At 45.6% G+C, this 70,433-nt stretch overlaps 1 protein-coding gene across 1 annotated transcript; it reads left to right on the top strand.

The window, feature by feature from the left end:
• The first annotated feature begins 42,775 nt into the window (after positions 1-42,775).
• On the top strand, positions 42,776-43,374 carry LOC123181194 (non-specific lipid-transfer protein 2P-like). Its single transcript, XM_044593449.1, has one exon. The coding sequence runs from the start codon at positions 42,864-42,866 to the stop codon at positions 43,137-43,139; it is 276 nt and encodes a 91-aa protein (XP_044449384.1). The 5' UTR covers positions 42,776-42,863; the 3' UTR covers positions 43,140-43,374.
• Positions 43,375-70,433: the final 27,059 nt, after the last annotated feature.

Raw genomic sequence — 70,433 nt, forward strand, 5'->3', positions numbered from 1 at the left:
ATAGTTTTATTTTTTTCGTTTTCTTTTTGGTTGAGGGAAGTGCGAATTGATTTGGTACGTACAAGTACAATATTACTACACGTTAGGCTTGTCCCTAAAATTCAACCCGCGTCTTGTTATATCCCGAAAATTCAGATATCGTGCTCCCAAAACTGGCGCCTTCACAACCCGCGCCTTGCTATCCCGAAATTACAACGCGCGCGAAAACTCCCTCCAGCTGCCAAATCCCAACACGCGAAATCCCCCTTCTAACCCTGAGCCGAAAGGGCCGCTAGTTCAAATCGGTGGGGGGTACTTTTGTAACACACCCTACATTTTGGACAAGCGCGTCCCTAAGTCATGCTTCACCCCCTCCCATCGCCCCCTTTTCGCCATTCGAAATCCCAAGCCGCCATAACCTCTCCGCTCCAGCCGCGAAACCCCACCCTCCTCCGTCCGCCACGTCACCGCTGCCCAGCCGGAGCCTCTTCCCCGACGACGTCGTCCACCACAACAGCTCGACGTCCCTCGTCCACCTCCCCGGATGAGGATCCGTCGTCCATCTCCCCGTCCCGCCGGTTCAGCCGCCCCGTCCTCCACCTCCAAGGAGCTGCTCCGATGATCGCCTCGTCTATCGCGGCTGCTCCATCCCCACAGCGCCGCCTTAACCTGCTCCACCGGAACCGCAGCATCCTCACCGACTCCTCGGACGAAGCCGAGGCCTACTCGGCGCCACCAAAGAGGTTGTACACTCATCGCATCGCACCTTCTCCTTAACTCGACCTCCCGGCACCGACGGTGCTCCATCCCGCACCCCCATGGAGCGGCTACCTTGAAGCCGGCGCCGCGGGCGACATCTCCACGGCGGCTCTCCCCCAGTGCGAGGCCCCTTCGGCGGCGGCGTCCATACCAGCCGGATCTGCTGCTGCTGCTCCGGCTCTCGCTCGCTCGCTCGCGCTGCTGCTGCTCCGGCTCCGCTCGTCGCTCGCCCAGCTGCTGCTGCTGCTGCTCTCCCCCTCGCTCGTGCTGCTGCTCTGCTCCGATTAAGCCACACTTCAGTCGACTGAATCGACTTTTGGGTCAGTCGATTTTCAGGGGTTGGGGGGGGCTCGCCGGAGTTAAGGAAGAACCACCCGCAGCGGGGACGGGGGCTCGCCGGAGAGGTACCCCACTATCTATCTTAGGGTTCAGGGTGGGGGCGGGGGGCCTAGAGGGCTGGCCGGGGCGGCGGTGGCGAGTTGTTTCGGGGCGGCGAGGCGGCGCTGGGGCCGGCGGTTCGGCCGGTGGTGGCTGGCGGCTCAGGGGGGTGCAGGTTGAAGATGAACTGCAGGCCCTCCCTAAACTACATGTCAAGTGCCTCTCTGCTACCATTGCGTTCAGTTTTGACAGTAGCATTCAGATTCCACAGTAAATTTCAGTTTCGACAGTTAAGTTCAGAGTCAACAGTTTTTACCTCATCTGTTGTAGTCAGGTGGTTTTTGGTGATGTTAATTTTACATCCATTTTACATCATCTATTGGAGATGCTATTAGAATCCCACTTGAGATTGACGATGTCTGTCTTGTGCTGCTTCAGCCTTGACGTCTTACGGCTCACCGGAGCTGCTCCAACGACAGAATGATCCATCACAACAGAGCAGTGCCCTGGACGCCGTCTACAGATTCCTCAGATCTTCCTCCACACCTCCGACAGCCACCTCTGCCTCAACTGCTTCAGCGACCAACCCAATGATGCTGAGGTCGACACGGCTACGGCAAAGAGGTTGTACACTTGTTGCATCACTTATTACTATACATTCACGTCGATCCATTAGGGCTATTTTGGTTCAACGGAAAAACGTCGATCCACTGGTTGTTACCATCACTCTAAATTTCTGCATGCTCTCCTTACATAATCTCACCATATTTTTTTCGTATGCATGTCAGATATTGTACACAGTCATGCTGAACATGTAGAGAAAAAGAGAAGAGTTTTGCGCGGCAATACAATGTCATGCAGACATCGCTCCATGGTGGGTTCAATGGCAAACCCTCCCCACCCCTCTCCAGATTGTAATCCAGAGGAAGATATCTGTTCTGAGGCGGATTCAGACGCCGCTGACCACTCCTATTTACCCCCAAGGTGTTTGCTCTACCTTGGCATGATGATGTTAGTCATATCATGCATATGTTGCCTTGCAGTGCCTACTTTTGACATCATATATGTCATCTGCTTAGTTTAGACATGTTCTGTAATGCCACCTGTTTAGTTTCTATATCATATATGGGAATTATGCAGTCTCATGTCTTTTAGCCAGCCATAATATATGTGAAATGTGCAATGCCATCCTGTTTAACCAGGCATCATATATTTGAATGATATCTTGCCCATCCTTTTCTTCATTACATTTCCATTTGTCGACAATGTTTGTACATTAAACTACTCTTCCTGTGAATCAGCCATTTGGGTGGGAGATGGAAAAATCTGGAGTGAAAACAAGGCCTTCAGAGCAGACAGTGCTACCTGTCGAAGCAGATCTCTTGTTGGGTCCCGATAGCTCCTCAGAGATGGATTCAGAGACAGATGACCAGTCCTATTCCCCCACTGAGGTGTATGCTCTAACTTGGCACGGTTATACTGCTCATATCATGCATACGGTGTCTTGCATTGCATAGTTTAGACATCATATACACAATATTCAACACCATGTTCTTAGTTCAGACATCATATCGAATGCCCTCTGTTTAGCATATAAATCACATATGTGAATTAAATGATGCGATCCTGATTACTTAGATAACATGTAGGTGAATTATGTCATGCGATCCTGTTTAGTTATTCATCATATCTTTGAATTATGTTATGCTATGCTATCCAGTTTAGATAGACATCATATATGTGAAATTATGTCATGCTATCCGTTTTAGTTAAACAATATACATGTCAACTATTTCATGCCCTCTTTTTTCCACACTATCTATTGCATCTGTCTCTCATACAATGTCTGTACATTCAACTATGTTTCCTGTTTATCAGCCATTTGAATTGGAGCGGGTGATGCCAGTATCTAGCGGACTAAAAACACGGTCTTCAAATAAAACAGTGCTACCTCTTGGTGGAGATAGCACCCCGGTTGTACATGCACAAGAACCAGCCCTACCACACATAACCCAAACTCTCGCAGATTGTACCCCTACTGCGATGGACAGAGAACCAGCTTCACCCAATCTAACCCCAACCCCAGCCGATAGTAACCCAGTTCCTGTTGACACAGCACCATCTCCACCACAGAGCTCCCAAACAAGAGCAGTTAGTAAGGCAGCTCCAGTGCCCAAAGGGCCAGTACTATCACGGCGAACCCCAACTCCACCAGTTAGTACGCCTATTCCTGTGGAGGAAGCACAACCAGCTAGTCGTAGTTTAGCATCTATCGCATTTGATGTTGTTAAATCGTATGTGCGTATCTTCCCATCTTGGAAATATTATACTGAAGATGAAGGAAAATGCCAGTTGCAGGTGTTTGTCCAGGAGTTATGTGTAAGTAATGTTATTCATGGCAATTACTTTGCTTCGTCCCATACATCCTACCTCCATGATGGTTATAATACAGCAAATTTTCCCATTTTTCTCTATAGAGAAGGACCGATTTGGAAACTCAGGATGAGGTAACCTGTGCTAATACCTCTGCTATCTTCAAGAATGCTTGGTGGCAGTATCGGAATTACCTGAAGAAAACGTACTTCACCGGCAAAGAAACTCATCAAATTCCCTTACGTTCTCCTGAGACACATTTACTGGACGATGACTGGGAACGCCTTGTTCTGTACTGGTCCCGAACCAAGAATGTGGTAAGGTCTATGAGCTCATTTTCTATTTTTAAGTATTATATTCTTGCGTCTTACTGTACTCTGTTCATGTAGAACAAGTGCCTAAACCTGAAGAACAACTGTTCTAATTTAAGATTCCATTGCTATCATAGTTCAAAAAAGCGCTAGGCGTTAATTGTGCGTTTTGCCACCGCCTTGCGCTTTACTGACCAAAGCGCATGCTTATGCGCAGTTATGCACAGATTATGCGTAGTTATGCGCAATGCGTTTTGCCAACGCCTAGAGCCTAGGCGCGCTTAAGCGCTCGCTTAGGCGCGCCTTTTTTAACTATGATTGCTTTGCTCTTGTATCACTGTATTTACTCATACAAACTTATTTTTAAATTGAAGGATCCAATCGAAACTCCAATGGCACAGCAGGTATGTTCACGCATGTTTCTTTAACAGGTTTGCTCTTATCAATAGCTCTGTTGATTTCAATTTCAATTGTGTATACAGTTGACTTTCATATCATGCACATTACTAGCATCACAACAGAGCCAATAGTGTTGTTGTACATGTAGACCCGTGGTACCCATCTGAAATCTTGTTGTGCCGTGTAGTTTCCCACGCTTTGTATTCTTTCACTGCTGCTTTGTCTTGAACTGATATGATTTGAACCGTGTCTCTATTTTGATTTGGCAAGACAATGCAGTGACCATAGGACATAGATATATGTTTGTTTGATGCTTTTATTATGTACTAGTACTTGGCAATAGAAGACTTGGTAGTTTAATCCTGTCCACCTTACTAATGAACTGGTTCACCGAAATGAGTTTCATATACTAGTACATGCTAAACTTGTTATGTGTCTGCTTGTTTCTTCTTTTAGAATGCTGACAGAATATTGGGGAAGAGTGCCTTATTAAGCAATGGTAAATGAAGTAATGCAGATAAGGTTCAGGATAGTGACACATCCTTGTTGGTCTCCAACAAAGCTGATAAAATAGCTAAGGAAGACTATCTTGAAGACAGCGAGACAACCCCAAAGTCCTGTCTTGGTTTAGTGTTCGAGTTACTGGCCACTACCGCTTGCACAAGCTATTCAAACTCACTGTCTGAATTAGTTCGGTTTCTTGAGTCTCAACTACAAGCTGAAAGACATCGATCAGCTGTGCTGCGACAAGAAGCGGAAGGACTGCGGAAGTCCTTGGAGCATTCAAATGCATACTTTCTGGTGCAACAGCAAGCGTTGGAGGATTTTAGCGCCAAACAGGACAAAGCTAATCAGCTTGCTAAGCTTATTGCCAGCATGGTGGATACCCAGGATAACGTTTCTTGAGCTCTTCTGAAGTTGTTTCAGTTATGCTCTTGTTTTGCTACCGCGTTTATTTGCACTGGTGGCCAATTTTGATGGCCAGTGTATGTAATGTGCTGCTTTGTTCCCTATATTTGCACTGGTGGCGAACTTTGATGCCCAGTGGATGTAATATGTGTAATAGCGGTAATAGGCTAGCGTTAATTGCTTGCTTATTTATTTCCTTATTGTCTTGTTTAGTTGTTTGCTTGTAGTCACTGCAGTTCTTTTTCTGTTTTTTTCTAGTGGCCACAATAGCCTATTTTTGGTAAGTAGGCCAAAATCATCGTGGCAATACACGGACTGTTGTAACCATGGGCCTCCTGCAAGACGTATGATCCATGGGACTTTGTCCGACCGTAGGATCCATCGGCCTTCTATACGGGCCTTAGGGTCCATGGGCCTTCTACGGGCCATAGGGTCCATGGGCCTTCTACGGGCCGTAGGGTCCATGGGCCTTCTATGGGCCGTACGATCCATGGGCCTTCTACGGGCCGTACTATCCATGGGCCTCATACGGGCCGTAGGATCCATGGGCCTTCTACGGGGCGTATCATCATTTCGCCAATCATGGGCCATACTATTCATGGACCATAACGGGCCGTTAATAGGCCGTATTTGATAACTCTATGAAAACAGCCCAACGGGTTTTTTTTGACATGAAAACGGCCCAACGTATTAACGGTCCGCAAACGGGCCGACTGTAACGACGGGCTGAATTTGGCCCACAAGCAGAAAATGACAGTAACGGGCCGTATGTAACCGAATGCTGCAAATGAGCCCAAGAATCAATGGGCCCTGAGAAGGCCGAAAGATAACTTGGGCTGGAAACGGCCCAATGGAATAACGGGCCGTTAATGGGTATAAAGTGATACACTATTCATTACGGGCCAGTTTCACCACGGGCCGTTAATGGGCCAAGAGTTACAAAGGTCCTCATATGGGCCGAAAGAAGTCATGGGCCACACATGGGCCGGAAGTTAAAACGGGCTGAATCATATTGGACAGCCCAGATGACGCTACTGGGCCTAATTCGGATAGGGCGTAACGGGCCCTGGGTTAGCGGGCTGTAAATGGGCTATATGCGAACAGGCCGTTAACAGGCTTTCCGTGGGCCGGCCCGCCACCTTTTGACCAAGTCAAACGGGCCGGCCTTTTCATAGGAATGGGCCTCTATTGGGTCGTGCCACGTGTCGCCATATCATAGGTGCCTTCGGTCCAATGAGCGGATGACATCTGTCCCAACGGTGAGCCGACACGTGTTTCCTCCAGCCAATGATGATTTTACACGTGGACAATCCCCATTGGTCGGGGCTGTTAACGGGTTATCGGATCCAAAACCCGACCCGATAGCTTAACGGCGTTCCGTTACGGTGGATGCCACGTGTCGGTCACCCTTGACGAAAGCACTTCTGTGACGCGCGATTTATCTTCATGGAAGTGGACACTTCCGTGATGATAATTTTGGTAATGTCATGGAACACTTGTACAACAGCACAGGTATGACTATCTTGATTCTATCATAAATTTTTCATGGATGTACATGCATGACAAAAAACGCGACCTACTGTGACAAACACGTATCATCACGGAAGTGTAATTTTTTTGTAGTGTATGTTTGATGAAGATGATATTTTTTGTCCCCCAAGCTTTGATGAGCAAATTTACTATGATGAAAGCATGCCTCCTATCTATGATGATTATTGTGATGACACGTATGCTATAAAGAATAATGATAACCATGAAACTTGTCATCTCGATCTTAATTTTCAATCACATGATAGTTATTTTGTTGAGTTTGCTCCCACTAATATTGATGAGAATAGATTTGCTTATGTGGAGAGTAATAAAAATTGTATGCTTATGCATCATGAAAAGAATGCTTTAGCTGCTGGTTATATTGTTGAATTCATTCATGATGCTACTGAAAATTATTATGAGAGAGGATCATATGCTTCTACATATTGCAATAATATCAAGTTTCCTCTCTATGTGTTGAAAATCTTGAAGATTTGCTTGTTTTGCCTTCCTATGCTAGTTGATTACTGTTCCCATAAATTGTTTGCTCACAAAATCCCTATGCATAGGAAGTGGGTTAGACTTAAATGTGCTAGTCATATTCTTCATGATGCTCTCTTTATGTTTCAAAATTATCTTTTATGTGAGCATCATTGAAATCATCATGCCTAGCTAGGGGCGTTAAACGTTAGCGCTTGTTGGGAGGCAACCCAATCTTATTTTTGTTCCTTGCTTTTTGCTCCTGTTTAGCAATAAATAATATATATAGCCTCTAGTTAGATGTGGTTTTATGTTTTAATTAGTGTTTGTGCCAAGTAAGACCTATAGAATCTTCTTGGATGATAATTATTTGATCTTGCTGAAAAAGACAGAAACTTTCTGCTCACGAAAACAATTGTTAAAAATCACCAGAAAGTGATAAAATACTGATTCCAATTGCAGTAGATAAATAATCAAATTATCTAGGTCGTCCTATTTTGGCAGATTTTTATGAGTCCAGAAATTTGCGTTTGATACAGATTACCACAGACTATTCTGTTTTTGACAGATTCTGTTTTCTATGTGTTGTTTGCTTATTTTGATGAATCTATGAGTAGTATCGGAGGGTATGAACCATAGAGAAGTTTGAATACATTAGATATTACACCAATATTAATTTAGAATGAGCTCAATAAAGTACCTTGAAGTGGTGTTTTGTTTTCTTTCGCTAACGGAGCTCATGAGATTTTCTGTTGAGTTTTGTGTTGTGAAGTTTTCAAGTTTTGGGTAAAGATTCGATGGACTATGGAATAAGGAGTGGCAAGAGCCTAAGATTGGGGATGCCCAAGGCACCCGAAGGTAATATTCAAGGATGACCAAGAGCCTAAGCTTGGGGATGCCCCGGAAGGCATCCCCTCTTTCGTCTTTGCTCATCGGTAACTTTACTTGGAGCTATATTTTTATTCACCACATGATATGTGTTTTGCTTGGAGCGTCATTTTCTTTTGTTAGTATTTGCTTTCTGTTATTTATAATAATGTTTTGCATCTCTATTTTCAATAAAAATGTCAAGGATAGCCTTTACCATGCTTATTTTGCAAGTATACATGTTGCTGTTTCAAAATAGAAAGTTTACCTCTGTTGCAAAAATTCCCTAGAAAATTCAGAATGTGATAAAATGTTGAAACCTTTTTCATAATAAGCTCTGATAAATTTACTACAGTGGGAATTTTCTTTCATAATTTTTGGAGTTAGGTAAGTATTATGAATCTTGCATTCTTTACAGACTGTACTGTTTTGGCAGATTGCTGTTATGTTTGCTTGTTTAATGATTCTATTTGAAGATAGGAGTATTAAGTATGCAGAGATATTTAGTATGCAATGTTGAATAATAATTTTTGTGATTTGCTACAGTAGAGAATGATAAGGTTTTTGCATTGGTTTATACTAACTTATCTCACGAGTTCTTGTTGAGTTTGGTGTGGATGAAGCTTTCAAGATTTAGGAAACCGTGATATAAAAGGAATTAAGGAGACGCAAAAGTTCAAGCTTGGGGATGCCCAAGGCACCCCAAGATAATATTTCAAGAAGTCTCAAGCATCTAAGCTTGGGGATGCCCCGGTAGGCATCCCACCTTTCTTCTTCAACAATTATCGGTTAGTATCGGTTGAGCCTAAGTTTTGCTTCTTCACATGATGAGTGATGTCCTTGAAATGTCATTTTATTTTGTTTTGCTTGCTGTTTGAATAAAATACCAAGATCTGAAATTCTTAAATGAGAGAGAGTCTTCACATAGCTACATAATTATTTAGCTTTTCATTGATCTTCACTTATATCTTTTTGGAGTAGTTAGTCATTTACTCGTGTGCTTCACTTATATCCTATGAGTAAATGATTGAATGATTTGAATGTCACAAATCTGAAATTATATATGTTTCATATGCCTTTCCCATGGGGAGTAATGCCTTCACATATAAGAAGTAGAGGTGGTAAATTTATTGAAGGTTAGCAAACATTGTATTGGTCACTTGAACAATTCATGAAAGAATATTGAAGGAACAGAGATTTCACATATAAATATACTATCTTGGACATCTTCTATGATTGTGAGCCCCATTAATTATTTTCAAACCTGAGCAAATTAGTTGAAGTTGGACAAGGAAGACAACATAATGAGTTATGCTTGGGTATATTTGTATAGAAGTTATATTGTTATGGATCCTCTAACATGTGGTGCTTGCTATTTAGAATCCTTTGCTAGCCAAAATATCTGTACTAAGCGGGAATACTGCTTGTGCATCCAAATTCCTTGAACCAAGTTTCTTCCATGAGTGTCCACCATATCTACCTATATGCGGTATTTACCTGCCGTTCCAAGTAAATTTGCATGTGCCAAACTCTAAACCTTCAAATAATAATCCGTTTTGTATGCCCGAATCGCTCATGTAGCGACTAGGGGCTAGCAGTATCTTCCATACTAGGTGGGTTATTCTCACGATGAGTGGACTCTGCTCATCATTCACGAGAAAATGGCTGGTAACTGGGATGCCCAGTCCCATGATCAAAAGATCGAAATCAAATAAAAAATAATTGCAAACAAAACTCCCCCAGGATTGATGTTAGTTGGAGGCACCCGTTGTTTCGGGCAAGCCATGGATTGATGATTGTTGGTGGAGGGGGAGAAAAAAATCTTTACCTTTCTGTTTGGGAACCGCCTATAATGTATGTAGTATGGAAGATATTGGGAACTCTTGGTCGTTATGTTGACAATGAAAGCATACCTCTCAAAATTATTTTCATCTCTGTTTTTGCTTCGAGCTCTGGCACCTCTGCAAATCCCTGCTTCCCTCTGCGAAGGGCCTATGTTTTACTTTTATGCAAGAGTCAGTAGTATTCCTTCTCATTCCAACCTACTCTTTAGTTGGCAAGCATCATGTGATGGAAAGATCTAAGCATATATGGCCATTCAAATATATTTGAGCATGAATTATTACTGTTGACATTACCCTTGAGGTAAAAGGTTGGGAGGCAAAACATTAAGCCCCTATCTTTCTCTGTGTTCGATGAATACTATTTGTTCTAAAAAGATGCTTTGAGTGGTAGCAATCCTGGAAGACTAAATGATAGTTGAGTATGTGGGATTTGCTAAATCAAAGCTCTGACATAGACTCTTCCTGAAAATAGATGAATTGTAATTGTTTGATGACTAATAACACAGTTTGTTAGTTTTCAAGAAAGTTTATGATCTATACTTTAACATGTGAATAGTTTGTTACTTGATCATGCAAAGCTCTATGAGTTGAGCTACTGTTATGACATATAATGATGCTAGAAAAGGTGATTGAAATTATCATTGATCAAACTTGTGCACCTGCTAGCATTCACACTTCATAAATTATTTCTTTTATCATTTACCTACTCGAGGACGAGCAGGAATTAAGCTTGGGGATGCTGATACGTCTCCAACGTATCTATAATTTATGAAGTATTCATGCTATTATATTATCCATCTTGGATGTTTATGGGCTTTATTTTACACTTTTATATTATTTTTGGGACTAACCTATTAACCCAGAGCCCAGTGCCAGTTCCTGTTTTTTCCCTTGTTTCAGTGTTCCGAAGAAAAGGAATATCAAACGGAGTCCAAACGGAATGAAACCTTCGGAGAAGTTATTTTTGGAAAGAAAGCAATCCAGGAGACTTGAAGTGCACGTCAGGGGATCAACAAGGAAGGCACGAGGCATGGGGGTGCGCCCACCCCCTGGGCGCGCCCTCCACCCTCGTGGGCCCCTCGTGGCTCCCCTGACGTATTTCTTCCGCCTATATATACCAATATACCCTAAAACCTTCGGGGAGTAGAATAGATCGGGAGTTCCGCCGCCGCAAGCCTCTGTAGCCACCAAAAACCAATCGGGACCCTGTTCCGGCACCCTGCCAGAGGGGGAACCCTCACCGGTGGCCATCTTCATCATCCCGGCGCTCTCCATGACGAGGAGGGAGTAGTTCACCCTCGGGGCTGAGGGTATGTACCAGTAGCTATGTGTTTGATCTCTCTCTCTCTCTCTCTCTCGTGTTCTTGATTTGGCACGATCTTGATGTATCGCGAGCTTTGCTATTATAGTTGGATCTTATGATGTTTCTCCCCCTCTACTCTCTTCTAATGGATTGAGTTTTCCCTTTGAAGTTATCTTATCGGATTGAGTCTTTAATGATTTGAGAACACTTGATGTATGTCTTGCGTGGGATAACCGTGGTGACAATGGGTTATTCTATTGATTCACTTGATGTATGTTTTGGTGATCAACTTGCGGGTTCCGCCCATGAACCTATGCATAGGGGTTGGCACACGTTTCCGTCTTGACTCTCCGGTAGAAACTTTGGGGCACTCTTTGCGGTTCTATGTGTTGGTTGAATAGATGAATCTGAGATTGTGTGATGCATATCATATAATCATACCCACGGATACTTGAGGTGACATTGGAGTATCTAGGTGACATTAGGGTTTTGGTTGATGTGTGGCTTAAGGTGTTATTTTACTACGAACTCTAGGGCTGTTTGTGACACTTATAGGAATAGCCCAATGGATTGATCGGAAAGAATAACTTTGAGGTGGTTTTGTACCCTACCATAATCTCTTCGTTTGTTCTCCGCTACTAGCGACTTTGGAGTGACTCTTTGTTGCATGTTGAGGGATATTTATATGATCCAACTATGTTATTATTGTTGAGAAAACTTGCACTAGTGAAAGTATGAACCCTAGGCCTTGTTTCCTAGCATTGCAATACCATTTACGCTCACTTTTATCATTAGTTACCTTGCTGTTTTTATATTTTCAGATTACAAAAACCTATATCTACTATCCATATTGCACTTGTATCACCATCTCTTCGCCGAACTAGTGCACCTATACAATTTATTATTGTATTGGGGGTGTTGGGGACACAAGAGACTCTTTGTTATTTGGTTGCAGGGTTGTTTGAGAAAGACCATCTTCATCCTACGCCTCCCACGGATTGATAAACCTTAGGTCATCCACTTGAGGGAAATTTCCTACTGTCCTACAAACCTCTGCACTTGGAGGCCCAACAACATCTACAAGGAGAAGGTTGCGTAGTAGACATCACACTACGGTGCCGATCTTCCATGTCTTGCTCGACAAAGAGCACTTCGACCCACTTTTCATTCAGTGCATCGGTGTTGGCCTGCAGCTGCTACTGCTCGTGCTTCATGCTCCGAGCCGTCGCAATGAGGCACCGCCGGAAGCGCTCTTGTTCGAAAGGGTCTTCGGGGACGATGAAGTCCTTAGTGCCGAGGCTCTCGTCTTCCTCAGATTCTGGCATATAGTTATCATCGGCCCCTTTAAAGAGGTTGTCCGGATCTAAGTCTCGAGATGTTTATCGGGTGTGCCATTCCGCCCTAGGGAAGCTTGAGGGTCCTCCTTGGGGTTATCGACATCACGGGCTGCCGCATCACCGTTGTCGGCAGTTGCGTTATTGCCGCTGGGTTCCTCATTGTTGCCTCTTCTGCGTCTACGCCGACGTCTTGGAGGGGAATTGGGGGTGTCCACCATGTAGACATCATACCTAGATGTAGCAGTCCACCTGCCGGTGTTTACCAGAGGCGAGGTGTCTTCTGTGGGCATCGACATCTTCATCCATGCCCGTGGCCTCGCCGTAGTCTAGCACATCGGTTAAGTCATCGACCGTGGCGACTAGGTGGGTGATGGGTGGGATGTAAATTTCCCGATTGTCGGCTTCAAGTCCGATTTGATCATAAACCAAAGTCTTGCCATCCGAGATGGACATGCTCTGGATACGGTCGAGCATCTCATTGAGGTGAGACAGCTCTCAAGGATTCATAACTAGATTGTAAGCGGGGCTAACTCGAAGTATGCCCGGTGCACGACTTGACGCGTCTTTGACGCGAAGGGGATCTGGGCGAGATTCCAAATTCTGCGCCAAGGTCAGTTCTAATCCTGACGTAATTTCAGAACTGAGAGTCGGATAAATGTTTGGACAGGAGATCAGAAGAAGGCTGGCCAGAGTGGTTGCGTTGGGGCCCTCTGGTGACGCCATGAGGGAGATCGGCTCCGGAGTCGAGCCTCTAGGGCCGGACGAGCTCTCAATTCGGCCGGGGCCCATCCCAACAGGACGAGTTCGCTGCGAGAATCCGCGGTGTATTCAAGGCCATTGAAGGTCATAATTCGACTTGGGGCATAGTTCTCGACAGAGGCCAGATGGCCCGTCGAGTCGGCGCAGAAGACCATGCTGCCGAAAACAAAAAGCTGGCCGGGGTGTAAACTTCTCCCATGGCCGTTGACGCAATTGGTCTGCAAGGGAGCCATCGATCCTTCTGGTGATCGCACATCGGGACTGATGTCTACTAAGCAACTTTATTCTTGTAGACTCGTGTTGGGCCTCCAAGCGCAGAGTTTTGTAGGACAATAGCAATTTTCCCTCAAGTGGATGACCTAAGGTTTATCAATCCGTGGGAGGCGTAGGATGAAGATGGTCTCTCTCAAACAACCCTGCAACCAAATAACAAAGAGCCTCTTGTGTCCCCAACACACCAAATACAATGGTAAATTGTATAGGTGCACTAGTTCGGCGAAGAAATGGTGATACAAGTGTAGTAATGATAGTAGATATTGATTTTTGTAATAGGAACATTAAAAACAGCAAGGTAGCAAGTAACAAAAGTGAGCACAAACGGTATTGCAATGCTTGAAAATGAGGCCTAGTGTAACATCCCAATTTTCAATTCGGATGTTATACATAGGTCATCATATCCATATCATATTTCATTTTGCATTTTGGTTGTGATCCTAGAAATCTTACGCAACTCAAGGACCCATGGAGAGAGTTGGGGATTTCATAATTTTCATATTTGAATTTGTCTCAAATTTGAGAAGAGGATCATTTTGGTTTTAATAATTTTTCTCTCTGAAATATTTCCGATATTAGAATAAAAGAGAGAAGATAATATGACACTACTAGGGAAAATCCTAGCAGCAGCACCGGTTTTAGGTACATTAGTAGCGCGGGGACCGGCGCTACTAATAAGGCGCTACAGCTAACACTTAGCAGCAGCGCGTGGGCGCCCGCGCTGCTGGTGTACAAGTGTAGGAGCAGCGTGCTTCGTGCAAGCTCGCTACTGCTAATAGCTGCAGCGTGCTTGGGCTGGACGCGCTACTGCTACTGTCACGCTGTTGCTAACTTTCTCCACTCGCTACTGCTAATTTTAGTAGTTTTTGTTTTTTTTCTGCATATTTGTTTTGTATTTGAACAGGCTTTATACAAGAATCGTTAGCAGATATAAATGTCATCATGATACACATACAAATGGCTGCGAGGCCACAAATGTAATCATAGCATATACATACAAATAGTCTCATCATAATCATCATCCAACACAAAATGGTATCTCGTCATCATCTCGAAAATAGCGATACAAGTCTCGATTACTTGCAACTACATCATCATCCATCTAAACAATGATATACGCGAGAAGAGCTATCACTTTGAGTGAGAGCGGAACTATGCAGTACATGAGTTCGTATCCCTCTCTCGCATTAGCGTGAACCTAAACTAACTACTACGTGTCGCTCGGAAACCGGAAACCGATACACCTGGGCCTAACACTCCGGCCACTCGTCGTATATATACTCCTGGCGTAGCACATCTTCGCCATCGATGATCTATGCACCTGCATCGTCACATGAGTCGATGATATGCAACATATATAGTTGAGCAACAGAAAGAGACAGACTTGGCAAAAATAGAAGCAACATATCATAAGCATAAATAACAAAGTTGATTGTACCCAAAATGCCCTAACTAGAGTGATCGTCGCTAGTCGAGGAGGACGGTTTAATTACATCACAAATAAAGTTTCGTCGTGCATAACTCAAAGTTTCGTCATACAGAAAGTATGGACTAACCGAACACATTGTCATATATCGACAATCACTCCAACATGTCGTGCCATCCATCCAAGTCAGGGAGATAGTCCCCGAGCCTAGTGAAAGGCTTCAGGTCGAGACACTGAGAGGCTACCCATGTTCGGACGTCTTCCCGCGACATTTGTCCTTCTTCGTAGAACATCCCTGTTTTTCCGACGACGTCCTTCATGATGATTTGGGCAAGTTCGCGCTGGATTTGATAGAACTCAGCTCGAAGTCTATGATCCTCGATATCTCCTACGTTCTTTGCCCATTGCAGAATATGGGCATCGCCGGATTTAGCTGACATGCGAAGGTTCTGGTGATCCCGTCTGTACTCCAGCATGTGGTGTAGGACATAGAATCCATCATTAAGAGAATCACTCGGTTGTTGGATGCAGCAGAAGTCGGTCTTATGGCCGAAGGCGGGCCTGCCATCCCTTCTCTTCTTGTCCTTGACTGTAACACCCACGATGCGGCTATATCTCCCACGTGTCGGGGCACGACTTGAAGGCATAACCGCATGATGGTTTTGTCGCAAGAAGGGTCATCTTCACACAATCCCATGTAATGAACAAGAAAGGGATAAAGAGGGTTGGCTTACAATCGCCACTTCACACAATACTTAAATAAATCATATAACATCAGAGTACACACATAGACCGACTACGGTTAAATCCAAAAGAAAAGGAAGATAACCCCAAATGCTAGATCCCCGATCGTCCCAACTGGGCTCCACTACGGATCATCAGGAAACGAAACATAGTAACGACCAAGGCCCTCATCGAACTCCCACTTGAGTTCGGTTGCATCACCTGCACTGGTATCGTCGGCACCTGCAACTGTTTTGGTAGAATCTGTGAGTCACGAGGAGTCAGCAATCTCACATCCGCGAGATCAAGACTATTTAAGCTTATGGGTAGGAAAGGGGGTAATGTGGTGGAGCTACAGCAAGCACTAAGCATATATGGTGGCTAACATACGCAAATGAGAGCGAGAAGAGAAGCAATGCATGGTCGAGAAGCTAGAAATGATCAAGAAGTGATCCTGAAGCTACTTACGTTCAAGCATAACACAAGACCGTGTTCTCTTCCCGGACTCCGCCGAAAAGAGACCATCACGGCTACACACGCGGTTGATGTATTTTCATTAAGTCAAGTGTCAAGTTATCTACAACCGGACATTAACAAATTCCCATCTGCCACATAACCGCGGGCACGGCTCTCGAAAGTTTATACCCTGCAGGGGTGTCCCAACTTAGCCCATCACAACCTCTCACGGTCAAGGAAGGATATTCCTTCTCCCAGGAAGACCCGATCAAACTCGGAATCCTGGTTACAAGACATTTCGACAATGGTAAAACAAGTCCAGCAAGACCACCCGAATGTGCCGACAAATCCCGATAGGAGCTGCACATATCTTGTTCTCAGGGCACACCGGATGAGCAGTTCGTACATGTAACGCCCGGATAATCATGCTACAGTAATCCCACGCTAATGGTGCCACATCACCGCGGTTACTTTGCTAATCTACCGTTAGATCAAACCATTTAAAAATTCAAATTCAAATTAATGTCAGCGATAAAAGTTTTTTTCAAAATTTAAAACAAAAATGTTCGGGAGGTGCCATATTTTGCATAAGTAAATACGGTGTAATAAACACATTTTTATAAAATGCCTAGATAAATTTAAATGATTTAACACAGAAAAGAAAATAAATAAAAGAAAAGAAATTACAAAAAAAAAGAGAAAACCCCCTGGGCCGTGGCCCAACTGGGCCAACCCATCAGGCCCAGCCGGCCACCCACTCCCCCGGTCGCCTCCCTCCTCCCTGTTCACCCGACCCAGCGACCGCGCTCGTCGGTCGCCACCGAACCCTCTCGCCGTCCCCGTCGGGGAAGGGATAAGAGCGACGCCCTGCATCCCCTGGCCCCACTCCCCCTCGACGCCCCCTCCCAGATCCACTTCTCCTCCCTCTCCGATCCCCTTCCCCACCTCGCCCGAACGCCACCATCGCCATGACTGCGACCTAGCCACGACCACCGTGCCCCTCCCGCAGTCCCACTGTGTCCCCGAGGATCACCGCCCTCCGCTACCTCGACTGTCGCAACGCGTGGGAGCCCGGAGCCACCGCAGCGCCCACGTCGTCACCATCTTCCTCCTCTGCTCCGACGAGCTTCGCCGCCGATTCCGCCGCACCGAGCCCTCCTCGAGCATGCTTGAGCACATCTGCAGGAGCACTGTGAGCCCCGCCCCCTTTCCCCCTCTCCTCGCGCTTCTCTTCTTGCCCCGTAGCTGCTCCCACCGTCGTGCCCGAGCTCGTCGCCGCGGTGGTGCTCGCCGCCATTGCCACGGCTCGCAGAGTTCGCGGCCGACCACCCCGCCGTGCTCAGCACCTCCGCCCACGCCCACTGCACGCGCCCGCTACTCTTCCCGCTCCCCCTGGCGCCGTCCTCGACGGGCCAGTGCTTCGGCCGCCGCCGCGAGCTCGTCTCCGGTGCGCTCGTCGCCTCCCGCCTACTGTCGACTGCGACAGTGGATGCGCGCGAGCACCAGCCGCCCGTAGAGCCGCTCCGCGCGGCAAGCCGTGTCCCGAAGCCCCATTCTCGTCGAGCGCCCGAAGGCCACCGCCGCCCGTGCTCCACGCCGACGCCGTTTCCGGCCGCCCCGGGGCCGGCCACCACCGCGGTTAGCTGCGGCTCGCCGCTCCCGTTCGAACGGCGTCGGCCGCGTCCATTTTGGCCGCCGAACGGCGAATCCCGACGCACGGCCGCACCCTCCGCCACGTTTTGGCTCGCCGAAGCCAACTCCGGCGCCGGCCGCCGACGTGGCTGGCCTGGGGCCACCCCAGAGCCACTGCTAGTGGGCCCCGTGGGTCCCAGTTGACTGGGTTGACCCAGTCAACTGCTGACTGGGCAGGCCCCAGCCACTGACGTGCGGGTCCCACCGCTTAATCCAATAATTAAAACATTTTAATAATTAAAACTAATTAGTTTAGTTGATTAGACAATGACAGGTGGGGTCCAGTAGTTAACTAATCTAAATTTAGTTAGTTTAAACTTGTGTTAGTCCACTGTCTATGACAGGTAGGACCCACTGGTCAGTTTGACCTGGTCAGCCGCTCTGCTGACTGCTGAGGTCATCATCACGTCATGCTGACGTCATATTCCTTTTCTGTTAAATTAAATAATTCCAGAAAATGATTAAATCTTTAGAAAATCATATAAAATAATCCGTAACTCGGATGAAAATACTTTCTACATGAAAGTTGCTCAGAACGACGAGACGAATCCGAATACGTAGTCCGTTTGTCAGCCACACGTTCCTAGCATAGCGAACATGGAACTTTTCCCCTCCGGTCCGTCTGTCCGAAAACGCGAAACATCGGGAATACTTTCCCGGATGTTTCCCCCCTTCGTCGGTATCACCTACTGCCACGTTAGGACACACCTAGCACCACTCATTGTCACGTCACGCATCGTCATGCTTATGTTTGCATTGTATTTACTGTTTCTTCCCCCCTCTTCTCTCCGGTAGACTACGAGACCGATGCTGCTGCTGCCCAGTTCGACTACGGAGTTGACGACCCCTCCTACTTGCCAGAGAAACCAGGCAAGCCCCCCCTGATCACCAGATATCGCCTATTCTTCTCTATACTGCTTGCATTAGAGTAGTGTAGCATGTTACTGCTTTCCGTTAATCCTATACTGATGCATAGCCTGCCCTTGCTTCTATTGTTGTTACCTTTACCTGCAATCCTACATGCTTAGTATAGGATGCTAGTTTTCCATCAGTGGCCCTACATTCTTGTCCGTCTGCTGTGCTATACTATCGGGCCGTGATCACTTGGGCGGTGATCACGGGTATATACTTATATACTATATACATGACACATGTGATGACTAAAGTCGGGTCGGCTCGTAGGAGTACCCGCAAGTGGATCTTTGTGGCGGAGCGACAGGGCAGGTTGACACCACCTAGGCGAGAGGTGGGCCTGGCCCTGGACGGCGACCGCGGTTACTTCAAAATAACACGCTTAACGAGTTCTTGGTATTTGATCTGAGTCTGGCCATTTGGTCTATACGCACTAACCATCTACACGGGAGTAGTTATGGGTATCCCGGCGTCGTGGTATCAGCCGAAGCTCTTTTTGACGTCAGCGACTGAGTGGCGCGCGCCGCATTGGACCGTAAGCTCGCGCTTGTATTAATGGGGCCAGGTCTGCTTCCGGCCGCGTCCGCAACGTGCAGGTGTGCATAGGGCGATGGGCCCAGAACCCTGCGCGCATAGGGTTTAGACCGGCGTGCTGACCTCTCTGTTGATCCTAGGTGGGGCTACGACGTGTTGATCTTACGAGGCCGGGCATGACCCAGAAAAGTGTGTCGGGCCAAATGGGATCGAGCGTGTTGGGTTATGTGGTGCACCCCTGCAGGGAAGTTTATCTATTCGAATAGCCGTGTCCCTCGGTAAAAGGATGACCTGGAGTTGTACCTTGACCTTATGACAACTAGAACCGGATACTTAATAAAATACACCCTTCCAAGTACCAGATACAACCCGGTGATCGCTCTCTAACAGGGCGACGAGGAGGGGATCACCGGGTAGGATTATGCTATGCGATGCTACTTGGAGGACTTCAATCTACTCTCTTCTACATGCTGCAAGATGGAGATGGCCAGAAGCGTAGTCTTCGATAAGATTAGCTATCCCCCTCTTATTCTGGCATTCTGCAGTTCAGTCCACTGATATGGCCCTTTACACATATACCCATGCATATGTAGTGTAGCTCCTTGCTTGCGAGTACTTTGGATGAGTACTCACGGTTGCTTCTCTCCCTCTTTTCCCCCTTTCCTTTCTACTTGGTTGTCGCAACCAGATGCTGGAGTCCAGAAGCCAGACGCCACCGTCGATGACGACTCCTACGACACTGGAGGTGCCTACTACTACGTGCAGCCCGCTGACGACGACCAGGTGTAGTTAGGAGGATCCCAGGCAGGAGGCCTGCGCCTCATTCGATCTGTATCCCAGTTTGTGCTAGCCTTCTTAAGGCAAACTTGTTTAACTTATGTCTGTACTCAGATATTGTTGCTCCCGATGACTCGTCTATGATCAAGCACTTGTATTCGAGCCCTCGAGGCCCCTGGCTTGTATTATGATGCTTGTATGACTTATTTATGTTGTAGAGTTGTGTTGTGATATCTTCCCGTGAGTCCCTGATCTTGATCGTACACATTTGCGTGCATGATTAGTGTACGGTCAAATCGGGGGCGTCACGGTACAACTAAAACCAGGCCTCAAGTTTCCCCGAGGTGGCGCTGTAAAGGGCTCTAGTTTGGACCAACACTCAGAGGAGCACTGGCCCGGGGGGGTTAAAATAAAGATGACCCTTGAGTCTGCAGAACCCAAGGGAAAAAGGCTTAGGTGGCAAATGTAAAACCAAGGTTGGGCCTTGCTGGAGGAGTTTTATTCAAAGCAAACTGTCAAGGGGTTCCCATAACACCCAACCGCGTAAGGAACACAAAATCAAGGAACATAACACAGGTATGACGGAAACTAGGGCGGCAAGAGTGGAACAAAACACCAGGCATAAGGCCGAGCCTTCCACCCTTTACCAAATATATAGATGCATTAATTAAATAAGAGATATTGTGATATCACAACAATCCATGTTCCAACATGGAACAAGCTTCATCTTCACCTGCAACTAGCAACGCTATAAGAGGGGCTAAGCAAAAGCGGTAACATAGCCAAACAACGGTTTGCTAGGAAAGGTGGGTTAGAGGCTTGACATGGCAATATGGGAGGCATGATATAGCAAGTGGTAGGTAGCGCGGCATAGCAATAGAGCGAACAACTAGCAAGCAAAGATAGAAGTGATTTCGAGGGTATGGTCATCTTGCCTGAAATCCCGCTAGGAAGAAGAACGAGTCCATGAAGAATACAAACGGATGTAGTCGAACGAATCCTCACAATCGCAACGTAACCGGAACTATCAAGGAGAAGCGCAACCGGAAAGAAGCAAGCAACATAGTAAACAACCATCACATAAACATGGCATGATGCACAATCAAGCATGATGCATGTCCGGTTTAATGAGGCATGGCATGGCAAAGTGCCACAAACAATACTACAAATTAAGTGGAGCTCAATATGCAACGAGTTGCATATTGACGAAACACCACATCAATTATTTAGTTCCCTCTCATTTATGTACCCAACAATATTAAATGTTGATTACCATGGCAAGAGGTGAAGCATAAGTAAACTACTATTTAGGCAAGTTTAAATGAGGCCGGAACAACAAACAACAATTCCAGAAAATCCTCATGTCCATATTTTGAATTAGCTACTGTTCTGCCCTAAATCATATTTTAAAGTTGTTAAACATCAAAATAAAGTGAACCAAGTTATTCTATGCATTTTTCTACCCCATTTACATATAAAGTTTATTTAAAATGGAGCTACGGTTATTTAGTTATGAAATAAAGCATTTTAACATGGCATTTATGCAAATTAATGCAAACAGCGAGTTAAACATTTTTAACATGGATGAAAGTTGCATATTATGAAACTAGATGAAATTATAAGCATTTTGAATATATAAGTTGTTTTAATCCGATGCATGGTTTGTGAGATATTAAATGCATGAACATGAGGGTTTTTCTGCAAATCTGTCATCTCTGGAAAAAAATAGACAAATTCGCAGACGGGAAAAAAACAACACTAGGCTGAAACTGCTGGGTGCTGGGCTAGGGTCCTCACCATGGGCCAAGGCCCGGTTTGTGGAGATGGCGAGGCCGCCAGGGTGAGAGGAGGCGCGCTGGGCTGGAGGCGCCGTTAGCCGCTGCCGCCGCTACTGCTCGCCGCTGCCCGCCACTGTCGCGCCGCCGCCCGTCGCTGCCGCCCGCGCCGGAGCCACCGCCCTGCACCAATGCCGCCGCCTGCGCCGGATCCCGGTGCCGCCGCCGTTGACCGGTACAAAACCGCCCCAGTTCGCCGGTTCGTTCGTTTTTTTGGTTTTCGATCTAGATCGGTTTTATTTTTAGGGTTAGGGTTTTTCTCGGTTTTTCCGATCGGATCTAGTTAGCGAACGTTCACTTGAACGTCTCCGCTAGCAAACACGTTCATTCGTTTGTCTCGGGTAACGAACGTTCGTTCGCCAGTCTTTTCTTTTTCTTTTTATTTTCGTCCAGGGACCTATCCATGATTATTTTTATCGCAGATTAGCCCCTGATCTTCAAACCCTCGCAACTTTTTAACCGTTCGTCCAAATCCAGTGAAACCAACGCCAAAATCTTCGTCTCGAACCCCTCTTTCTAGTTAATCAACTTGAACATGGTTTTGACAATTTAAAATTTGGTTTCAAGCAGATTTGTGTTTGAATTTCTTTTGATCATAGTTTGAGTTTCGTAGCTCCGATTCGATTGATTCTTTTTGCAAATCGAAGCACTTCAGTTGAACTTTCAGTTTGGACTTTCTCATCTGAGTTTTACCCTTGCATATATGCTTTAGTGCTTATGTATGCTATTGTTTGTTTGCGATAGAATTCCCGGAGTTCCAAGCGTGCTACTACGAGTCTCTAGGGTTTGCGGATCGTCAGCAAGGCAAGTAACACTTTGATCATACCCCTTTGTTACCCAATTTTTATGCATTAGTTTCAACCCTCAAACATTGCATGAGTAGGATCTATTTTAACATGTGGGTCTGGGAAGTAGTTGATGAGGTAGAACCTATTGCCGTTTTATTTCAAACCTTGGGAGTTACTTCTACGTTATGCTTATATTGCTATGTTATGCTCGTAGACGTGGATTGGTTGAGCGTATCCATGACAGATGTGAGAGTTGTTAATTAATGGTTAACTTAAGGTGGCTACTTTAATACACATCTGGGTGGATTGGTTGCGGGCACCTGGAGAATCCAGTGTTGTCCTAGGATATCCCGGAGTACCCGTGTGATCATCCTATGGTTCGCCACCCAGGCTCAAAGGGATCATAAGATTATTCATGCTAGAAACTTCCGTGTGCAACCAAAAGCCATTATGGGCTCTGGCATAGTTGAGTATGTTGTGTGACCTCTTTCAGTGGTAGGCTAGCAGATGTAGGGGATGTAGGTGGTACTGTCTACCCAGAGTAAAGAGTTAATGCTTCTGAAAGACCGTGTCTTGGTCATCCGTTTCTCAAACACCATGTAGTGCAAGAAATCAAACGGAGGAGATCGAGTCTTGTGGGGAAAAGTGCGCAAACCTCTGCAGAGTGTACAAACTAATCATGGTTAGCCGTGTCCCCGGTTATGGACATCTTGAGTATCTGGTTCTTGAATTATTGATTTGATCTCATCACTCTTAATTAATTTGTTGTGTTATTAATACTGTTTAATTGGGATTGAGTTGGAGGAACCTTCTCAATATATTTTTGTCAACCACATGATAGTTAAATAAAATATATTCCTTTGTAGTAGGGAAAATTTGGCTTTACGCAAAACATGGTAACCATAGAGCCTCCACCAGCCATATATGCATATAGTGTTAGCATTTATCTTGTTCATTGCTCTACAGTGTTATTTTGCCAGCATATTCCATGTGCTGACCCGTTTTGGGCTGCAACGTATTATGTTGCAGACTTTTCAGACGAAGAGTAAGGTGCGCTAGGTCGTTGTCGTGCACTCAGCTACGCCGTTGGAGTTGATGGACTCATCTACCTTCGATGCTTCCGCAGTTATTTTATTTAGGTGGCCTTAAGCCATATTATTGTAATAAGTTCTCTTTTGAGACATTCAATGTAATAAGTGTGTGATTGCACTCTGTTATAAATCCTTCAAGTACTGTGTGTCAGCATTACCGATCCAGGGATGACACTTATGCACAGAGATTTGACCGTTTGAGGTCGGATCGCTACACCTAGGGTCCATACTTTCGCTAGTGCAATCTCTCAACACTGCTAATATAATTGGATCATATAACCATCCCTCAACGTCCAATGAAGAATCACTCCAAAGTTCAAATCTAGAGGAGAACATAGGAAGAAATTGTTTGTAGGGTACGAAACCACCTCAAAGCTATTCTTTTCGATCAATCTATCCAATAGTTCGTACTAAAATAACCACAAGTTATCCTTTCGATCGATCTATCTAAGAGTTCGTACTAAAATAACACCATATGATACACATCAACCAACTCTAATGTCACCTAGATACTCTAATGTCACTGCGAGTATCCGTGAGTTAATTATGCGATATGCATCAAACAATTTCAGATTCATAATACTCAATCCAACACAAACAACCTCAAAGAGTGCCCCAAGATTTCTACAGGGGAAACAAGGACGAGAACGTGCATCAACCCCTATGCATAGATTACCCCAATGTCACCTGGGGAATCCGCGAGTTGAGTGCCAAAACACATATCAAGTGGATCAATATGATACCCCAATGTCATCACGGGTATTCATAGCAAGACATACATCAAGTGCTCTCAAATCCATAAAAGTATTCAATCCGATAACAATGAAATATCAAAGGGAAAACTCAATTCATCACAACAAGAAAGAGAGGGAGAAACACCATATGATCCAACTATATTAACAAAGCTCGCGATACATCAAGATCGTGCCAAATCAAGAACATGAGGGAGAGATATTAAACACATAGCTACTGATACAAACCCTCAGCCCTGAGGGTGGACTACTCCCTCCTCATCATGGTGGCCGCCGGGATGATGAGGATGGCCACCGGTGATGATTTCCCCCTCTGGCAGGGTGTCAGAACTGGGTCTAGATTGGTTTTTCGTGGCTACACAGGCTTGCGGTAGCGTAACTTCTGGTCTAGGGTTATTTCTGGGTGTTCTGTATTTATAGGATTTTTTGGCGTTGGTTTCACGTGAAGATGGGCCTCGAGGTGAGCACAACCCACCTACACACGGGCATGGGCCCGGGCACACCCTGGTGGGTTGTGCTCTCCTACTTCATCTTCTGGTCATCCCACGAAGCTTCTAGTGCCTCTTTTGTTCCAAAAAAAATCGTCAAAAAGTTTCGTTGCATTTGGAGAACTTTTATTTCTACACAAAAAATAACACCACGGTAATTCTGCTGCAAACAGCGTCAGTCTGGGTTAGTTCCATGCAAATCATACCAAAACCATATAAAATTGTTGTAAACATGGCATTAATACTTCGTAAATTGTAGATACGTTGGAGACATATTAGCATCCCCAAGCTTAATTCCTTCTCGTCCTCGAGTAGGTAAATGATAAAAGAAACAATTTCTGAAATTGAAAGCGGAATGATAAAGTTTGATCAATGATAATTTCAATCACTTCTCCTAGCATCATAACAGCAACTCTTTCTCATAAAACTCATCATGATAAAGTAGCAATTGAAAGCGGAATTTTTTGTTGTGGAGTGCTACCTATCATAGTCATCATATACTCTTTCTTTTGTAGCATGGATATTTGTACTTGAATGATTTAAAGCAATACTCTATAATTTGACATGAAGACATCAATACTCAAGCATACTAACAAGCAACCATGTCTTTCAAAATATCAATGCTAAAGAAAGCTATCCCTAGCCCATTATGCTCAATCATTGATCCATTCATGAAACAACTCAAATATTAGCTACATCCAATGCACAAGTATGACAATAGTGCTCCCTAGTTGGTGCTTTATAAGAGAAGATGGAGACTCAAATAAAAATAAAAATTGCATAAAGTAAATAGATAGGCCCTACACAGAGGGAAGCAGAGATTTGTAGAGGTCCCAAAGCTCAAAGCTTAAATTGAGAGATAAAATATTTTGAGAGGCATACTTTTCCCGTCAACGAAAACGACCGAGAATTCCCAACACTTTCCATGCTAGATATATCATAGGCGGTTCCCAAACATAAAATAAAGTTTATTCCTTTTTCCACCATACTTTCACACTCCATGACTAGCCGTATCCATGGGTGCCCTCCATACCACTTTCCAAGGAATATATTATTTGACAACATAAAGTAAATTTCTTTTTCATTTTGGGACTGGGCATCCCTATTACCGCCAAACTCTCGTGCAATGACAAGTGAATAAACATTCATCTTGAGAATAACACATCTAGCAAGGAAAATATTAGCCACCCCCTGCCGCTTCATGAGCGGTACAAGCACACAAAAAGGAAATTCATTTTGAAAATTAGAGATGGCACATACAAATTTACTTAGAACAGCACGGAAATACCGCATATAGGTAGGTATGGTGGACTCATGTAACACCGACAATGCGGCTATATCTCCCACGTGTCGAGGCACGACTTGGAGGCATAACCGCATGGTGGTTTTATCGCAAGAAGGGTCATCTCCACACAATCCCATGTAATGAACAAGAATGGGATAAAGAGAGTTGGCTTACAATCACCACTTCACACAATACATTAATTAAACATACATCATTCAGAGTACACACATAGACCGACTACGGTCAAATCCAAAAGAAAAGAAGATAACCCTAAATGCTAGATCCCCGATCGTCCCAACTGGGCTCCACTACTGATCAACCGGAAACGAAACATAGTAACGTCCAAGGTCTTCATCGAACTCCCACTTGAGCTCGGTTGCGTCACGTGCACTGGTATCATCGGCACCTGCAACTGTTTTGGTAGTATCTGTGCGTCACGAGGACTCAGCAATCTCACACCCGCGAGATCAAGACTATTTAAGCTTATGGGTAGGAAAGGGTAGTGAGGTGGAGCTGCAGTAAGCACTAGCATGTATGGTGGCTAACATACGCAAATAAGAGCGAGAAGAGAAGCAACGCAATGGTCATGAAGCTAGAAGTGATCAAGAAGTGATCCTGAAACTACTTACGCACAACCATAACACAAGAACCGTGTTCACTTCCCGGACTCGGCCGAAAAGAGACTATCACGGCTACACACACGGTTGATGCATTTAATTAAGTTAAGTGTCAAGTTCTCTACAACCGGATATTAACAAATTCCCATCTGCCACATAACCACGGGCACGGCTCTCGAAAGTTTATACCCTGCAGGGGTGTCCCAACTTAGCCCATCACAAGCTCTCACGGTCAACGAAGGATATTCCTTCTCCCGGAAAGACCCGATCAGTCTCGGAATCCCGGTTACAAGACATTTCGACAATGGTAAAACAAGACCGGCAAGACCGCCCGATGTGCCGACAATCCCGATAGGAGCTGCACATATCTCGTTCTCAGGGCAACACCGGACGAGCACTCCGTACAACTAAAATCAGCCCTCAAGTTTCCCCAAGGTGGCGCTGCAAAGGACTCTAGTTCGGACCAACGCTTAGAGAAGCACTGGCCCGGGGGGTTAAAATAAAGATGACCCTTGGGAGCGCGACTCCCAAGGGAAAATTATAGGTGGTGGTGAGGCAAATGGTAAAACCAAGGTTGGGCCTTGCTGGAGGAGTTTTATTCAAAGCGAACTGTCAAGGGGTTCCCATAACACCCAACCGCGTAAGGAACGCAAAATCAAGGAACATAACACCGGTATGACGGAAACTAAGGCGGCAAGAGTGGAACAAAACACCAGGCATAAGGACGAGCCTTCCACCCTTTACCAAGTATATAGATGTATTAATTAAAATAAGAGATATTGTGATATCCCAACATAGCCATGTTCCAACATGGAACAAACTTCATCTTCACCTGCAACTAGCAACGCTATAAGAGGGGCTGAGCAAAGCGGTAACATAGCCAAACAACGGTTTGCTAGGAGGGTGGTTAGAGGCTTGACATGGCAATATGGGAGGCATGACAAACAGGTGGTAGGTAGCGCAAACATAGCGATAGAGCGAACAACTAGCAAGCAAAGATAGAAGTGATATCGAGGGTAATGGTCATCTTGCCTGAGATCCCGCTAGGAAGAAGAACGAGTCGATGAAGAAGACAAACGGACGTAGTCGAACGAATCCTCACAACTCTGGAACGAAACCGAAGCTAACGAGAGAAGAAAACCGGAAAGAAGCAAACAACATGGTAAACACACAAGCATAAACATGGCATGATGCACAAACAAGGATGATGCATGTCCGGTTTAATGAGGCATGGCATGGCAAAGTGCACAAACAATACTACAAATTAAGTGGAGCTCAATATGCAACGAGTTGCATATTGACGTAACACCACATTCAAATGTTTAGTTCTCTCTCGTTTATGTACCCAACAATACTAAATGTTGATTAACATGGCAAGAGGTGAAGCATAAGTAAACTAACTATTTAGGCCAGTTTAAATGAGGCCGGAACAACAAATAACAATTCCGGAAAATTCTCATATGCATATTTTGAATTTGCTACTGTTCTGCCCTAAACACAATTTTAATGTTTTTAAACAACAAAATAAAGTGCACCATGTTAAACTAGGCATTTTTCTACCCCATTTACATATAAAGTTTATTAAATTCGGAGCTACGGTTAATTAGTTATGAAATAAAGCATTTTACCATGGCATTTATGCAGAATTAAACAAACAGCAAGTTTAAACATGTTTAACATGGATGAAAGCAACATATTATGAAACTAGACATAATTCTAAACATTTATCATATATGAAGTATTTTAATCCAATGCACGGTTAATGAGTTATTATATGCATGAAGACTAGGGACTTTTCTGTAAAACTGCAGAACCCTTGATAAAAGCTAAATTCGCAGATCTGGGAAAAAACATGATACGGGCCGAAACTGGCTGGGCCACAACAGAGCGGAGGGGTTGGAGGGGCTGCTCACCCATGGGCTTCGGCCCGGTTCGGTGGAGGAGCTGGCAGGCCGCGGCTGGGCCTTGGAGCGCTGCGGCTGGAGAGGCCCAGGCAGTAGGGCGACGGGTCAACGACGCAGGCGAGCGGTTCTGGCGAGCTGCAGGTCGATGCAGAGAAGCAGAGGTCGGCAACAGGCCAGGCGGAGGAACTCCTGCGAGGCAGAGGCGGTGGAGACGGCGTGGAGGCGAACGGGGGCCGGGAACGACGGTTGCTGGGGCGAGCGAGGCAGAGGAGGGAACGAGCTTCTTGTCTCATGACTCCTAGCTCGAGCGCCTGAAGAAGACGAACGCGCGGCAGGAACTTGGCGCGGGCGAGAGACTTGAGGTCCAGGAGCCATGGCATCAGCGGAAGCTCCTGGTCGGAGAGGTGGCCGGCGGGCGAGGGGTTCTAGTCCGGTTACTTGCCAGACGGCGATGGCGCGAGGAGGCTCTGGACGGCGATGAGGAGTTGTGCGAGGGGAGGGGCATGTGGCCTCGGGCGCCTGGCTGTCGAAGCAGAGGAGCAAGACGAAGTTGCAGCTCTTCGAGGCGAAGCAGGGGCGTGGTTGACGAGCTCCTGCAGAGGTGAGGGAGATCTGAGAGACGGGAGGGAGCTCGTGGGAAGGAGAAGGAAGGCAGTGGGACGACGGGGTACTGGCCTGGCCGGCTTGGTCCGACGACGACGCTCACCAGCGACGAGGTAAGAAGGAGGACGGGAAGGCTGGGGATCGAACCCCTCTCGATCTGGATCTAGGAGGGAGCGGGAGGCGCGACTGCGGCTTGCGGTGGAGATCGAGCAGAGGAGGCATGGCCTCTGGCTCAAAGAGGGAGGAGGGTGCAAGTGCTGATTGGGTGGCGCTAAAAACAAGGGGAAGATGGCGGCGGTGGTTTGGGCAGGTGGGATCCCGATGTGGAAGAGGAGTGGCGGCGGTGACGGGGAGGATGGGACAGATCTCCTAAAAATTAGGGTTGGACAGTTTATATAGGTAGGGGAATAGGGTAGGGGTTAACCTGGTCCGTCCGATCATAATCGGGCGGCCGAGAATAAATAGGTTAGGAAGTCCAAATAAGCGAACGAAGATGTTTTATAGATGTCTGGGGACGATCCGGACCCAACGGTAACGGTAGTCTGATTCGGGTTCGGGGAAGTTTCGGACACGGGGCGAGGGGTCGATGCACTATGCGAAGAGACTCCGGTTTAGGCAAGAGGGAAAATAAAGAACAAGGTTGGTCTCGGAACGGTCAACGAAAGCAAGGGGGGACACGGCAACTACGAGGGGATGCAAGTTTGAAAACAATGACGGCAACGAGTGCCGATGCAATGCAGATGATGCCATGATGAAATGCAACAAACAAATAAAACACCCGGTGACAACGGAAAACATGGAAGGCGTCTGAAGCGTCGGTCTTGGGGCGGCACAACTCATGTGGCAAAACTGGGTTTAAGGATTGTGGATGCACAAGTAGTATTCCCACTTAGTACAAATGGAGGCTAGCAAATAGATTGAGAAGCGACCAACCAAAGAACGAAAACGATCATAAACGAGCATTAAACATAACTAAGATCGAATAATGCACCACAAGTATGATGTAACTTCATTGGATAACTATTGAGTTTCGTGCTTGTATAGGGAATCACAAACCTTAACACCAATATTCTTACTAAAGCACAATTACTCACCAACATGACTCACATATTACTATCTCCATATCTTAAAACTATTGCAAGGAATCAAATTTATCATATCCAATTATCTACATGAGAGTTTTTATTATATCCTTCTTGAATATCCATCACTTTGGGACCAATTTCATAGCTTGTGCACATTTTCATCACTATTATCAACTCTCAAAATAATATAAGTGAAGCATGAGGGTGTTCGACAAACTACTCCAAAAAGATATATGTGAAGATCAAATGAGTAGTTAAGTAAATAGGTAGCGATGCGAGGACTCTCTCTTATTTAAAAACTTTCAGATCTAAGTATTTTATTAAAACAGCAAGCAAAACAAAATAAAATGACATTCTAAGAATAGCACACACCATGTGAAGAAGCTAAAACTAAGGCTCAACCGAGGCTAACTTATAATTGTTGACGAAGAAAGGTGGGATGCCTACCGGGGCATCCCCAAGCTTAGATGCTTGAGACTTCTTGAAATGTTATCTTTGGATGCCTTGGGTATCCCCAAACTTGAGCTTTTGTGTCTCCTTAATTCCTTTTATATCACGGTTTCCCTAAATCTTAAAAACTTCATCCACACAAAACTCAACACGAACTCGTGAGATAAGTTAGTATAAATCAATGGAACACCTTATCACTCTCTACTATAACAAATCACTAAACTTAAAATTTAACATTGCATACTAAATGCCTCTGCATATTTAATACTCATATCCTCAAATAGAATCATTAAACAAGCAAACAATGCAAACATAATAACAATCTGTCTAAACAGGACAGTCTGTAAAGAATGCAAGAAGATTCATACTTATCTAACTTCAAAAATTCTGAAAATTTACCACACTGTAGAAAATTTATCATAGCTTTTTGTGCAAAAACTTTCAACATTTTATCACATTCTGACTTTTCTCGGGAATTTTGCAACAGCGATAAACTTTCTGTTTTGAAACAACAACTCATATACTTGAAAAATAAGCATGGTGAAGGCTATGCTTGCCACCTTTATTGAATAAAAGATGCAAAACATTATCTAAATAACAGCAAGAAAATCCTAACAAAATAAAATGATGCCCGAAGCAAAACTCATATCATGTGACGAATGAAAATATAGCTCCAAGTGAGGTTACCGATAATGTTGAAGACGAAAGAGGGGAGGCCTTCTAGGGCATCCCCAAGCTTAGTTCCTTGGATCTTCCTTGAATATTACCTTGTGGGTGCCTTGGGCATTCCCAAGCTTAGGGACTTGTCACTCCTTATTCTCCTCATGTCGATATCTCACCCGAAAATTGAAAACTTCAATCACACAAAACTTAACAGAACTTCGTAAGATGCGTTAGTATAATAAAGAGCAAATCATTCACTTTGGTACTGTCAAGACAATATTCATAATTGTTCTCACACAATGCCTACAGTACTCTATCATTTCCATAATTTATACATAGAAACTATAAGACAAGCAAACTATGCATTGAAAACAGAATCTGTCAAAAATAGAATAGTCAGTAATGATCTGAATTATGCTCATACTTCTGCAACTCTAAAAATTCTGAAAAATTACGACAATGTGGGAAATTTGTATATCAATCACGTGTAAACAAATCAGATCAAATTCACGTTCCAGTGAATTTAAACAATTCTGCTACTGGGCGCAAAAGTTTATGTTTTTTTTTCACATAATCAAATCAACTATCATCCACATCATCCCAATGAAGGAAATATGCCCTAGAGGCAATAATAAAGTTATTATTTATTTCCTTATTACATGATAAATTTTTATTATTCATGCTAGAATTGTATTAACCAGAAACTTGATACATGTGTGAATACATAGACAAACAGAATGTCACTAGTATGCCTCTACTTGACTAGCTCGTTAATCAAAGATGGTTAAGTTTCCTAGCCATTGACATGAGTTGTCATTTGATTAACGAGATCACATCATTAGGAGAATGATGTGATTGACTTGACCCATCCTGTTAGCTTAGCACTTGATCGTTTAGTATGTTGCTATTGCTTTCTTCATGACTTATACATGTTCCTATGACTATGAGATTATGCAACTCCCGTTTACCGGAGGAACACTTTGTGTGCTACCAAACGTCACAACGTAACTGGATGATTATAAAGGTGCTCTACAGGTGTCTCCGAAGGTACTTGTTGAGTTGGCGTATTTCAAGATTAGGATTTGTCACTCCAATTGTCGGAGAGGTATCTCTGGGCCCACTCGGTAATACACATCACTATAAGCCTTGCAAGCATTGTAACTAATGAGTTAGTTGCGGGATGATGTATTACGGAACGAGTAAAGAGACTTGCCGGTAACCAGATTGAACAAGGTATTGAGATACCGACGATCGAATCTCGGGCAAGTAACATACCGATGACAAAGGGAACACCATATGTTGTTATGCGGTTTGACCGATAAAGATCTTCGTAGAATATGTGGGAGCCAATATGAGCATCCAGGTTCCGCTATTGGTTATTGACCGGAGACGTGTCTCGGTCATGTCTACATAGTTCTCGAACTCGTAGGGTCTGCACGCTTAAAGTTCGGTGACGATTTATATTATGAGTTTATGTGTTTTGATGTACCGAAGGTAGTTCGGAGTCCCGGATGAGATCGGGAACATGACGAGGAGTCTCGAAATGGTCGAGACATAAAGATCGATATATTGGACGACTATATTCGGACATCGGAAATGTTCCGAGTGATTCGGGTATTTTTCGGAGTACCGGTGGAGTTACGGGAATACGGGAGTACATATGGGCTTTAGTGGGCTTTAAGGGAATAAGAGGAAAAGCCACGAGGGCTGGCTGCGTGCCCCCCATGGGCCTAGTCCAAATTGGACAAGGGGAGGGGCTGCGCCCCCTCTTTCCTTCTCCTCCCCCTCTCCTTCCTTCCCCCTCCTAGTGAGACTAGGAAAGGGGAGTCCTACTCCCACTAGGAGGAGGACTCCTCCTCCTGGCGCGCCCTATAGGGCCGGCCGGCCTCCCCCCTTGCTCCTTTATATACGGGGGCAGGGGGCACCCCAAGACACACAAGTTGATCTGTTGATCTATCCCAACCGTGTGCGGTGCCCCCCTTCACCATATTCCACCTCGGTCATATCGTAGCGGTGCTTAGGCGAAGCCCTACGTCGGTAGCAACATCATCACCATCATCACGCCGTCGTGCTGACGGAACTCTCCCGTGAAGCTCTGCTGGATCGGAGTTCGCGGGACGTCATCGAGCTGAACGTGTGCTGAACTTTAAGAAATGACAACTTTGGTTTCTTGCCAAACCACAGTTCATATAGTGTCGTCTCAACGGATTTAGATGGTTCCCTATTTAACGTGAATGCACCTGTCTCTAATGCATAACCCCAAAATGATAGTGGTAAATCGGAATGAATTAGTTATGAAGTTTTCAAATTGATGGTCAAACGGTCAAAGGGCAAAAGCATAAGAGGAGCAAAGTGACTTGGACAGAACCGGTGACTTTTGGGAATTAGGGGTAAAACAGACGAGTGGGACACAACTAGGGGCATAAATTTAATTATCCCTTCCTTTTATCGGAGGGGGAAAGGGGGAAGGGGAGAGAGAGAGAGAGAGAGAGAGAGAGAGAGGGAGAAGGAAAGGAGGGCGTCGCCCCCTCCCTTAGTCCAATTCGGACTCCTCCCTGGGGGGGGGGCGCCACCCCTATGTGGGCTGGTTTGCCTCCCTCCTATGGCCCATATGGCCCATATCTTCCCCCGGGGGTTTCCGGTAACCCCCCCCCCCCGGTACTCCGATATGTACCCGATACAATCCGAAATACTTCCGGTGTCAGAATACTATCATCCAATATATCAATCTTTACCTTTCGACCATTTCGAGACTCCTCATCATGTCCGTGATCTCATCCGGGACTCCGAACAACATTCGGTCACCAAATCACATAACTCATATAATACAAATCGTCATCGAACGTCAAGCGTGCGGTCCCTACGTGTTCGAGAACTATGTAGACATGACCGAGACACCTCTCCGGTCAATAACCAACAGCAGAAACTGATGATCATATTGGTTCCTACATATTCTACGAAGATCTTTATCGATCAAACCATAATGACAACATACGTAATTCCCTTTGTCATCGGTATGTTACTTGCCTGAGATTCGATCGTCGGTATCTTCATAGCTAGTTCAATATCGTTACCGGAAAGTCACTTTACTCGTTGCATAATGCATCGCCCCGCAACTAACTCACTAGTCACATTGCTTGCAAGGCTTATCATGATGTGCATTACCGAGAGGGCCCAGAGATACCTCTCCGATACTCTGAATGACAAATCCTAATCTCGATCTATGCCAACCCAACAAACACCTTCGGAGATACTTGTAGAGCATCTTTATAATCACCCAGTTACGTTGTGACGTTTGATAGCACACAAGGTATTCCTCCGGTATTCGGGAGTTGCATAATCTCATAGTGAAAGGAACATGTATAAGTCATGAAGAAAGCAATAGCAATAAAACTTAACGATCATTATGCTAAGCTAACGGATGGGTCTTGTCCATCACATCATTCTCCTAATGATGTGATCCCATTCATCAAATGACAACACATGTCTATGGTTAGGAAACTTAACCATCTTTGATTAACGAGCTAGTCTAGTAGAGGCTTACTAGGAACACTGTGTTTTGTCTATGTATCCACACATGTATCAAGTTTCCGGTTAATACAACTCTAGCATGAATAATAAACATTTATCATGATATAAGGAAATATAAATAACAACTTTATTATTGCCTCTAGGGCATATTTCCTTCATTTGTCACATCCACCTGGAATTGGTCATGCACCATTGTAGGCATTGCTCCTTCATGACCGAGGTTAGGAGATCGATCAGTCATTGGAATGGTTTAACCACCGCCATTGCCCAACTCTGGATCAACAGGGGCGTCAGCCGGAGTGGGGCGGTGACCGCCGGAGTGGAGCACTCGCTCGACAATAGTGGGGCAGAAGCTGGAGACCGGGAGTGGGAAGGGCAGCACCAGAAGGGGCGGTAGGGGAGATGGGGGCCTACCCCCCGTCCATGTAGCCTCGCCAGATAGATTAGCGTCGAGGAGCAGGGCAGATGGGACCAATGGTGATGGCGGCTTGTTTGGAGGAACCCTACGGTTGCGGGCAAGAGAACGAGCACGAGGGAAAAGGGAACAAGCATGTGCGTGTGTCTTTTTCTCATGGGGCCTTGGTGTGACGCGGGCCTAAGCAGTGGCATTTCTAGTGTAATGTAGGCAACAATAGAGCCATTTCGCTATACCCCTTCGATCTTAAGTGAACTTTTGTGGGAAGCACCCCTTCCCCAGCTTTTTCTCATTATGAATGAAAGGGGGTGGAAATAAGTTAAGCCCATAACTCCAAAACGAGTTCTTTTGAGCTCTAACTTCTTTTGACAATAATCATAGAAGTTGGAAAAGAACCGACCCTTAGCTAGTAACATAACACACCCCAAGGCAAGTTTGCCTATGTAGTAGGAAGTTAATGAGTATAGAGGTGTTTTTGATAACATAATATATTACCATTACATAGAATTTCGCAAGACAAAATAAGTCTACAAGCTAATATATACAACATGTATGACACTACTTCTATGACTATAAAGACGGTAATATAGACTAGTGTCATGTGTAATCCAGAGAAAGGTTTGAAAACTACACCATACCTAAACGAAACCTGCATGGATAAACTTGGCAGTCCAAACCAAACTAAACATATTTGATATTCCCACCAACCCAACCAAAACCTGACCAATTTAACTTTTCACCTAAACCGAACTAAAACTGAGTGTCCATTTGTAGGTTGGAACCATTTCCTGGAATAGTCTTCGCGGAGGGGGCAATTGAGCCATGTGCGAGTGGTGATGGCAGCTGTCACAAACGGCGAGTTGCATAGACGACCATACCCACCCATTTGCTATGAGAAACTAAACTAAATAACACTTCTTGAAGGGTCAGCCCACTAACACCTAAACCAAACGAGCCCAGACACAAAAACCGACCCAGTGCACCAGGTCAAGCCAAAACTATTCCTAGGTTTAGTCATATGCATGACACTTGTGTACGGGCATCTCCAACGGCAACCCACAAAAACCTCCCGCATCCATGTTCATGGACTGGTCTAACCCACAAAAAACTCCCACATCTATCCACGGACAGGGAGGGACCAGTCTGTGGACATGGATGCGGGAGGTCGACATCCAACGCTAGTCGCTTACATTTTAAACTATTTTTAACAAACCCGACGAGATTCATGCAAACACGGCCGGATTTCGTACAAACATAATGGATTTCATACAAACATGTCAGATTTAACTACATTTCAAACCAAAACAAAGAGACTCGCCCCTAAACCTATCCTACGGCGGTGGCGCCCGGCGTCCAAGCCCGTGCCGTCCTCCTTTTTCCGTCTCCATGAGCACCGGCGATAAGACCGATGAAGTGAAGGTGCGGTCTCCGGCGAGGAAGAGTAGAACACGGGAGACGGATTAGCCCACATGGGACACCAGGCCTCGCCGCCTCTCGTGGCCTACTCATCCTTAGAGGAGTCCACGCCTTGTCTGTCGCCAGTGGGCGTGAGGTCCATGAGGGAAATGGTGGCGCCTGTCGTCGTCCCATCGGGTGGGCTGATAGTTTGTCGGCGGCGTGTAGGAGGCGCAGTTGGCTATGTTATCCTCTGCGATCACCTGCAGTTGCGCCTCCATGGCTACTGCTTCCTGCCGAGCGGCGACTTGAACGCGGACGGCATCGTAGACGGCACGCTTCTCCGCGACAAAATTTGGGTTCACCGCGGCTATGGCCGCCACAGCCTCCTCACTCACGCGCTCGCCGTAGATCTGGCCCTCCGCCGCCACAACATGTTCCTCCTGCACCTGCTGGAACGCCAATAAAGGCGCCGGCGCAGGCTGCACCTCCGCCATGACAACGTTGAACTGCGCCTCTGCATGTTCCATGGTGAAGCTGGCGTGAAAGGAGGCGCGGGAGCCAAGGCAGAGTCGCAGGATCCTGTCTCCATCGTGGTGTCATCCTCGTTGTCGGAGACCTAGGGCAAGCTGGCCGGCAAGCCGACCTCGATCTGCCTGGCACGGCGGCTATGCTAGGCGGCGGCAAGGGCGGCCACCGTGTGCTTCATCCCCGGTGATACACTGTCCCACAGTGCTTTCCCGTTGGCGGTCATGGCAGATGTAGTGCAAGGAGGATGTGGAGGGGCTGGTGTTGTGGTGTGAGTTACCCGAGTGTGGCCGCCTTTATATAGCGCATCCCGGTGAGGCGAGGCGTCCAGGTGCGTTAATGGGCGGTGCCGGAGTGGGTTTCTCGGCCTGGGAGCCTTCTTAATGGCTGGAGACAGACGGACAACGACATTTAACGGACATGGTAGATATCCATTCCGTCCAGTCATGCATCTTCGGCATTGAACAGACGCGGACACCGGAGACGTGTCGTGAGCGGTGCCCTCAGCCGGCGCGCCGCTTCAATTTTTGAGGAATTGGCATATTGAGATGCCCATATATTAAGAACGAGAGGAAAGGTGCTACAAAGGATGCATTACAGACCGGGTTTTAAGGTGACCTCCACCATGAAAGGAAAAAATTACATCAATCTGGTTCCGGTTCTAGGCTGTTCTCCACATCAATGAGCCAATGAATGGAGAAGGCAAGCTGTAGAATGTCTTGTTTGATAAGTTGTAGAATAGTAGACTCTTGTAAAACCTTGTGCTAGAAGACCTGGTGATTCGTCTCCTTCCATATGTTCCACGCGGTGTAAATGGCTGCACTTTTCGCCTTCTTGCCCGGGCTGGAGGCGAAATCATTCCACCAAGCAGTGATGGAGGATTCTTGTTGGGCCGCGGAAAATAGGGATGGGATGCCCAAATCAGTAGCAACAAGAAACCAGATGGCTGCAAAGGGGCATCAGAGAATAAGGTGTAGAGGGGTCTCATCCCGCTGGTCACAAAGGTGGCATTTTTCAGAGTGTGGAATTCCCCTAGTCTCCAGATTATTGTTAGTGAGTATTCTACCTCGCAGCCACACCCACATGAAGAAAAGGCACTTGGGCTCAACCTTGGTCGACCAGAGCTTGTCAAAGTGCATGGTGGTGAAGGAACCAGCGAATTGGCATTGATAAGCGGTGGCGGTTGAGTATATGTTGGAGTCATTCCAGATCCAAGCAATGGAATCCTCCGTCTCCGGCGACAGATTGACTTGTTGAACCCGGTTCCACAAGGTGACGAATTGACGAAGCTCCGTCTGCTAGGAGATGTGATGCAGATTCAACACCCATTTTTGGTTGGTAATGGCCTCATGTATAGAAATCCTCTTGCGAGAGTAGAGTTTGAAAATGTCTGGAGCAAGAGTGTGCGGCGCCTGTCCGTCAAGCCAATGATCGTGCCAGAACCTGGCTATGAGACCATTGCCAATAGTGATCAGAGTGCAGGCTGAGAAGAGTGCAAGATCTTCCTTGTCGCAAGGTAATTCAGATCCAGCCCAAGGATGTCCCTTGTCAATCCAGTCATACCACTTCCAACGAAGCCGCAGGGCCCTGCTGAACCGCCTTATGCCTAGGATGCCAAGGCCACCATGATGCTTGGGGCGGCAGACCATGCTCCAGTTCACCAAGGGCATGGCCTTGCCAAAGTTCGGCCTTGTACGCCACAGGAAGTTCCTCCTAAGCTTGTCCATCTGCTTGATGGCCCAGCCATCCAATTTGAATACCATGAGCAGGTGAATTGGGATAGCAGAGAGGACAATGTTAACCAAACTCAGGCGAGCATCCGGAGCCATCTGCCCCTCCAGATTTGCAATCTAGCAGCCATCTTGTCCAGAGTAGGCTGTATGTTGGCACGGACGATTTTCTGGAAGTGCAAGGGCAGCCCAAGGTACTTGCAAGGGAATTGGCCAAGGGGCACTGGAAAGTTGAGGATCAGGGTGCAAAGATCAATGCTATCGCAGGCAATTGGCAGGAACATGCTCTTCTGCACATTAGCTTTCAAACCAGAGGCCAGGCCGAACAGGTGAAGAATTTCTCGCGTAGTGAGGATGTCATCCGTGGTTGGAGCAATGAAAAGAGCTGCATCATCAGCGTAGAGGCCGACGCGGAGACGAGAGGCCGGCAAGCGGAAGGGAGTCAGAGCACCAGCAGAGTAAGCCCGGGCAAAAAGCCAGTGCAGCGGGGCAATGGCAATGACGAAGAGCATTGGGGAAAGAGGGTCTCCTTGGCGTAGCCCTTGCTTGTGGAAGAAAGGCAGCCCCCGCTCCCCGTTGACCATGATCCGAGGCGAGGCCGAGCCCTAGAGAACAACCATCAGATCGCACCAGGGGGACCAAAGCCCATTTCAGTCATGAGTTCGAACATGTACCCCCAAGAAACAGAGTCAAAAGCGCCGGCAATGTCCAGTTTCAGAAGGAGTGCAGCAGACTTTGATTTGTGTAGTGATCTGAGGGCGTTTTTGACATACAAAAAGTTATCATGAATGCTTCAATGACAGAGGCAGTAAGAGGTCGCGTCCGCCTTAAACTGGCTTCAATATTGAGCGACGCGCTCTACAGAGGCATGAATGTTGGGCCGGTGTTTCTTTTCGAGGTTTTCGGGTGTTATACGGCAGTCGGTGCGAGATGGATACTCACATAATTCTGTTGATTTTCTTCACATGGTCTACGTACACATGCAAAGTAGCGATAGGCTGGCTTGGTCGATGTCGATCAATAAACACAACCCATGCCCTATCCTTGTCGGCACGACAAAGCTGGCGGTACGTACCTGTCATACATATAAATGCAGCCATGGAAGTGCGGTGGCACAGCCAGAAACTGGAGATACAGTGTACAAACTAATAATGTTCATACGATCAGCCCGATTTTGCTGACTAGCATTCATTTTCGAGATTGAACTAGCAAAAAATGCATTTTGTGGGAAAACTCCGTTATCTTTAGGGATAGAGAGGAAAATTTCTTGTCATCAGAATTTTTTGTGCTCTTTGAGCAGGCCAAAAAATGGTGACCAATATCTAAAAAGCAAAATGAAACATGATATGAGCACTTAAATTTTCTTTTGTGAGAGTACGCCATATTTTATTATAGAAGGAGAAGCAAGTCACAATTTACAAGATAGCTATCGTCAAGACGGAACACATAATTTTTTTTCAGAACACGGTACACACGCAGACGCTCATACACTCACCCTTATGAGCACCCCCGAGAAATTGAGTTGGTACATCATCTTGAATTCTTGATGATTGACGAAGTCGCCACAGACGCCTTCGTAGTTGACGGAAACGTCTCCTCCCACTAAACGCACATTGCCGGAAGGCCTGAAATATTCAGAAAAATGCGAGCACCAGTGTCAAGCTACGACTTGAACCCTGATAAATTGGGGATACCACTGCCCTCCTAACCATCCAATCATAAGTTGATTTATGGTGGAACACATATTTAACATTCTAACGCCTGGTCCGACCCTCAAACTGCGCTAATCACATAAGGATGCAACCCCAGAGCCTTTGGCCAGCGACCAAAGATGATGGTCAACAATGATCTGGGTGCTCAATTCCCCTTCCTTCCGCTGTTGGTTTACGTTGCCAAATAACCTGGCGCTTCTTTGTTTCCATAGGCTCCAAGATGTTAGCATGACAAGAGAATCAGCCACGTTGTTTATTGCATATTTTGAACTCTGATACAAAATGTTGTACATTGAATATGGACCGACATAACTTAAACACTACTATGTTAATAATTCTTAGATTCCTAGCACTACGTTATAGTAGAACTAGCTCTACTCTGAATTGTGACGCCGAAGGTAGTCGTCGAAGTCCTCGTCAGAGGAGATGTCCATCACCCCTCCTTCGGAGGAGCAGTCTTGTGGTCAATGATAGTACATCTACTCCATGACTTTACCTCCTCCTCCTTGTGGAAGATTTAGTCAAAAATCGCATCGATCTCGGTGTCCCTCTTGTGCTCCTGCTCAAGCTCCTGCAATCTTTTGCGCTCGCCCTCCTTCGACTCGAAGAATGCTTGTATTCTTGACGATGAGCTACGGATCGGTCTCGACGAGCATCACCACATAGGTTTCATCGTCGGCCTCGGCCTTGAATTGTGCCTTGACCTAACAATACTCCTCCTCATCAAGGGAGACGACTGTAATGGAACGGGCGAGGAAATATGCGTAGGGTGCGTCGCCGGAATATTGAGCACCACCTGGCCCGTAGTGTCATATGCGGACGCCACCTCCTCTGCAGTGTTGAAGGTGCCCAGCCACACTCGCGCGCCCGTGCCCAGGTTCTGGATCTCTGCCGCGTAGTGCTCGACAGCTAGAGCCTGATGTCGTGCTATGATGAGGAGGAGCTTTCGGGTCTGCGCGTCAGCAGCTGGGACATCTCCCACGGCAGCGGAGGAGCTCGGGGTGACTGACACGGCGAGGAAATGAGTTGAACACAAGTTTTTTAGCCGAATACGAGTTTCTAGCCATAATTGCTTAGATATGGCATCTTGAGTGAAGCTTCGTGTCCTCGCTTTTATAGGGTGAACCCAATGATGTCCGGGCAAGGGCGCAACTCCTTAAAGGTTGTTGCAGAAATAGTGATTTAGTTATTGGTGTTTTCTTTTCTCATTCTTGTTGTGTTTTCATCAATCTTTTCCTTGTCATGTAATAAGTGAATATTTTGGCCTCAATATCTTGCATGTAGTTATACTAAATCAGCAATAATTAGTATCGATCGGTGAAAGATAATTTTTGGTTGTGTGAGGCTAGGAGGTTTTGACTTCCTTCTGAAAATAAATCATTTCAGCACGGTATTGCGGAAAATCGCAAGGGTGCGCATGTGCGGGGGCACGCACTTGTCCAGCCATGCTCAACCGCACGAGTGCTTCGCGGTCCATAAAATGGTTGTATTTCGCATAAGGGCATATCAAGTTTTTAGTTTTAATCTCCAAAACTTGCTGATTTTGCCATTTATTTCTATCAAGTTTCAGCACTTGAAATTTGTTTGAAGTTTTAAAAACTCGTCAAAACCCATTCAAAAGTCGTCTTTTAATTTAGACTTTTGATTCAAAAGATAAAAAAATCAAAATTAAAAGCCCAAAGAAAAATAGGTTCGGTGCTCCGCACCAGCGTGTCACAAATCTCTTGTATTCAGAATGAAAATTTGCCATTGGCGTACTCTTGAAAAAAAAAATTGCCAGCCCGGTAAGGGCAGATTAGTCAAGTACAAAATGTCCGGGGCTTACTTCCGCAGGTGTGCCTCTGCAAGGGCGCCTCCTGCCTATAAATTGGCGGCAACGTGCCTCCCGTGTACTGCAAACCACTGCACACACTTCCACCACCACCACCACCGCGGCACGTACGTTTGCGATCAAAAGAAAGTCGAGCCATATGGCGAAGGCCGCAGCGATGCTCGTGCTGGTGGCGCTGGTGGTGGCGGCGATGGCAACGGGCGGAGCGGCGCAGTGCAACGCGGGGAGCCTGGCGGTGTGCACCTCCCCGATCATCAGCGGGACCCCGCCGTCCAAGACGTGCTGCAACAACCTAAAGAGTCAGCGGGGGTGCTTCTGCAAGTTCGCGCGCAACCCCGCGTACTCCAGCTACATCAACAGCCGCAACGCCGGCAAGACCCTCACCAGCTGCGGCATCGCCGTACCGAAGTGCTAGGAGCCGGGCCTCCGCCGCCGGCGCCGGCGTGCTAGGCACCGCCCCGCCGCCTATTGCTACTACTACTACTACGTAACGTACTACGTACGAGCTCCTACCATGGCTACTGGTACGACGTCCGTCGAACAGTTCCGTGCGAACCGTGTGTTTCATGTATCTTTTTTTTCCCTCTCGAATACAATCGTGTGTTCATGTATCGTGTGCAAGAATAAAATGGTGTGTACGTGTTGATCCAGCCTCTGCGTAGTTTGTTACTCCTTTGTCAATTTTTATCGATGGATGTCGATCGATCTCGTGTAATTCCTGTACCTCCGACAATATATATCCGCACCTTAACAAAAAGTTGCTACTATATTGCTTGGTCATCAGGTCATGGTCAGCTGGTCACTGCATCACTAAATGGACAGTACATGTACGGGCAAACAGATGCCACTCAACGCTTACACTGTTGTTCACATCGATGGCCAGCTGAGCCAATTAAGAGCCCATTCAAGACCAAACATAATCCTGTCGAGCCATTCATTATAAACCTGTACCGTTGGCGCGCGTGGACCTTCAATGGCCGTGACCGTCATGACTCTGAAGCTTCGTCTCTCCGTCGCGTGATGGAGACACACGCACAGTGGGTTTGCAACCAAGCAAACACTGGCGTGGTTTCTCAACATCGAAATATGAACTTTCACAGCTCTCACCGTTCATGAACTGCGGAGCACACGATATAAACTCATTAGGACATCTCCAACCCCAGCTCTTAAAACAGAGTCCGCGAATGCGTCGACACATCACATCCGTACACACTGATAGAAAAACCGGTGATCTAATTGTAAACGTCCGGAATGGCGGAGCTGGTACCCGCGGCGAGCCCGGGCACCTGCCCAGGCTCGTACGCAAGGTACTGCTTCATTGTAACTACTCCCTTCGTCTTATAATAAAGCTTACAAAAACGTTTTCATATTATGAGACAGAGGGAATACCATACCAGTGTATCACATAGTGTAGTAATTATGCGAGGTTAGCCTGATTTTGCCCGGGCAAATGGTTTTTGTTTGTGTGCCTTGCTTGGAACTGCTAGGCCCATCTGTATAAGCTGTACGTAAGACCCATGTCTACATGAACGCACGCACTCCAGCCCGCGGGAACTATTTGTGCTTCCCTCGCCTGATGCTGTCCCGCTTTTACACATGTGCAGCTTCATTTGCTCAAAAAGAAAAAACATGTGTAGCTTCATTTGCTAAAAAAAAAAACATGTGTAGCTTCAGGTCGATGTATTACTTTCTTCTGGGTTTTTAGTTTATTATTTTTTATTCCGGTTTTCTCTATTTCTTTACCGGTTTAATCAGTTTTCTATTTCCTTCGTTCTCTTAAAGGTTTTCTTCTTTATTCACGGTTTTAATGGGCTTTTTTCTATTTCTCTTTGTTTCTTTCTTGATTTTTACTAGGTTTATTCTTTTCTTTACTTGTTTCTTTCCTGGTATTGTTTTTGCTAATTTCCTTGTTTTGTTTTTATTTTATTTGGTTTTATTTTACTTTTTTCTTAGTTTCCTTTATTATTTTTCGTTTTCAATACACGTCTAACATTTAGTCACATATATGAAAACTTTTTTGTGTACATCCTGAACATTTTTTCAAACACATGATTAACATTTTTCCCAAACAAAATTTTCCATGTAAATTTTTTATCATATGCTATCTATATTTTTTTGTATACACCAAAACAAATTATACACACATTTAACATTTTTAATACATGATTAACATTTATTAGTACATATTTTTATGCCTACTTTTTAGAATATACATTATACATTTTTTGTATACATCAAGAACATTTTTTACATACATGTTTAATATTTTTTAATGCATGATTAATATTTTTTAAACATACATTTTTTATTTCTACCTTTTGTATAAAAAATTGTACATTTTTTATACACCAGGAAGGTATTTTATACATGTTTAAAATTTATTAAATACATGATTAACAAATTTTCATATATATCTTTTGATGTCCACTTTTTCGCATAAAATTGTATCTTTTTTGTATACACGATGAACATTACTTTATGGACGGTTAACATTTTCTAAATACATGATTCATATTTCTTCATGTATATTTTATGATGTCTACTTTTTTCCATAGACATTGTACCTTTTTTTAATACATTAGAAACATTTTATATACATGTTTACATTTTGAAATGTGCGGTAAAAAAATTTCAATTATTTATGTAAAGTTATTTTTTATAATAGATATATTTAGACTATTTCAAAATATAAGAAAAAGTAAAAAAGCAAATCAAGAATGTAAAATGAGAGAGAGAGAGAGAGAGAGAGAGAATCAATGTGTGTTGTACCCGATGAGCTAGCCAATTCTGGGCGCTGCTTGATGCGAGGCTGCACTATGCCTCGCTACAAGCGAGTCATAGTCGCGCCCACTCCAGCCTGCTCACGTAAGCATTAGTCAAATCACGATCGCCAACGAAACTGTCCGACGCCTCCACTTGCCTCCTTCTCATATCGTCTTGGATTGACCGCGTTCAAGACGGCACGACAGTTCGAGTCATTCGACTTTGGCTAGTGTCTTTGGTACTCGCTGACGCGGATCGTCACGCACGGCCGCCGTTCCTACCAGCGGGAAGGACGACAATCCATGATTGAGGACGCCTCCTTCCAACAGTTTGAATCTAGGTGAGATTGGTGCTTAGTGTTGTTGCACGCGCACACACACTAATTTTTTCATGAGAAACTCAAAATTCACTGTTGCTCCTCCTATTTAGGTATTTTAGTATCGGCTTGTAATTTGCAGGAATGTGTGACGTTAAGGATTCTATCATCCCAAGAATAGTAGATTCATGGAATATCGATATCTACTTCACATGTTGGGAGACGTACTAGAAAACAATAATTTCATCCTACGAACACGGTTCAGGATCACTATGAAGATGCATAAGGGATTTAGATCAGATTGTTACCAACTCCGAGTTGCAGTGGAAGTGAAGACAATATGCCCTAGAGGAAATTATAAAGTTTTTATTTTATATTTCCTTATTCATGATTATTAATGCTAGAATTGTATTGATCGGAAACCTAAATACATGTGTCAATACATAAACAAACACTGTGTCCCTAGTGAGCCTCTACTTGACTAGCTTGTTGATCAAAGATGGTTAAGATTTCCTAACTATGGACATGAGTTGTCATTTGATAATGGAATCACATCATTGGGAGAATGATGTGATGGACAAGACCCACCCGTTAGCATAGCATAATGATCGTTCAGTTTTATTACTATTGCTTTCTTCATGTCAAATACATATTCCTTCGACTATGAGATTATGCACTCCCGGATACCGGAGGAATGCCTTTTGTGCTATCAAACGTCACAACGTAACTAGGTGATTATAAAGATGCTCTACAGGTATCTTCGAAGGTGTTTGTTGAGTTGGCATAGATTGAGATTAGGATTTGTAACTTCGAGTATCCAAGAGGTATCTCTGGGCCCTCTCGGTAATACACATCATAAGCTTGCAAGCAAACAACTAAGGAGTTAGTCACGAGGTGATATATTACAGAACGAGTAAAGAGACTTGCCGGTAACGAGATTGAACTAGGTATGAAGATACCGACGATCAAATCTCGGGCAAGTAACATACCGATGGACAAAGGGAATTACGTATGTTGTCATGACGGTTCGACCGATAAAGATCTTCGTAGAATATGTAGGAGCCAATATGGGCATCCAGGTTCCTCTATTGGTTATTGAACGGAGAGGTGTCTCGGTCATGTCTACAATGTTCTCGAACCCGTAGGGTCCGCACGCTTAATGTTCGATGACGATATAATATTATATGAGTTATGTGATTTGGTGACCAAATGTTGTTCGGAGTCTAGGATGAGATCACGGACATGAAGAGGAGTCTCGAAATGGTTGAGAGGTAAATATTGATATATGGGACGATGGTATTCGGACACTGGAAGTGTTTTGGGGGGTACCGGGTACTTATCGGGTCACCGAAAGGGGTTCCGGGCACCCCCGGCAAAAGATATGTGCCTTATGGGCCAAGAGGGGAAACGCACCAGCCACAAGGGGCTGGTGTGACGCCCATAGCAGCCGGCCTAAGGAGGAGAAGGAAAGGGGAGAAGGGAAAGGAAAGTGTGGATTAGGATTCCCACTTCCTTCCCTCTCCCCCTCCCCCCTCTTTCCTTCCCCCTTGGGAAAACATGGCAGGGGGCGCAAGGCATGGCAGGGCCCCTAGGGGGCCGGCGGCTAGCCCTAGGGCGCGCCCTGGCGTCTCCCCTCCCCCTCCCACCTATATATATGTGGGAGGGGGCGCCTAGCACACCCCAGACAATTGCATAGCCGTGTGCGGCGCCCCCCTCCACCATTTACACCCCCGGCCATATTTTCGTAGTGCTTAGGCAAAGCCCTGTGGGAGATCACTTCACCATCACCGTCACCACGCCGTCGTACTGATGGAACTCATCTACTACCTCGACGTCTTGCTGGATCAAGAAGCCGAGGAACGTCACCGAGCTGAACGTGTGCAGAACGCGGAGGTGCCGAGTGTTCGGTACTTGATCGGTTGAAGCGCGAAGAAGTTCGACTACATCAACCGCATTGTGAAACGCTTCCGCTTACGGTCTACGAGGGTACGAAGACACACTCTCCCCCTCGTTGCTATGCATCCCCATGGATAGATCATTGTGTGTGCATACTATTTTTTTTGTTTTCCATGCAACGATTCCCAAAGTGGCATCATGAGCCAGGTCTATGCATAGATGATATGCACGAGTAGAACACAAAGAGTTGTGGACGGTGATAGTCATACTGCTTTCCACCATTTGATTTGGCGGTATTGTGGGATGAAGCGGCCTGGACCAACCTTACATGTCCACGCACATGAGACCAGTTCCATCGACTGACATGCAACTAGTTTTGCATAAAGGTGGCTGGCGGGCGTCTGTTTCTCCTACTTTAGTTGAATCGAATTTGACTACGGCCGGTCCTTGAAGAAGGTTAAAACAGCAAACTTGATGAATCACCATTGTGGTTTTTGCCGTAGGTAAGAACGGTTCTTGCTAGAAACCCGTAGGAGTCACGTAAAACTTGCAACAACAAAGTAGAGGACGTCTAACTTGTTTTTGCAGGGTATGTTGTGATGTGATATGGTCAAGACATGATGTGATATACGTTACTATATGAGATGATCATGTTTTTAAGATATCGGGCAACCGACAGGAGCATTAGGGTTGTCTCTTTTTTGTATGAAATGCAAACGCCATGTAATTGCTTTACTTTATCGCTATGAATTAGCAATAGTTGTAGAGGCAATAGTTGGCGAGACGACCACGACGCAACGATGGAGATCAAGGTGTCAAGCCGGTGACGATGGAGATCATGACGATGCTTTGGAGATGGAGATCAAAAGCACGAGATGATGATGGCCATATCATATCACATATTTTGATGCATGTGATGTTTATCCATTATGCATCTTATTTTGCTTAGTACGACGGTAGCATTATAAGATGATCCCTTCACTAAATTTCAAGGTAAAAGTGTTCTCCCTGAGTATGCATCGTTGCTATAGTTCGTCGTGTTGAGACACCACGTGATGATCGGGAGTGATAGACTCTACGTTCACATACAATGTGTCGTGGAATTGTCACGGCAGATGTCCTAGGGTGAGGACTTAGTCGTGAGGCCAACGCATCTATGTGGTAGCTTGAGAGGGGTTGAGCGGAATCGAGAGACGCAACACAAGACAGGGATTTAGATAGCTTCGGGCCCCGGGAAACATCATCCGGTAATAGCCCTACATGCTGTTTGAGGCTAGGTCTCATTATGCTCATCAGGGAGTCGCCGGCAAACCGTCTCTTTGTGTCTAGCCCTAGAGATTGTTTCTTCTTTCTTCTGTCCCTCTTTGGGGAGCCCTGCCCCTCCTTATATATGTTGAAGGGGCGGTTTACATGACTAGTCCTAGTTGGATTAGGATTACTCTATTACAAGTGGAGCCCTAGTCTTGCTTCCTTTGTAGAAGAATATTCCTTATGCTTTCCTCATAAACCGGCCCACCATGACCGGCCTTCTGGGCCTTGTCATCCGTCTGACCCGCCCGCCGGGTCACCAGTGAGTCATAATGACTAGGCGGGTTGCTTGTAAACTGCCAGGTCAGGGCGGGTCACCAGCGAATCGCCAAGAGTCAGCAGGGTCTCAAATAAACCGCCAAGTCCGGCCGGGTTATACTTCCGGTCGGTTTACGCCGCGGGGTATCTCCCCGACATTAGCCCCCAGTTTAATTTGGATTTATCCATGTTAAACTGATCCTATAAAACAAACACAAGAACAAATTTGACAGATTATGCTCCGGGTTAAGAATTCTTGTAAACCGGCACCTGATCATCCTTAATTCCTTGTCATTTCCTTCTGAAAAATCCGAGTCAATATACCAGCTTCATAATCAATTTGCTTGCAGAAGATATTTTGTAAATAAAGAATCCATTTGAATTGGCCTTCAATGCTCTGATTTGACAAAAATATTGGTCTTCAAATATTCAACTGATATCAGCCGGTTTGAAAATGTAGAATTTGCCGGTTTATCATTGCCAAAATTGTCGGGTTATAAAAACTGATAATCCGGGTCATGATTGTTGCAGACACCGGGTTATAATGATTGGTGACGCCGGGTCAATAATTGTTGGTGACGCCGGGTCACAATTGTTGCAGACACCGGGTCAATTTGGTTAGCTCAAAACTGAAAATTGGAAGATATTTCTCCCTTATATCCATATTACCTGTAGCCCCCAAGTCTTGAACAGAACAAAGTGATGATTTGAGACTTGTTTCCATATGAATACTGCCACTTTGAAGAAATCCATGTTTGTTCATCTCAGTCACTAGTCACAACTGAATACTCCATATTATGTAGCCCCCAAGTGCCGGGTTGTCATGCTTGCAGCAACCTGGGATTTGCAATTGCCTTATACTCATAAAAACTTCAACCAGTGTAGCCCCCAAGGGCCGGGTCATTATGCAATAATGAGCAGGGACTATATAAATATGATCATGTAGACTTGAACAACAACGTGTAGCCCCCAAGGGCCGGGTCAGTAAGATATTACTGAGCTGAGACTTTGTATATGATTCATTGATAATAACATCATATGATGTAATCTCCACCATGGGGCTTGAACCCACGTCCACAAGGTTAAGAGCTTTGTGCTTTACCAACTGAGCAGTGGATCCTTCAATATAATGGATTAAGACTTGTGTACCTTAAATTTTTGACAGGAGTAATTGGTAGCCCCCAAGGGCCGGCTCATTATGATGTGATGAGTCGGGTCTTCAATAAGGCCAGAAAAAATGACTTTGCATTAGGCCCCAAGTGCCATGGTGCATGCTGGCAGTGACATGGGACTGGCATATTTGATGTGATCTCAATTTGAATAATGTAGCCCCCAAGTGCCGGGTCGTAGGCCTGCAGCGACTCGGGACTATTCCTTCAATTGTAGAATAAATCATATCCATTGATAATATATTAGCCATTGCGCTAAAGCGACTTTGAAAACCTTAATCATAACACTGGTTACTGATAACCATAATAAAATCCAGCCATGTTGGCTATTTGAAGATTTGAATAATATAATCCAATGATTTATGAGCGCATGATTCCAATGGCGCAATCCAAATATATACTGGCGACTTATAATCCCAAGCCAGTCCGGGTTTAATAAACACTGGATAATTTATCATCATATTGGCGACTTATATTCGAAACCAGACCGGGTTAATAAGCGCCGGATTATAACTGATCATGTACTGACAACTTGTAGTTGAAACTCAAGCCGGGTTAATGAACGTCGGTTTATCAAAACATTATAAATCTCATTAAAGGAGAAAAAACTTATCAAATGAAAGCAGATGAAAACTTGTAGTCGAGGCTTTTCACGGGCTGCCAGGCCCCAAATTCGAGGCTTTTCATGGGCTACCAGGCCACTGAGTTAAACCATTTTGCAAAGCCTTTTAAGATGGTCCTCAATCCTTAACCAATCGTCATTCTAACTTGACAAGTTCAGGGTCTTATCAGAGTAACTTGTCAAAGTTCGATGGGTCATACCAGGTTTACCTGGGCGGAGTGACTTACTTAAAAAGGCAGGCTAACCCAGGGTTTTAGGTGTATACACCAGGCTTCCAAGCCGTGGCTTGATAGCCTATTACAAGTGTAGATTCTTTGTTCATTGCGACAACAAGGAATCTCCAAGGAACATTTTGAGCTGTGCTTAGTGGGTGCCTATGTTTGAGTTGTTCTTTTGCAACACTCTCTTTGGCCCCAAAGTAATTTGGCGTTAAGCCGATCAAGAGGTGTGACTATGGTTCGAATACGACCAAGCCCCCAAGTGATCAATAATATGATAAGCCAATAAGGTAGGATACCCATGTTTGAACCGCGCATTATGGCAACAGGTCCTCTTCGGCAACCTTTAACTTTTTGCAAGAGATAAATTCCTCTTGAACCGAGATTTTGAACCGGATATTGAGAGCTACAAAGCTTTGTGGGAGACATCTTCCCTTGAACCGGATTGTAAACTGGAATCTTCATTTTCAGCCGGAAATTTTCTGACGGCCTTTCAACTCGAACTTGCGAGAAGTTAATTCCTTTTTGAACCGGACATTTTTAAACCGGATTTGAGAGCTTCAGAGCTTTGTGGGAGAACAGATTTTTGAACCGGATTGTAAACCGGATATTTGAGAGTTTCAGTGAGACTGACTTCCCTTGAGCCGGATTTTAAACCGGAATCCTTTCTGATGACCCAGAACTTCTTCATTGAACCGGGATTTTGTAACTGTCATATACTTTCTAAGCTGGAAATTTTCTGATGGCCTTTAAATTTTCATCAATATAACAGTAGCCTCTGGTACCGGGTTATCTTTCCCTCCATCGTCCTGGGGTTCTTAAATTTGCTGAAACTGGCAAGATTTGCTGAGTCATGTCATCGTAGCCCCCAAGTCTCAAGGTGACTCGAGGAGTTGGCTTGAGACTCTCCATATTTGACCGTGATATAAACCGGCATAACTTGTATATCATTGGTGTTGATAGCACGCCGTGAATCCACAGAAGGTTGAGGTGACTGCGGCGGGTTATAAATGATCCCGTATGAGCCGTGTCAGCAACTCGGCCAATGGTTCCTTCCAACTGGCGATTTGAAGTTACCAAAAATGTAGTGGTGGCGACTTGTGCGCCTTCCCATTGAACCATCCAGTGCAGACGGCGGTTGATAATATATGATAATTTGCCTCCATTTTGTTGAAAGAAAACCGGGCCACCCAAGCTGTGACTTGCTCATACTCAATAAACAGCTCATGCAGATAGGTGCGGCCCAGTATGTTCATGTAGACCAGGCCGCGAGAGATGGACGGTAAAAACAACCGCAGCATCAGTGGCAACATAGATGAGTCGGCCACCGCGTTGTATGCCGGTGCGGACAAGCAAGTTGTCCTCCTCGTTGTAAACCGGCGCGGACGCGTGAACCGGCCGCGAGAGCGGATGGGCGAGTAGTCCGTGGCGTTGTAAACCGGTGCGGACGCGCGAGTCAATCACAGGCGCAGTCCCGGCTAGTTGGTGTAGACCGGGCCATACGGGCGGCGGCTTGTGCGCGTCCATTCATCGGGTAATATGTTACGGACTATCGCCGAGCGGAATATTGTCAGCCCGTGCTCCATACCCATGGTATAAACCATATTTGTAGTGAATGATTGTCCTGTATATAAAAATACACAGATCAAAGTAATTGTTCTTTGACAAAAATAATACGTGCTAATAAAATAAACTTAGATGGATGTCATCTGATTCGTTTGGATGATCTGTATGTGAAATTTGTGCACGTAGTAATAGTAATGCTCCATACTTTTGTCTGGACATGAATTAATAGTAGCTTTTTAGCTCCACGTAATGTGGATGGAGCTCCACAGCATGTCCTTCTTTGAATCTCACTGTTCCTTTATTCTTTTAGCATGAATACCACATCATCCAGTATTTGATTCAGTCTGTCGCCTGTGTCTCTTTGACAGTATAATGGACTTGTGCTGTTGACCCTGATGTTGGAGGGTGTTGACTTGAAGTCCAAATTTGGCACCGACGACATACGTGAGACTAGATTAAGCAGAAAACGTTGCGTATAAAGGCAGCAAACATGTGCTCTGGCTGGGCACTTAGTCAGGCCGGCAGTGCTAATTTCTGAAGAAGCTCGGACTGAAATTTTGACTCGTAAAAAGCAGAAACAAGCCAACAGAAGCTGGGTTTCAGCCTGACACATCAGCGCGGTAATCCGGCAGAAACGGGGGCGCTCGGAGGTGCAGCAGTCCTGAGATGGCGTGAACGCGTGCGCGGGCGGGTTGAAAGTGAGCAGACGGCGGTTCGTCCGCAGCAGCGGAGGCGATTTGGCGCAGACATAGGGCCACTTTGGAGGCGGCGGAGGAAAGCCCGCACAACAGCAGGGGGTCAATGAGGTAGCGGAGATGGCCATGGGTGGCTCAAGGCGGCGCTGCAGGCCGATGTAGGACGAAGCCACGCGTGCGGAGTCGAGGGCGCGGCCGTGCGGAGTCAAGGCCGACCACGGCGACCGACGGCTTTTGAGCCGATGAACGGCGACTCGAGAGCGACGCTGGTCTGTGGCCGGTTTGTGGGGCGGTTGTGACGCACACGCGGAGATCGCAGCGGCGACTCTGCCGCGGCAGAGGTGGAGCGAGGCCGCGATTGTTGGGGTGGACCGACGAGGCGTCGGAGACAGGTGGCTGGATGCGAGGCCGTCGCCGTGGCCGCGGCCGCGGCGGCGCACCGGCAGAGACCGTGCCCATGTTCGTTTTTCCGGGTTGTAGACGGCTCTCGTCACGAGGCACGGTGGCTCCGTGATGGTCGCGAGGGCGAGCTTGCAGTAAAGACCGGCGGGCGGTTCAACGGCGGCCGCGGGGCGGCCCGCTGGCGATTTGTAGAGGAGGCCGCTCGGCGGAGGCGACTCTCGATGACTCCAGATTCACGGCGGGTCAAAGAAGTAGCGGCTCTAAGTGCGGCTTTGACCGCAGCAGTGCCGGCTTGCGGCAGATTCCGGCGGGCGGCGGCTCATAGTAGCAGAAAGGCAGCCGGGCAGTGGCTCGTCGGCGCGTGGGGCAGAGCCTGACCCGGAGCAGCGGCGATGCGGAACCGGCCACGGCGCAGCGCAGGCAAGGCCACTGCAGGTGGAGAGCGAGGCGAGGACCACGGGCTTTAGCGGAGGCGGCAGTACAGGCAGTTCGCGTGTGAGACCAGGGTGTTCTCGGTGGCAAACAGAGGCGAGGACCGAGTCGCCAGGCAAGCAACGATGGCGGGCGGCTCAAGGTGCAGCGGCGGCCGGGGCAGCTCGGAGGTGCAAATGCGCGGCAAAAGCAGATTCCCGGCGGCGGCTCAGACACGGCCGAGGCAGAACGCAGCCGGCTGCTCGAAAACGAAGGCCGAGGCGGAGACCAACTCCGTGGCCTGATCCGCTCCCGTCGTGGCCTTCCCTTTTTTTTAGCACATGATGACTCGATAGAAGCTCTTAATATAATACCATATAATCGATCTGTTCGCCAAATCTCCGTGAGCATGCATATACTAGTTTTCTGGTCAGCCTTGAGTAGATCTCACATAGAGTAGAAAAAGGTATGTAGTGTACAGTACTAGTACTCCAATCCTTAGCAGAAACCATGTGGCTTTAAACCTGTAACCCGGCAGCAGAATCTTTCTGTGACTCGGCGGATTAGACAGCAGAAATTTTTGTCGGTCTTGACGGACTCGGCGGATCAGACAACAATTTGACATCTTGCAGGATTCGACGTACAAACAAAGTCAATCCTCCGTTGGTTTCGATAAACCGCTTCGCGTCGCTGGCGGCGCGCAAAACGTCAAACCCTAATTATTTTCATCTCAATCTGGTAAACTTGCACTTGATGCAGATCCTTCCAAACCGGCTCATCTTCATCCGGTAACTGCAAACTTCTCGATCCCTGGAAGAAATCCCTCCAAGAACTCTACACCACCGTGCGCAGGCCCCACGGTGGGCGCCAACTGTCATGGAATTGTCACGGCAGATGTCCTAGGGTGAGGACTTAGTCGTGAGGCCAACACATCTATGTGGTAGCTTGAGAGGGGTTGAGCGAAATCGAGAGACGCAACACAAGACAAGGATTTAGACAGCTTCGGGTCCCGGGAAACATCATCCGGTAATAGCCCTACATGCTGTTTGAGGCTAGGTCTCATTATGCTCATTAGGGAGTCGCCGGCAAACCGGCTCTTTGTGTCTAGCCCTAGAGATTGTTTCTTCTTTCTTCTGTCCCTCTTTGGGGAGCCCTGCCCTTCCTTATATATGTTGAAGCGACGGTTTACATGACTAGTCCTAGTTGGATTAGGATTACTCTATTACAAGTGGAGTCCTAGTCTTGCTTCCTTTGTAGAAGAATATTCCTTATGCTTTCCTCATAAACCGGCCCACCATGAACCGGCCTTCTGGGCCTTGGGCCTTGTCATCCATCTGACCCGCCCGCTGGGTCACCAGTGAGTCATAATGACTAGGCGGGTTGCTTGTATACTGCCAGGTGAGGGCGGGTAGTGAATCACCAAGAGTCAGCGGGGTCTCAAATAAACCCCCAAGTCCGGCCGGGTTACAATGGGTGTAAGACAATTTTACATATGCAAAATACTTGGGTTAAACTTGACGAGCCTAGCATGTACAGACATGGCCTCGGAACACTGGAGATCGAAAGATCGAACGTGATTCATATAGTAGATATGATCAACATAGAGATGTTCACCATTGATGACTAGCCCATCTCACGTGATGATCGGACATGGGTTAGTTGATTTGGATCACGTATCACTTAGATGACTTGAGGGATGTTTATTTAAGTGGGAGTTCTTAAGTAATTTTATTAATTGAACTTAATTTATCACGAACTGAGTCCTGATAGTATTTGCATATCTATGTTGTAGATCAATGGCCTGTGCTACCGTTCCCCTGAATTTTAATGAGTTCCTTGAGAAAGCTAAGTTGAAAGATGATGGTAGCGACTACACGGACTGGGTCCGTAACTTGAGGATTATCCTCATTGCTACACAGAAGAATTATGTCCTTGATGCACCGCTAGGTGAAAGGCCTACTACAGGAGCAGAAGTTGATGTTTTGAATGTCTGGCAAGCTCGATCTGATGACTACTCGATAGTTCAGTGTGCCATGCTTTACGGCTTAGAGCCGGGACTTCAAAGACGTTTCGCACGTCATGGAGCATATGAGATGTTCCAAGAGTTGAAGTTAATATTTCAAGAAAATGCCCAGGTTGAGAGATATGAAGTCTCCAACAAGTTCTATAGCTGCAAGATGGAGGAGAACAGTTCTGTCAGTGAACACACACTCAAAAATCTCTGGGTATTATAATCACTTGACTCAGCTGGGAGTTGATCTTCCAGTTGATTGTGTCATTGACAGAGTTCTTTAATCACTACCACCAAGCTACAAAGGCTTGTGATGAACTATAATATGCAAGGGATGAACAGAACAATTCCCAAGCTCTTCACAATGCTTAAGGCCACAGAGGTAGAAATCAAGAAGGAGCATCAAGTGTTGATGGTTAACAAGACCACTAGTTTCAAGAAAAAGGGCAAGGGAAAGAAAGGAAACTTCAAGAAGAATGGCAAGCAAGTTGCCACTCCCGGGAGAAGCCCAAAGCTAGACCCAAGCCTGAAACTGAGTGCTTCTACTTGAAAGGGACTGGTCACTGGAAGTGGAACTGCCCCAAGTATTTGGCGGATAAGAAGGATGGCAAAGTGAACAAAGGTATATTTGATATACATTTTATTGATGTGTACCTTACTAATGCTCGTAGAAGCGCCTGAGTATTTGACACTGGTTCGGTTGCTCATATTTGTAACTCGAAACAGGAGCTACAGATTAAACGAAGATTGGCTAAGGACGAGGTGATGATGCACGTCGGGAATGGTTCCAAGGTCGATGTGATCGCCGTCGGCACGCTACCTCTACATCTACCTTCGGGATTAGTTTTAGACCTGAATAATTGTTATTTGATGCCAGCGTTGAGCATGAACATTATATCTGGATCTTGTTTAATGCGAGATGGTTATTCATTTAAATCAGAGAATAATGGTTATTCTATTTATATGAGTAATATCTTTTATGGTCACGCACCCCTGAAGAATGGTCTATTTTTATTGAATCTTGATTGTAGTGATACACATATTCATAATATTGATGCCAAAAGATGCAAAGTTGATAATGATAGTGCAACATATTTGTGGCACTATCGTTTAGGTCATATTGGTGTAAAGCGCATGAAGAAACTCCATGCAGATGGGCTTTTGGAATCACTTGATTATGAATTATTTGATACTTGCGAACCATGCCTCATGGGCAAGATGACTAAAACTCCGTTCTCCGGAGCAATGGAGCGAGCCAATGACTTATTGGAAATAATACATACCGATGTATGCGGTCCGATGAGTGTTGAGGCACGCGGCGGGTATCATTATTTTCCGATCTTCACAGATGATTTAAGCAGATATGGGTATATCTACTTAATGAAACACAAGTCTGAAACATTTGAAAAGTTCAAAGAATTTCAGAGTGAAGTGGAGAATCATCGTAACAAAAAAATGAAGTTTCTACGATCTGATCACGGAGGCGAATATTTGAGTTACGAGTTTGACCTTCATTTAAAACAATGTGGAATAGTTTCACAACTCACGCCACCAGGAACACCACAACGTAATGGTGTGTCCGAACATCGTAACCATACTTTATTAGATATGGCGCGTTCTATGATGTCTCTTACCGATTTACCACTACCATTTTGGGGTTATGCATTAGAGAAAGTTGCATTCACGTTAAATAGAGCATCGTCTAAATCCGTTGAGACAACGCCGTATGAACTGTGGTTTGGCAAGAAACCTAAGCTGTCGTTTCTTAAAGTTTGGGGTTGCGACACTTATGTCAAAAGGCTTGAGCCTGATAAGCTCAAACCCAAATCAGAGAAGTGCGTCTTCATAGGCTACCCTAAGGAAACAATTGGCACTACAAAAAAAATACACTTCCATGATGATACATGTTTGTCACAGTAGGTCGCATTTTTTGTCATGCATGTACATCCATGACAAATTTATGACAGAATCAAGATAGTTATACATGTGCTGTCGTAGAAGTGTTCCATGACATTACCAAAATTATCTTCACGGAAGTCTGCACTTCCATGACGATAAATCGCGCGTCCCAGAAGTGCTTTCGTCAAGGGTGACCGACATGTGGCATCCACCGTAACAGAACGCCGTTAAGCTATCGGATCGGGTTTTGGATCCGATAACCCGTTAACAGCCGCGACCAATGGGGATTTTCCACGTGTAAAATCATCATTGGCTGGAGGAAACACGTGTCGGCTCATTGTTGGGACAGATGTCATCCACTCATTGGACAGAAGGCGCCTATGATACGTCGACACGTGGCACGGCCCATCAAGTTTAAATGGGCCGGCCCAACTAAAGGCCCACAAGATTTTGCGGACCATAATGGACCGGCCCAGCTAAAGGCCCACGAGATTTTGCAGACCATAATGGGCTGGCCCAGCTAAAGGCCCACAAGATTTCGCGGGCCATAATTGGCCGGCCTAGGTAAAGGCCCACAAGATTTTTGTGGGCCCGTTAATTGTTCGCCGAATATTTGGGCCCAACTACAGCCCAGTGACTTTCGGCCTGTTAGAGGCCTGATGTAGACATGGGACCATTTCAGCCCGATGTGACTTTCGGCCTGGGAATGGCCCGTGCTGCCCATGGGCCATATATGGTCCGACGGGACATAGGTCCCACTAACGGTCCGTGCTAAAGGTGGCAAAAGTTAAGCCCAACGTGACTTTGGGCCTGTTAAAGGCCTGTCGCGTAATTCGGCCCATTGATGCCTGTGCTAAGCTTTCGGCCTCTTAAAGGCCCATGATATCAGTGGGCCAACTAAGGCCCGAGATATGTTTCGGCCTGGTAACGACCCGTGAGCTAACTGGGCCCAAAACGGCCCGGTCTCCATTTCGGCCTACTGAAGGCCCGTCGACGACTAGTGAAAATTGAGGCCCAACATGCATTTTGGCCTGCTAAAGGCCCGTGGTTTCATCTCGGCCGTAACAGGCCAGTACAATATTCAGCCTGTTAATGGCCCAACGCTACCTGGGCCAAACTAAGCGCTGGGTCGTCAAAAGGCCCAACTAAAATATAGGCCGGTGTAAGTTTGGGCCTGGCGCAATGTGTGAAGGCCCCAATCATTCGGGCCCAAGAAAGACGCAGGCCGGCCCAATTGTGGCCCGCTAAAAACTTGGCCCGTTAGAGTCGAATGTTTCGGTCCGGTCGACTACATCTGATTTTTTTTCAGATAGCGAATGATGGCAGTAACTAGTAGGAATTGAGAACAAACCTACTCTATACAATAAAGAAATTACGGCATAGTAACTAAGAATAAACCTACACTATACAATAAAGGATTTAAGGTATATTACATCCACTGGGCATCGTAGTTCGCCACCAGTGATCATAAAGCGCAACGAAGAAGCAGATTACAAAAACTGGGCACCATTGCAGCGTAACAAAATAATACTGAATTGAGACCACTTCCAAGACAGTTCAAGAAAGGTTAGCCTTGCAGGGGAACTGCTGCGCAGGCTGCTGAGCAAGGCTGTGAGACCGGCCTAGCATGTCGGTCATAGCTTCCAGGTGTAGCTGTTTAGCGATGAGGTTCTCATTGGTGTTCTCCGCAATCTTTCTTAGAGATAGGACTTCAAGTCGAAGTTGAGTTGCAGAATGCCTTTCTGCTAGAACTTGGGACTGAAGAAGTCGAACTGATTCAGACAATGAATTATGTGAGCTTGTCTGACTGTTAGTCTCAAGTAACTTGAACACTGCATCAAGACAAGACTTTGGGGTTGTCTCGCTATCTTCAAGATGTTTTGCCTTCTTTGCTGCAATATATGTTGGGTTTGTCTCACAACCTTCAGCAGACTTGTGCATGCCATCAGGCATATCACCCTGCAAAAAGAAGAGAGATGACAGGTTTTGCACGTGTATAAACAAAGATGATAACTGTTCTGTCAATTCTATCCAATTTCAAATTGGAAAATAAAGAGTAATTTCAAAATATCAATAGCATAATTTGGCATTGTTCATAATGCGGGGAGCTTCACCACACTACTGGATTACCATGTCAACGTAACAAGCATAGATGAAGGGCAAAGAAAATCATTGTATCTATTTTGGATAATGTGCATGGCATGTTGTTCATATCATCAACCACATCAGTAAGATAAAACAGGAGATGACAAGGTGCAAACGTGGGCTGCTTCACCACACACTGGATTATAGATCCACAAAAACAAGCATACATATAGGGAGTATTAAGTAATGTGCATGGTATGAATATGGAATTTGGTTTTACAAGTAAAACTTAGAACTTACGGTTCTTACGAACATGCATTTTGGTAGAAACAGAAAACTAAACAGCAGTAAACGATAGGGAGTATGAGCAAATTAAACAGCAGTTGAGGATAAAGGCTTTAGAAGGACTGACTTACATTAACAGTTAACACCGGATTTATAATGCCCTTCTCCATGTCAAGGGAAGGATAACTCAAGAATTTCAGCACAGAATCTTCTTCATAAACATTGCCTGTACTCTACATTTTGTAGAGAGTAAGTATAGATATGATAATACTGGAAGGGATAGAGGATAATGAAGATAAGATGCAGATTGATGCTACATAATCAACTTCCAATCCCTGGAAGTACAAGCGTTACAGGACAAAATGTACTGACAAGAGCAATGGGCTACACTTCTGCACTGGCATTGTCTGTGTATTCTACTTGTTGGTAAGATTAAATATAGATCTGATCTTTTTTAGTAAATGGTGGGTGAGGGAGATAAGATGCAGAATGCTACAAGAGTGTTTTGAACACTGGTGTACTGTACAAAACGTTCTTATATTATGGGACGGAGGGAGTAGCTGTTAATGTAAGTACAGTGATAGACCACGTTCAGTCCTTACAAGAGGACGGCAGAGCTAAACCTCTTCAAAAGCATTGGGTTGATTCTAAATTTATGTAAGAGTCCATACGGATCTTATAATGTCCACCAAATGGACGATTACGAGGCTAACATGTGCAGTGATGCTACATAATCAAACAGTATGAAAGTAAGTATGGTCATACAGGGCAAGAGGTACTCACAAGAGCAATGAAATGTGCAGTATAGTTGCGAGATTCTGTGGTCCCTTGAGAACAAATGTTCTTCTGCTAACAGTTTTCGTACAAGTGAGACATTAAGGCGAATGCAGAAATGTAGTTCAAATTGTGATGTGATATCATAGACAGTACCTTACGTTGCAGCCGAGACCAATGTGTAACAAGATTATTCCAGTCACCGTCGGATAAATGTAGCACCGGAGACTTCACAGAAATTTCGTTCAGAGGCTTGCCATCAAAGTGCGCTTGCCTCAGGTAGGAACGATACTTCATCAACGAGTGCTTGAAAAGCGCAACCAACCCTTGCTCGTCATCACAATCCAGTTTGCTCCTCGCCTATTTAAAAGAATGAAATCTTGTGTCTTCTGTCAGCAAAAACATATGCAGTAATGACCATGAATAACATTAGTACATTACTTACGCGTAAGTTGCGGAGGAAGACTGAATTTTTTGTGTGTCTGCGGTATAATCTTTCCATGAAGGAAAGATGCGCACAAAGTTCCTGACAACAACATAAGTTTCGTCTTCTAAACTAGGAAGAAATGGAACAGGGGTCCTATTTGCTGCAATTGGGGCTCTCTCTGGTTCGAAAAGGGATTTGGCAACTGGATTTGGTGTAGTCTTTGCTGGAATGGGGGTTTTGCGTCGTACAGCTGGTGCTATGTCAACTAGCATAATCATACTATTTGCTGCAGTTGGGGTCTGCTGAGTTGGGGCATCAGAAATGACCAGTGTAGTAGGGCTAGAGTCTGCTAGAGTTGGGGTATTTTGTGGGTCAGGTGATATTGCAACTACACCTAATGGGCTATTTGATTTATCAGGTGCCACTACCTTTTCCAAATACTTTGCTTGTGCTCCTCCACGATCAGCAATTGCCCTCTTCCTTTTGAACGTCTGATACACAAGAACAACATTTGAATGGATAAATATGGTATGATGACAGATGGAATATGTACTGAAAATGGATAGGCAGGGCGTATTCACATACACGATGTGTAAACTAAGCTAATGGCAGTTCAACAAAGTAGAAGCAATGCAAAGCATCAGTTGCAAGATATGTGCGAGCAATGTAACCTTGGAAAGTTAGAGCAAGTACCTTGATGGGTGAATAAGATAGGGCATCTTCCTCTGACTCCTCCACTAGGGAGCTACATGGACTTAGGTCTCCCTCTAGCTCAGAATCACTGTTAGGATCATATTCTGAGCATGAATCTGTAGGTGGAGAGCGTTTGCATTGCATTGCATCTAGACTTGATTTCAGTCCCTTAATGCCAAGTTTGACAGCCATGGCATTGTTCTGCTTTATTCTTTTCATGCGCGCAAGCTCATAATCATTATGATGCTGTTCAGAATCTGAGATTCATGAAAACATAAAAAGTAGTCAGATTATCTATGGAATGCATTGCGGATTCAACTCGGAGAGTGTCTCCCTATAAACCCCTGCATATGCAAAGTTCACCTCCCCAACCGTGCTGACCAGACCACACACAGACCCCTTATGTCTCTATAACAGGCAGGCACACATTTCAAAACTGAAGTAGGAACATTAGAATCATATGAAATTCGTATTTGAACAAATAAACTAAGCAATTATGAGTGGCGTAATGTTTAGCTTCAAGGGTGGAGTGTTGGTAGTGCGACACAAAGCAAGTAGGCAGATTGTATTCCATGTAAAAGATCAAAACCTATGTAAAAGCTGGAAATAACACTTTCTTTCTATACAATGCAGTGTTCGTTACCCACACATGATGGAAGAGATCACATAGAGAAATACTATTCACTCATGTCTACGGTTCCAGTATTTAGAAACAGGGTGGTTCACCCTAAAAGAATATTGACACCAAATATGACAAGGCAAGCATAGATGTAGTGAATCAATCATTTACTTGTGAGCTTACTAGGACAAGTATGCAGAATTGTAACTGCAGTAAGAGACCGTCCAAAGTCTGAATGAAGAAGTTTGTCTAGCACTTATTGTTTGCAACTAATCGACGTGAATAATTGGATATTATATCGAATGAGTAAGAAAGACAAGTAAAATTGTCAACAAACCTGTCTTGCAGTAGTAATCTGGGTCAATGTCACTACGACCAACAATCCAAAATGACTAGTTTCTGTTCCGAGGGCCGGAATTTTGAAAACCCTGTGAACTTTAGAGGTACTAAAGATTACCGAAATACACCTGAACCATTAAGTGTAGGTAGCACTGAGCACACAACAAACCCTAATGATAGTCCTGCCTAATGAGTAATGAATCAATTAGAAAATGGGTGATGAGGAGTGGCTGCTGAGTGTTGAGGACGTATCTCAGGATAAATCGGGTTGGCTTGGTGGGTGCTGCACACCTGAGCCCTGAACGGACTCGGAAGGTAGGCACGGCGGCGCGCCCGGGCAGCGGTGAGGCTGTTGGGCGAGCGGCTCCTGGCCTCCTATTAGTCCGGCGTCTCCTCCTAGAGTCATGCCGTCCGGGGACGGCAAGTCGCCGGCGAGGCAGGCGGCTGGGGGCGAGTAGAGATCGGAAGCGCGCAGCAGAACAGAGGGGAATCAGGGCCTGGACGACCCAAAATCCAGGGTGGGCCGGCCCACCGTGGGCACCCTGTAGAGATACACACCCGAGCGGCGAACATGCATTTTCGAAACTAATTTAGGAACATTTAGCTGACCAATTAAACAACTCTGTTTTAATATATCAGATTCGTATTTGAACAACTAAGCTTGTTTAGCTTGATGGGTGGAGCAGTGTTATTATGACACGAAGCACGTATTCTGATCGTATAGTGATCATAAAAGGGGGAAACTCTAAGCATATATTTTTTTAGCAAAAGAGGGTCCCCTCCGATTTCTATTAAAGAAACCACCACGGAACAAACATGATCAATTAAACCCTAAGCATGATCAATTAAACCGTATTATGGCTGTGCCATGGCAGATTTGAAGCTGCAAACCGGAGAAATGATATTTAGCATCCATTGTTTGCTTCGAACTAAGAACTAAATTCTAAGAGCTGAAAAGAAAGTAGAGTAACCAAGTTAAGATCTATTTTCTGGTTGAGATCAAAAAGTTGAGGAGATATGAAGTACCACCTCTCTTGCGGCGCCGTGTAGGCATCGGGGGTGCGATGGCTGTCGGTGGCGTTGAAGCAGATCTGCGACGGTAGACGGGTGCATCGAGGGATAAGTCCCGTTGCGGTGGAAGAGAAGGTCGTGTGAGCGGCCCCAGCAAAGAGGACGACGACGCCGATGAAGCGAGAGGACGCGATGCAAGGCTATTGGTCCGTCGCCGTGGATGAGAAACGTCCATCTCTAGCAGTGGACGATGCGGTCTTGGTAGGCGCTCTGGCATGGTGGAGGACGGTGGCCATGGATGTGGTGGAGGACGGCGGCGATGGATGGGGTGGCGGACGGAGGCTGGTGTGGGGATGGGGTGTTCTAGCGCGGACGGTGTATGAATGGGAAAATGGAGGGAGAGGTACGGGGAACCATGTTTTTGGGACGCGCCTGTCTGAAATATGGGAAAGTTACGAACTTAGCCCCCGTTTAAAATTTGGACCTCTCGTCGGTTGGGGATAGGACGGTAATCTCGCATCACGCCAATATTTGCCTAGAGCGATTTTGGGCGAGGAGAGGGTGGTTGGCGCCCACGGTGTATGAACGGGGCTGCCAGGTAGGGCGGTTGTGTCACGTCTAAGTGAAGTTACAAACCTGCCCCTATTGAAAATATTTGCCTACATCGATTTCGGCCGAGTCGAGTTTATTTTGCCGCCCACCGTGTATGAATGGGGAATGGAGGGAGAAACAGAGGTCTTTCGGACGAGCTTGAATCAAATGAGTTTGCCGCCCATGTTTGACGCCCACCGTGTCGGAATGGGCTCAGAGGCGGTCGTGTCACGTCTAATTGAAGTTACTAACCTACCCCTATTTAGAGCAGTGGAAATCGGGCCGATGGATTGTCCGTGTAATGGGTAGACAGTAATTTCCATCTCCCAAACACTTGGCTTCGGGCAGCCGACGTGGGAGTGGACATTTTGCTGCTTCTTTTGAATTTTGGGACAATAAGCATCCACGTTTATCCTGGCAACTAAATTCGAATCCATTTTGTATTCCTATATGAATCTTTATAAATCATTCTATGTGTTTTTATATATCTTCAAAAGGACGACAAAGATGTATTCCACTGTCATATATGAATATGGTTTACAAATGCCGATACTCAAATTCAGAAACTAGAATCAAGTTTAAGGTGAATTCGAATATTTGGAACACTTCATGTCCAACTCAAATGTCACACGCAGCATAATGTGTACTCCCATTTAGATATGTACACAAGCGATGTATCAAGATTCAAATACCGAGTCAATCAACCAAGAATGTACAGAACTAACAGACATATAAACACTTATAGAGTATATGGATCAATAATATCAACGAACATACATAAGCCAGGCTGCTGTACTTTTTTTGCTACAACAGCATCCTTTTTTTAGCCAGCATCTTGGCCCTTTCCGATGCGTGCCACTTATGGTCCATCTATACTACTACTATTGCTGAATGCACATCAGCCCGATTGGCATATTTGTAGGTCTGGCACAGCAATCCAAATGAAATGTCTCCGAGTCCTATCAATTAATACAGACTTGTGCTCAAATAAAATTACAAACCAAAAAACAAAAAAAACAATTATTACATGATCTCTAAAACAAATGGTTTGATTGATTACATGAACAGACAACACAAAGGTTATTCATCTATGGAAAGAACATTTCACCTATGATTTACCAAGTAGGAATTTAATTTCCTTTTTTCCTTCAGGACCTTAACAATCTGGTCAGTCTCAGCTTGCTTCGTTTTGAAATACACCAAATATTTAATGGTTGTCTTGAGTACTGCTTGTGATTGTGCTGTTTGCTTCCTCAACATGTCAACTTCATCTCTAAGTGCAGAAGCAGAATCTCTTTCTAACACTAGTTTAGCCTCTAGAGCATCCGCAGTTGGCAATTCATAATGCACGATTGGGCCAGTGCCACAGCTGTGGGATGATGCAACGTCCATGGGGACCTCGCTCTTTGATCTTGGGCTAACCTGTTTTGCCATTAAAGTTCCGATTGGATTCAGAAAAGTTGAAGTTAGCAAAACATCTCAACTGGGAGTTATAACAGCAAACCAGTTAAACAAACAAGGAATTAAAGAGTTTCTATTGGATGCTGAAAAGTAGTTATAGGTTGTGCCATTATGTAATCAGTAGCAAACTAAATTAAGCCAAGCAACGTAATTGAACAATTTTGCAATAAGTGGCTAACTAAAATTCCGAGAAGCAGGTAACTGAACTTACGCTAGTTCTTTGTACAGGCACACTGCAACTTCTTTTTCGCCTACAAGGTTGTACGAAGGAGTCCATGGCATCAATTGCTTGGATACGCAGTCCCAATACTTCTTTCTTCCCACACTGCATGGGTAAGTCGAATGGTTAATCTGGTAAGATGGTGCGTCCTTGATATGTTATATGAGGACGTGTAGTCAGACTAGTTGTAGCCAAACACATCACACTGGCTTTTACTATATATTTCATGCGATTACTTTTGGTATATCGAGATCTAAGCAATCTACAATAGGATGAAAAGAATGGCATCCTTCACATTATTGGTGAACTCAGTTCATAGAAACAAGCAATTCAACCATTCTGTGGGTAAATCAAAAGCGCCACTGGAATATTTTTCACTATCCAATCATACACGCAAAAAGGGGCGACGCCACCATAGGGGCTGGTATGGGCGGCCGCCTCAGGTGGCTGGAAAGTGTGCACCTAGTTTGAGTCGTCCAGGTTGGCCCACGCTAGTTTTGTTCGTCCCAACGCACGAGCAGGCAATGTAAAAAATGAAGAAAAATGTTTCAATTTGGATGGGCCAATAACATAAGTGCAAGGCAGGCCCTATAGCAGGCTCGCGGCCCAAACGAGCGCCTCCCATATCGATCGACAGCAGGAAAAATCCCAATTCATTCACTCCAGCCTCCAGTCTGGTTCGCTCCAAACCTAGCCGCCGCTGGACAGACCGACACAGCACTTCCTCGCGCCCTCGTTGGAGGGCGGTCGCCGGGCTTCAAGCGAACGGAAGGACAAGAAGATGAAGATCCAACCCTGGGTGTAGCCTGCGTGGGAGGCAGCGGCGGCAGCACGGGCATGGAATCGAGCTTGCGCAAACGGACAGTCACAGCTTGCAAGAGTAGCATGCGCAACGAGCAGGTACACCACATCCCTGATTATATGTAATTCAACTCTTCAATTTCTGGCCAATAGTTAAACCTGACGGTGTTGTAAAACTGCTTGTATGTAGGGAATCTATGAGAAAATGAAACCAATTTCAACTTATTATAACTCCCCCAATCAATACTGAACTGACTGAATCTGATGTATCTAATCAAGTTTCCGGTGCAAACATACAAGCTCATGTTGTTCTTGAGCCTGAAGTGTCTAATGAACATACTGCTAATGAAGGATTTGATGCAAACATTTTACATGCTCCTGGTGATGAACATATAGTGTCTAATGAGGGATCTAATGCAAGCATTTTGCAAGCTCATTGAAGGATTTAGTGTCTAATGATGATCTACTATGTTGACAGAGACATATATTTGCAGGCATTGATGACAAGCAAATTATAGTGCATTTTCATAGCTTGAGGAAACGTCGAGGCCATCTACCAGAAAGTCCCCGTATCATGACAACATAGCATAAATACTTTTCTAATCTGTTGTTGGAAACTATTGCCATACTTGTGCAGGATAGATATATTGATATGCAGTTTGCACACTGGTTATATGTGCAATTACACTTCGATATTTTCAGCCAGAGAATGAATAATTCAAGCAGGTACAGACCATGTTTGTAAGTCCTTGTACACCATGTTGCATTTTGTGTTTTTGGTGGCTTGCATCATTTAGTGTTTATAATCTAAACTACTTTGGATCATTAGCTGGTTTTCAAAGTGCATGTAGCTTCACATTTCTCAGTTATATGTTGATTTCCGGAGTGCAAGTGCCTTCGTATTTTTTAAGTTAAATGGTTCGCCCCTGGTAACTTGAATTCGTGGATCAGCCACTGCACACAAATCATACACGAATGCCAGTACGAATTAAATGAAATGCAGGGACTTACGCTAGCTCATTGTACAGGCTCACTGCAGCTCTGCTTGCGCTTGGGATGTTCCATGTACAAGTCCATGTTACCACTTGATGGATGTGCAGGCCTTGTGCTCCTTGCATCCCCCTCTGCATTTTTGACACGGCGAATGGTTGATCAAATAAGAGGAATCGACCTTGATGTTGTACCGGAGGACAGATACTTACAAGGTTATACGGGTATGGAGGATGTGTACCAGATCCCGTAGCGCCGTCATGCTTCGCTAAAAAATGGATTTGCTTGTTTCAGATGATATCTCCAGAAGAAATAAGAGTTAAAGTCAGAGTTGCATAGGCGTGTAAGCTAAGAGAGCAGTGAAAGGATATCCAAACATTGTCGGAACAGTGCACAAGGGAGTGATGTGTGGATACCTAGTTCGGGCCGGCGTTTGGGCATGCTCGCCTAGCTAGAGTGCGGGTCACTTCAGAGCCGTTGAGGGTGATGCGCTGGCGTTGGCTGGCCGCGCACGGATGCAGATCTTGAGTGGCAGCGGAGCGCTACGATGCGGTGGACGAGACCGTTGGTGAAGCCCCAACGGCCTCGGGGGGCGGAGGTGCGACGATGTGCTCGGTGAAGTAGCCCCGGTGAGCTGGGAGACGGCGTCGGTGAAGCGCACCTGATGCGGTGGAACTCGGTGTCTGTGAGGCACGTCGGTTGCGGCGGCCGACGTTGTCGGTGGACCACCCGGTGCGGTGGACGAGGGCGTAGATGAGGTAGCTCCGGTGCGGTGGTGAAGCGCGACCGTCGTCTTCGTCGTCGTCGTCCGGCACAGAGGTGGGGAACGGTGGGGAAAGAGACGAGACGAGGGGCGATTCGAGGGTTGGCGGCGAATTAGGGATTTGAGCAATCTGGGCGCGGAAGGGGACGGTGGAGAAGAGAGATTTTGCAGGGCTGGAATTGGGGCCGCCAGATATTTCAATCCGAAACGTGGAAGCGCGAACTTATATTGTCGTCGTCCTTTTTTGGGGGGGGGGGGTGGGTGGCTGGGTGCTACGCGTCCGTCCGACACACGCGACCACCCCGACAGGACTATGCTTCGGTGCCTTAAGGCACCTGCCTTTGTGTCCATGACATGTGGGCCCAACAGGTGGCTGGCCCACATGTCAGTGACCCAAAGGCAGTTGCCTTTAAGGCACCGAAGCAGCGTCCACCCCGACACGACCCTGGTCTGCCTGGTGCGCCTACATTTGAGAATGCAAACGAATCTTCTTTCATTTGCAAACGAATCTGTATGTATTACCATGCCCGTGTTTTCCTTGCAATAATTAGTCATTCGAAACGAGATACTCCATCCGTTCACTTTTGTAAGTCGTTTCAGACAACTTAAAATGAACTGTTTTGCACATTGTCTGAAATGTCTTCAAGGTCTTATAAAAGTGAACAGAGGGAGTACTATAAATTAATTAATGAGGAGTTATTTGAAAAAAAATCGAAACGGTACCCACGCTAACGTGGATTAGAGTGTGTGTTACATAATTAGTTATTTGAATTAGAGTGTGTGTCACGTAGTTAGTTATTTGAATTAGAGTGTGTGTCACGTAGCGATCTCCAATTCTAACGTGGATTTCGCATTTCACTGTATCCACGCTACTTTTTTTAATACAAATTCATATGTATATGATGAACACCATGGTAGTGAGAAAACTTTTGGATGGATTCAAACATATGACCTACAAAATAGCACAACAAACTGAGTCAATGTCAACTTTTCGAAACTTAGTATGGCACGAATTCGAAATAATTACCCGTATGCCTGGTCCTCGGTTCAAATCTTACAATGTACACCGAATCGAAACATCGATATTAAGTCTCGTACTATGTACATTCAAATGTT

The sequence above is a fragment of the Triticum aestivum genome, chromosome 1D, assembly GCF_018294505.1.
Source record: "Triticum aestivum cultivar Chinese Spring chromosome 1D, IWGSC CS RefSeq v2.1, whole genome shotgun sequence".
Lineage (NCBI taxonomy): Eukaryota > Viridiplantae > Streptophyta > Magnoliopsida > Poales > Poaceae > Triticum > Triticum aestivum.

What these genes read in the sequence shown, in the direction of transcription:
- LOC123181194 (XM_044593449.1), top strand. Translation starts at nt 42,864, where the DNA reads ATGGCGAAGGCCGCAGCGATGCTCGTGCTGGTGGCGCTGGTGGTGGCG.